This window comes from Notolabrus celidotus, chromosome 18, assembly GCF_009762535.1.
Source record: "Notolabrus celidotus isolate fNotCel1 chromosome 18, fNotCel1.pri, whole genome shotgun sequence".
Taxonomy (NCBI): domain Eukaryota; kingdom Metazoa; phylum Chordata; class Actinopteri; order Labriformes; family Labridae; genus Notolabrus; species Notolabrus celidotus.
In genome coordinates this window covers 1,351,860-1,423,948 of record NC_048289.1, presented here as the reverse complement: position 1 = coordinate 1,423,948, position 72,089 = coordinate 1,351,860, and the positions used below count along the sequence as shown (strand labels likewise).

Here is a 72,089-nt window from a genome sequence, read left to right as displayed (position 1 = left end):
ATTGATAGGACACTGAGGTGAGAAAAAGTCAGCCCTTGATCACTATGACCTTTGGAGATGCTCCTGAGGAGCTTGCTGAAAACTGAGCGATTTTTCATTTGAAAACACAACGATGTGCATTTTTAAAAGTCAAAAACTGGCACTTCCATTTTATTTTGTACTATGTGTGACTGATGGCTTACCAGAACTCAAAAATGCATCAAGGCTGGGTTCAGTGATCTTGACATACTTCTGTTCACTATTGATCTTTGTTTTAATCAACATGATGGCATCTGTAAAATAAAATATATATATATATTTATTATAATCAACAAAAAGGCACTTCAATCAATCAATCAATCAGTCAATCTTTATTTGTATAGCGCCAAATCACAACAAACGTTATCTCAAGACGCTTTTACAAACATAGGAGGTCTAGACCACACTATGTCAAATTATGAACAGAGACCCAACACCAAGACAGGGTAAGACTCAGTCTGACCCCACCTTAATCCACCATGAGCATTGCACCTCACAGAATTTAGCTAGTTACAGTGGTGAGGAAAAACTTCCTTTTAACAGGCAGAAACCTCGAGCAGAACCAGACTCATGTTAGACAGCCATCATGCCTCGACCGAGTTGGGTCTGAAAAGACAGATAGAGGGGAGTAAGAGAGAGAGAAGTGATAGTGATGAGACGAGTCGTAGAAGCTGTTGCCGCTGGAGTCCAGCACGTCCGTATCAGCTGGAGTCTGGAACGTCCACAGCAGGAGGACGTCTCCGGCAGCTCAGAGGAACCTACGAGACAAGGGAGCTCAGGGACTCCAGAAAGGTCTATGGTTAGTAACTTTAATGGGACAGGCAGAGTTAAAGTAAGTGATGAAGGGGTTGGGGGGAAGAAGGTGAGCTAGGATCCCAGTGTGTCAGTGTGCCAGTTCCCCCGGCAGTCTAGGCCTATAGCAGCATGACAAAAGCTGGTCCAAGCCTGATCCAGCTTAACTATAAGCTTTATCAAAAAGGAAAGTTTTAAGTCTACTCTTAAAAGTGGAGAGGGTGTCTGCCTCCCGGACCCTGACTGGTAGATGATTCCAAAGGCAGTTGCATCAGCTCCTGTTTGCATACTCAGGTAGATAGTATTGCTCGTTTGGGATTTAAAATCCCTAACAAAATTTGTCTAATTTAAAATGAAGATCTCAGGACTATTTTAAGTCTTTGAGGTGTGCATGCACAAACTATTTTAACATGTAGGTAAACAAAGACTAATGCTAAAATCAACTTATATCTAATGTTACTTACCATCACCAGATCATAACATGGAATGGACAAATCTGTAAAAAAACAAAAAATATAAAAAAATTAAAAGGAATAAAGGGGAAAAGTAATTTTGTGCCCATTCATTTCTGACTACAAACTACAGCTGTGATAGACATGATAGCAGGGTTTCCTCACATGGAAGATCTTTTGATGCTCAGTAAAAACAAATCAAGGGAGAAAATTCAAATATTGAGAAACCGTCTGTATCTCTAAATAAGATCACAAAATGCTATAACAGTAATTTTACACTCCAGTACATAAACCAATATTTGATAATATTTCAATCATTGCTTGGTTTATGATAAAGCCAATAAATCCTCAAATTGTGTGCATGTACATCATGAACCAGACAGTTATTCAGGTCAGACCCCCACATCAACTGAAAATCAGTCCATTATTTTTGTGGAAATGTCAATGAAAATATGCTGTTATGTTAAATGATTAATACTTATCAGCATTAACACAGGACACACATTCTGCTCACTGTCAGAGGGGTTGTTTGCCTCACAAGCAAGACAGCTTTAAAAGTTGTGCGCTGTTAATTTGTCTGTGATACCCACTGAGGTAAGAGTAAAGCATATAGTGCATTTAAAATCAACCTGACAGCAATTCATGGTGTCTTCTTGTCACTGAACAAAAAATTCTCCTTAAAGGTGACATATCATGCAAAATTGACTTTTTAATGGTTCTCTACCTGAAATATGTGTCCCTGGCATGTCTACAAACCCCCCGAGAATGAAAAAAATCCATTCTGCCCCTGTTCTGATTTCTCCACCTTTCTGTAAATGTGTGTGAAACCAGCCGTTTCAGACTTCAGTGTTTTTGTTACGTAACAACAATATCCGGTCTGTCACGGAGTCAGAGCTCGGAGCTTGTTCAGCCCATAGACTGTATAAAATAATACTGAATCCCCTCCTCCGTTTTTCATTACCTGCACACATGTGTGCTAACAAGGAGCTTAGGAGGGAGGCATGCTAGTTGTAGGCTGTCTTAATAAACACAAAGGTCGGTTTTACTCCCCACGTCTGCAGATTTGAAGATCTAGTGGATGATTTTTATTTATCATGGATAAGTGCTAGCGCTAGTTAGCATAGCTACATGTCGTAGCTGTAGCTGTAGCTGTAGCTGTAGCTGTAGCTGTAGCTGTAGCTGTAGCTGTAGCTGTAGCTGTAGCTGTAGCTGTAGCTGTAGCTGTAGCTGTAGCTGTGTACCAAGACACACGTCGACATACTGACAAATGAAACAACAAGAAACACTAAATCTGTGACCAATCCTTCAGAAAAGGTCCCGCTGCCTTTCTGGCAGAGGTCGGTTTTACTCCCCACGTCTGCAGATTTGAAGATCTAGTGGATCATTTTTATTTATCATGGGTAAGTGTTAGCGCTAGTTAGCATAGCCACATAGCTACATGTTCGTAGCTGTGTATCAAGACACACGTCTACATACTGATAAATAAAACAACAAGAAACACTAAATCTGTGACCAATCCTTCAGAAAGGTCCTGCTGCAGGCGCCTCTCCATCAGGATCAGATTCTGGATCAGATTCAGAGGGTTGAAGTAACGCGGGTCTGTGAGCAGCCGTGTATATTCAGCCAACATGTAAACATTAGATCAACGTGCTGGAGAGCCGAGGGCACATCCACTTCCTGAGGGGGCGTGGTCAGAGAGAAAACAGACTGTTCTGAGGAGGACTGATGAAGAGGGATTTTCAGGCAGACCAAAATCTGATTTCAAAGTGTTTTTTTGAGCATAAACTTTAAAGACATGTTTTGGGGACCTTTTAGACCAGGGGTGTCCAAAGTACGGCCCGGGGGCCAATTGCAGCCCCAGGTCCATTTTTTTATGGCCCCAAGCTTCCATCTTAAATTGTGTTATTTATAGCAAAGAAATTAATCACAGTTTCTTTCTACAAACAAAACTAAAGTCAATCCAGAAATGTCTCAAAAAGCTTCATATGGACTACCTGTCTAAAGCCAAAGCTCTGGGAATTCTGCAAGACGGCAATAAAGAAGAAACATAAGAACTCTTAAAGTTGACAAGTTTTCAAATTAATGTTTTTATCATGATGTGAAAATGTTCTTGATGAACACTAAAACTCCAGAAGACACAAAAGAGGACACAAGACAAGATCAAATTATGAAATTGTGCAGAAAAGGCTAAATTTGGTGCATCAAAAATGTTCAGAACTCAGGAAAATAACTATTTTATTCTTAAAATGTTGTCTACTGGTCAGAAAGGTCTTAAAAACCACATAAAAAAGAAGTGTGATGGAATCTAGATCATGATCCTGCCATAGGAAAATAATGATACAATATTTTTCCCACATTGCCAGACCCTAATGAGAAACATTTTCCTCCAGAAGAAGATAACATTTGCTCATGTGTACATGGCTTGTAGAGAACTGAGGACTTCCTAGTTGCTGATTTATTGAGACAACATTTAAAATGATTGTTATTAAATGAATATTTCATATATAACTTTTGGGATTCCTAAGTCTCAGTAGGAGCCACGGGCCCTGAGGTATTCTGACAACATCATATGTGGCCCTCTTTGAAAAAAGTTTGGACACCCCTGTCTTAGACCAATATATATTGATGAAAAAAGCGTGATATGTCACCTTTAAAAGATATTTGCTTTTTTTATGCCTGCTGAATAGGTTTGATTATAAGTTTGATAAAGTATTGACTTCTTACTTGAAGAGAGAGAGATGTTTTTTATCGCACATTAACGAGCGTAGCTGTCACAAAGTACAGTTAACTCCAAGTTTAACTCTCTCCACCCTCCAGCCTCTCTCAGTGCTGTCTGTGCTAGGCGTGTGTGAGAGGAGCTGGGGAGCGCGCAGCCGCAGTAAGAAAAAAAAAATGAAACGAAACCTTAAAAGAACCGATGAACGAACAGCCCACAAACACCACAGTCATATATAATTAAACTGCAGATTTGACTCCCAGTTTCTAATTTGAGATATTGATAACTTGTGGTTATTGATAACTTTAACTTTATGATACTGAAACATCACAGTGAAGTAACATGCGAGTGTTAACCTAACTTCAAGAGGTGGATTTGAATGGGCTGTGAAAGCAGAAGCCAACATAAACTAATAAAAGACGGTAACGATTCAAACAAATGTCCTAGAACCCGTTAATAAAAGATAGTTTTCACCTTGGACTGCCGCGCACCATAGACTGTGCCGCGCACGCTACCCCACATGACTGCTCCAAATATTAGCTAATTAAGCTAAGTCCCCACACCTGCAGTCTCAAACACTTCACTAGATTCTGTGAACGTAAAAAAGAATGAAACACAACCATCCCCCCACATTAACAACATTAAAGGTGACATATCACGCTTTATTCATCAATATATATTGGTCTAAGAGGTCCCCAAAACATGTCTTTAAAGTTTATGCTCAAAAAAACACTTTGAAATCAGATTTTGGTCTGCCTGAAAAACCCTCTTCTTCAGTCCTCCTCAGAACACTCTGTTTTCTCTCTGACCACGCCCCCTCAGGAAGTGGATGTGGCCTCGGCTCTCCAGCACGTTGATCTAATGTTTACATGTTGGCTGAATATACACGGCTGCTCAGAGATCGCGTTACTTCAACCCTCTGAATCTGATCCAGAATCTGATCCTGACGGAGAGGCGCCTGTAGCAGGACCTTTCTGAACGATTGGTCACAGATTTAGTGTTTCTTGTTGTTTTATTTATCAGTATGTCGACGTGTGTCTTGGTACACAGCTACAGCTACAGCTATGAACATGTAGCTATGTGGCTATGCTAATTAGCGCTAGCACTTATCCATGACAAATAAAAATCATCCACTAGATCTTCAAATCTGCAGACGTGGGGAGTAAAACCGACCTTTGTGTTTATTAAGACAGACTACAACTAGCATGCCTCCCTCCTAAGCTCCTTGTTAGCACACATTAGTGCAGGTAATGAAAAACAGAGGAGGGGTTCAGTATTATTTTATACAGTCTATGGGCTGAACAAGCTCCGAGCTCTGACTTCCTGTTACAGACCGGATATTGTTGTTACGTAACAAAAACACTGAAGTCTGAAACGGCTGGTTTCACACACATTTACAGAAAGGTGGAGAAATCAGAACAGGGGCAGAATGGATTCTTTTCATTCTCAAGGGGTTTGTAGACATGCCAGGGAAACATATTTCAGGTAGAGAACCATTAAAAAGTCCTTTTTGCATGATATGTCACCTTTAATGTTACCGCCGACACTTTTTACTTAAGCATTGACTATTTAGTGCACATTAGCTTACTCACACTTAAGCTAGCCATCGTCACTGCAGCCCTTTGAAACTCGGTAAACTGACACACAAACCTGTGCGGAGTGTATACTGAAAAAAAGTAGTGAAATGATCTGCAAAGCTGTGCTGAAATCTAACAATAGTTGGTGAAAAATGTAATTAGAAGAGACTTACTGCGGTCTTCCGATGAGACAAGTTGGCGATGTGAAACTCCTAGTGGGTTTGAGACGGTGGTTTGAACTGAGCCTGAGGGGGGCGGGGCTTTCCAGAGTACTTCACGTCTTCCCCAAGCGGCAACCTCCGGTCTAAAAATATGAGTCAATGCGGAAGTGTTAAAAGCTGCAGTTCATCGAGGATCCGCTTGAGGCTGGCTCAGGAAGTACCAGAAGTCACATACACATGAATGGGGAAAAGCCGATCTTTGCAGCATTAATAAACATGTTTACAGCCTGGTACAAAAGATGAGTGTAGTCTGAATAGCTCATTTCTCGATGTCCTCTCACTGTGAGGGGGGTGAATTTTTTTCTAATTCGGCAATTTGGAAGATATTGAGATTACCAGTCTTCCAATGAGAGGAACAGCTGCCTGCGGGAACACTGTAGCTGTTAGCTAGGAGGCTCAAAGCCCGCCTCTTTACGTCACACTGGCTCGACAGAAGCAATATGGCTGCCGCAGCCGATTGGTCTCAGAAACAGCTCTTCAGAAACAGATGGGTGACGTCACGGATACTACGTCCATATTTTTTACAGTCTATGGTCTTCCCAGAGTACTTTTAACACTAGGCCATTTAACTCTGAAATTTTTGACCAACACTAGGGTGCATGTTACTCAAGCTGTTGTTAAAATAACTCAGAGAGAGTATCTGAACTTTATCACTGCATTTTTAACACTGCTGAATTTACTGTGTAGGACTCACTCTGGTTTCCAATAAAACTTCATGTTACAAGTGTAGGTGCGTAGGTAACTGACAGAGTCGGGCTGTGTCTCATAGCAAGCTTTATTTACCGGCTGCGCACATAACAGGACTGAGGTAAGTTACACAAAGCAAGTGCAAGAAACATCCGTGCCCCCAGGGGGAGCTGTTGGCTGCATAACATTACTCTACAACACAGTCTCCAACTCACCATTTTGCAGAATACACCTAAATTCAATATTGGCATCTGGTATATTCTCATCTGGGAATGCCTGAATCCTGTCAGAAACACAATGCACTCCTTGAATAGTAACTGTCTGCTTTTCGAGCTGGATGCTGAGGAGTGGTTCGAACCTGTTTCCTGATTTATAATTTCAAGTACTACTGACTCACTCTCAAGATAAGCATCAGATTCACTGTTTGTGGGGAAAGAGTTGTGACTTGTCTCTTCAGGATTCTCCATTCCTGTGGCTTTGAAAACATCCAGTATTTCCTGCTGCTTGGAACCAGCAGGCAGACATATCAGCCTGTCACAGAGAGGATCAAAATAAATGTTCCCGTCATCATCATCATCATCATCATCATCAAGGGACTGATTGAATATCTGAGCCACAGATGGTTTAGATGTCAGCTACTGTCTAATCTCTTTCTGTCAACAATGAAGCCCGACCACATGAAGGGCATCAAAGCAGGAAATAACACTAAACTTATTGTACCACTCAGAGACTTGTGTTTGTAGCCGCAGCTGCAACACTTAAACGTAGGTCTCCTCCTGCTACAATACATCTACATTTTCTTAGGACTTAGTAAATGTCATTAATTCTTTTGTTTGTCAGAGCCCCCGTGGTGAAAGCTTTTTAGACTCTGATCCGGACTACAGTCCTGAGCAAAGCACCTCATCGGGTCAGAGGGGACAGGCCTGAGGTCGAGCGAGAGGGGCAGTAAATAGAGTCAGGGGAAGCAGAGGCAGGAGACGGGGACGAGTGGCTTCATTTAAACCAAGGTATTCATTCTCACTCAGCCAGGTTTCAGTGAGTGAGAATATATCAAAGAGATTATCTGATATAATCTCGTTTATTAAAACAGCTTTAGCAGACAGTGATCTAACATTCAATAAACCACATTTAATTTAAGAAAGCACCAAAACATTCTCATAGTGAAAGTTAAAAACACAAACAAACATGGCTGCAGTTAGTACTCACAACTGTCATGTTAGCATTATCCAGTCATACCAGTGACACAAGGTCAGGAGAAAAGATACAATACATATAATATGTATACATTTCTGTAGGACTTACTAAATGTCATTAATTCTTTTGCTTGTCAGAGTTATTTTGCTTGCCCGCGTGGTGAGAGCTTTTTAGACTCTGATCCGGACTACAGTCCTGAGCAAAGCACCTCATCGGGTCAAAGGGGACAGGCCCGAGGTCCAGCGAGAGGGGCAGTAAATAGAGTCAGGGGAAGCAGAGGCAGGAGACGGGGACGAGGAGTACACGCCAGGGAAATGTACGCTCTGCAGGAGGCGGGCAGAACGGCAGGACGGGATTTGATTGGTTTCATCATTTGGCTCCTGATGGCAGGGATTGGTTGGTGTTTTCCCAGGTTTACTCCGGCTGTAGATAGCAGCTTTTTTCCCCTCTTTTTTAAGAACACATTATGTATTGATGCCATCAGGACATAAAGATCATTTTAACCAGTATAACAAAAATGTATTTAAATTTGACTACCAACCCCAGCTTTGAACAAACCATAATCTCTTATTTCAATATTACAGTAGAACATAGATAATAGTCATTAGGGGTGAGCCCGACTAAGGATTTGCTTAGTCTGATTCATCAGATTTTGCCCATAGTGGACGAATAGTGGAATGTTTGTTGTTTTTCCTTATTGACCCAAAGTCTGCATGATGGTGACCACATGACAATATTACACATAACCCTTTACAATGAAGAGACTCATAGCTTAAAGTAAAAGGGACAACAGAATCTTATAAGTATAAAACTTAGATTTTTTAAATCTATATTGCAAAAACAACGAGGTGATGAAGGAGAGAAAACTCAAATAAGACCACCATCAGTTAAACATGGAACAACGCTCCACTATAGAATAAGGAATCAGGAGATATTTAAACAGTGTTCACACAGAGGAGAGCAGCACTGTGGAGGGTAGTCTGTCCAACTTAAGGCTAAACATTTGTATAATGTTCAAAATCAAACCTGAACCAGCTAAAGGGTTTTTAAATCTCTTAACAGAACCTTTTAAAACAGTCTTTCATCTCGTCTTTGTCAGCGTGAGTCTTTTCAAATTGTACGTGAGGAAAACCATCATGTGTACGGGCAGAAGTGCGCTCCTGTCTTTGTTGACTGTAAATCCTGTCTTTGAGAATATCCTCTCTGATGGTGTGGAGGTGGATGGGATGCTGTGGATTGTTTTTGAGGCTTCAGACAGCTTTGGGTATCCCTCCTGGTTCTTTTGGCCCCGTACAGTTTTTGTGTGGTCCGGTAATCCTTGATCTCACAGCCCTCTTCATGAAGCTGCTCCTCATCTTCATCACTAGTTTTTAGGATCAACTGAAGTTTTATTTCCTGACATTTTGAGCTACCATGAACGTAGAAAGATTTAAAGACCAGCTGAGGTACGTCTGCTCCACAGGTCCCGCTAAATGGGAGAGTCCACCTTTAATTACCAGGGGAGATTTAATTACCACTTTAAGGAGATTTAACACTTCAAGAGCTGTTCTCAGAATTACATTAAATAAGTCTATATTTATATCAATATAGGATAAATGAGACACTATTTTTACAGGAAACAGGAAAATAATGTAAAATTAGACATTGAGCACCCCCATGGTTTGAATGGAATGATCCACGTTTCATATGCAAATATTCAACTATGAGATTGGCAGTCGACTAAGACTCGTTAGAACCAATCGTCGAATATTCAACTATTTGGGGTCACCCCTAATAGACATGACATATCTCCCAAAAAATGTTAATAACAGCTTTAATAATAGTTAATTAAACTAATACAATAAAATGAATTTAAATAAATACAACAAATGAAGAAGGTGACAAAAAAACGGACAGACAGACAGACATGGGGGGTGGGGGGTCGTTAATCAGGGGGCAAAAACTTCAGAGTTTTGAAGAAGGATAAAAAGGATTGCCACCTCTCATAACTTTGCAGAGTTGCCTCTTAGTGAGTATCTAATCTTCTGAAGTTTTAGAAAAGACATGACATCTTTGAGCCACTGAGTGCTAGAAGGAGCTTTGGTGGACGTCCAGAGAAAAAGAAGACAGCGTCTCGCCAATAAAGAAGTGAATGCTGTAACATCTAACTACTTCAAGGTGTGTCAATGGTAGTCTTCAGGACATCCAAATATGGCAACATGGGGGGAAACATTTATATTTACTGAGAGTATTTTGGACATAGTGGTAAAGTAGCTCGGCCAAAAGCTTGATAATAATGAGCAAAAGTTAAATAATAAGCTAGGTTACATGAAGAAACGTGACAGTAATTGAAGGATACATTTGTGACAAAGGGGCTTTGGAGAAATGAATCCTAAACAATACCTTGAATTGTATGAAAGTGAGCTGAGCACAGGTTGAGTCTGTGTTGGAAGAGAGAGGGGAAAAGCTGGACACATGGACTTCACACAGTGTCTAATCTGAAAGTATTAAAAGAGATGAGGGGGTGGGAGTTGAAATTGGCTTGATCGATCAGCAAAGTTACAAAAAACACCACAGCTTGTTTGCATATGACGTCATTTCCGTTGAGTTGCAGTGGTGTGAAATGCAGATGGGGGTCAGGATGTGATTTGCAGCAGTCGGTGCAGAGACATACACACAAGAAAAAGCCTGAGGTTTGTGTTTATTACGGTTTCCCTGACCGATCAAACAGAGAGAAGACGACAAGTTTTATCGTGTCCAAAAAGCAGTGGTTCACAAGGGGGAAAAAAACTCTCCCAAAAAGTGGATAGCAAACCTTTGTTTACGGCCGGGAGGAGCAGAGTCAGATTATGCCTGTGTGTGTGTGGTGACCACTTTGTCCTGGGTAAGTTAAAGTAATGTATGTATGCTGTATATCCAGTGGATATCAAAAGTCTACACACCCCTGTTAAAATGCCTGGTGTTGTGATGTAACAAATTGAGACCAAGATAAATCATGTCAGAACTTTTTCCACCTTTAATGTGACCTATAACATGAACAATTCAACTGAAAAAAAATATATATATTTTAGGGGGAAGAATGAAAAATAAAATAATGGGGTTGCATAAGTGTACACACCCTCTTATAACTGGGGATGTGGCTGTGTTCAGAATTAACCAATCACATTCAAACTCATGTTAAGTAGTAGTCAGTTTACACCTGTCATCATTTAAAGTGACTTTGATTAATCCCAATAAAGATCAGCTGTTCTAGGAGGATTTTCATGACATGTCCTCAGTTCATCTTACAGCAAAAGTCATGGTCCACAGAGAGCTTCCAAAGCAGCAGAGGGATCTCATTGTTGAAAGGTATCAGTCAGGAGAAGGGTACAAACATGTTCCAAGGCATTAGATATACCATGGACCACAGTGAAGACCGTCATCATCACGTGGAGAAAATATGGAACAACAGTGACATTACAAAGAACTGGACATCCCTCCAAAACTGATGAAAAGACCAGAAGAAAACTGTTCAGGGAGGCTTCCAAGAGGTCTACAGCAACATTAAAGGAGCTGCAGGGATTTCTGACTAGTACTGTCTGTGTACTACATGTGACAACATCTCTCCTCTTCTTCATATGTTTACTACATGTGACAACATCTCTCCTATTCTTCATATGTTTATTACATGTGACAACATCTCTCCTATTCTTCATGTGTTTACTACATGTGACAACATCTCTCCTATTCTTCATATGTTTACTACATGTGACAACATCTCTCCTATTCTTCATATGTTTATTACATGTGACAACATCTCTCCTATTCTTCATATGTGTACTACATGTGACAACATCTCTCCTATTCTTCATATGTTTATTACATGTGACAACATCTCTCCTATTCTTCATATGTTTACTACATGTGACAACATCTCTCCTATTCTTCATATGTTTACTACATGTGACAACATCTCTCCTATTCTTCATATGTTTATTACATGTGACAACATCTCTCCTATTCTTCATATGTTTACTACATGTGACAACATCTCTCCTATTCTTCATATGTTTATTACATGTGACAACATCTTCCTAATCTTCATATGTTTATTACATGTGACAACATCTCTCCTATTCTTCATATGTTTACTACATGTGACAACATCTCTCCTATTCTTCATATGTTTATTACATGTGACAACATCTCTCCTATTCTTCATATGTTTACTACATGTGACAACATCTCTCCTGTTCTTCATATGTTTATTACATGTGACAACATCTCTCCTATTCTTCATATGTTTCTGCTATGGGTAGGGTGGCAAGATGGAAGACTTTTCTTATGAAGAAAAACATCCAAGCCCGGCAACATGTTTCAAAAACATACATGAAGTCTCCCAAAAGCATCAAATGTTTTATGATCTGATCAAACCAAGGTTGAACTTTTTGACCATAATTCCAAAAGGTGTGTTTGTCATAAAAACAACACTGCACATCACATAAAGAACAACAGACCCACAGAGAAGTATGGTGGGGGCAGCATCATGCTTTGGGGCTGTTTTTCTTCAGCTGGAACCAGGGCCTTAGTCAAGGTGGAGGGAAGTATGAACAGTTACAAACACCAGTCAGTTTAACACAAAACCTCCAGACCTCCGTTAGAAAGATGAAGATGAAGAGGAATTTCACCTTTCAATACAACAACAAACCAAAGCATACATCCAAATCAACAACAGCATGGCTTCATCAGAAGAAGATTCAAGTTTTGGAATGGCCCAGCCAGAGTCTAGACCTGAGTCCAGACCTGAATCCAGTTGAATATCTGTGAGGTGGTCTGAAGAGGGCTGTGCACAGGAGATGTCCTCACTATCTGATGGATTTGGCACTTTTTGTAAAGAAGAATGGGCAAATATCACCACGTCAAGATGTGCCATGCTTAGATATACTTTATTTGTTTTTCTCACATTCTTATTCACATATACTCAATTGAATGATCATGGAATAATTGCCCCCCCTCCCCCTCCCCCTCCCTAGTCTCTCCCCCCCCCCCCCATCAGGATGTAAAGTCAGGGTTCAAAATATATCACTGAAATCAAAAACAACAGTACCAACCTATCACAACCATTGAAAAGAAAAAAGAAAAGACTGCCTAGCTGACCAAAACCTCATCTAGAGGCAGGTACCCCCTTATCCGTATCAACATATATCTGCCTGCACAGACATGCACAAGCACAGGCACGTCCACACAAGTGCACACATATACAGGCCCGCAGAAACACACAAGAATACATACATATACATCTACACGGGCGCACACATTGACCCACATGTCAAAATACACACCAACAATACAAAATTGACCAAACACAATTGGAGAGGAGGCCGCTATACACAAACTTCTGTCGAGTCAACACCATGTCATGAAAAGGTGAGCAAAATGTTACAGCACGCAGTCTCTTACTGTTACTGATGCAATACACAGCTACATAAGTACAAAAATAGCCACACCCCTTATGGTAGCACTAAGCTTTGGACATGTGAAAGAAATAGTGACCAAGTTTTGTTGTATTTCTCAACTGACCCTCGTAGGGAGTGCCTCATTTTTTCTAACTTTAGGAACATAATCAGGTCATGAATCCACCGAGATAAGGCCGGGGGGGTCTTACTCTTCCAATTGAGCAGAATGAGACGGCGGGCTATCAGAGATGCAAAAGCAATTGCATCTCTGTAAGGCTGAAAGACCTTTATACCTCCTTCCACCACACCAAAAATCGCAGTTAGAAAGTTGGGGTGAATAGCTTCTCCACCAATTGCTGAGAGTGAACTGAAGACTGAAGTCCAAAAATTGGCCAATGATGGACATGACCAAAACATGTGGCCCAGGGTGACTGGAGAGAATTGACATCTGGGACACACTGGGTCCACGTTTGTATAAAACTTTGCAAGTTTATCATTTGAGTAGTGAAGCCGGTGCACTACTTTGAACTGTATTACTCCATGCCGGATACAGAAAGATGAGGTATGTATACGTGAAATTATGTCTCCCCAAGTTTTGTCCGAAATTAGATGTGCCATGCTAACAGACTCCTACAAAAAAAACAGAGTGCTGAAATAAAAACAAAAGGTGATTCAAACAGTTATTAGTTAAAGGGCTAAACACGTTATTCTAACAAACTTTTTAAATATTATAAATCACTTAGAAAGTAGAATTATGAACTTCACTTTAACCATCTGTATATAAATGTAAATATTTCTAAATGAGTTCACTCTGTAAATTCTTATTTCACACATAAACTTTAATTCTTACAGCATCATGAATTGGATTTGGGCTTTTAGAGGAGTTATCTATTTCAGACTGTCATCTCGGGTTCTATGGTAGTTATCTATTTCAGATAAAACAAAAGTGTATTTGTCAATTCATATGCACATATGTTAAACTTAGGTTGATCAAATACACAGAGTATACTGTGTACTCCAAAAAGAGAAACCTCCTTCAATCAATGTTTGGTTTCCAGTGAAGGCCAAACCACAAAGCAAACTAATGGTGGCAAGTTTTAAAACACTGAAAAGAACACTTCCATGCTTCGCTGACAGATTCAGCTAAGCATATGCTGTATGTACATAGTAGATCGTATATTTCAACACAGTTTGCAAACATTCAGAATTAAATGTAGTCTTTTGTTTTAGGATTATTGCAGTCGGCCACACAGTGTACATTCCTGTGGGTGTGTGCCTGGATGCCCCACTGTGTCCTGACATCAACAAGACACATGGCTAATTTGAATACTGCACAATTTTTAATCAATGACATTTTAGGTATTTATCTGATGCAGCCTTGACTGCCATAGCTGCTAACTCTATCAGCCAATGTCATCTAAGCCAGGGGTTCCTAAACATTTCAGCCCGCGACCCCCCAAAAATAGGTGCCAAAGTCTTGTGACCCCCCCTGTGCCTCAAAGTGATTCAATGTGGCTTCATTTAGCTGGTCTGTAGAAAATGACCCTACCTATATGAGCATGTGTCTGTGTTTCTACTGATACAGATGCTTTTGTTTATTAACTGTTCACTAACCCTAAACTTAAGAGTCATCTGGCAAAAAGAGAGGCTGACAACTCATTACATTTTATATTTTCAAGGTTTTATTTCAAGTTCAGCTACTATTTTTGTCTATATTTTTTACTATAATTGGTAAAATGTACTATTTCTTTTTTTTTTTTTTTTCCTTTTTTTCTCCTTTTTTTCCCCTCTTGTCTGCATATATATTTCTGGTTTGTGTCATGTTTGTCACAAACTGTCAAATATTAATGCAATTTATTCTTGCAGCAAAAGAAAACCTTTTTCTTCTGTGCTTGTGACTGTGTGCATGCAACCATCACCAACCCTCTTAGAGTTCTGGCCTATCTTTTATTGACAGCTAATATCATGTTCTGTAAAAGAGGGCGTGCACACCTAGGTGGGCCAAAAAATTAATAATTTTAAAAATTTAAAAAAAGAATACACAAAGATATACAAAGGGACAGAGAAAGAGAAGGAGAGAGAGAACTAAGACACTTAGATGGAGAAGGACCATCTCACTATGACGCCAAAAACTCCGTGGGGTGATACTAATGATTAAGCAACCCTTAGTGTCCACAATCATTACTGAAGCTTGGGTCACAGAGGGTTGCCGCCGTGCTGTGTTCTATTTGTGTAACAAGACCACCACTGGTGCATATGAAACCACTTGGGTCAGATCAGCCGAGCGGTACGGCCCGGCACCCGGGCTGCAAGAGCAGTCAGGCCGAAGGACCAGCCAAGGACCCAGACCGGAAGCAAACAGGTACCGCCAGGGCACCCAGGGCGACCCCCAGGTCACCCGGTGGGAGGAAAGGGGGGCGAGGGTGGAGAGATCCCACAGCCCCCTCAAGGAACACCCCCACAACACTGCCCCCACAGCCCCCCAAGACACAGCCAAAGGAGCCACCAGGGCCGAGGGGGCCCAGCACCAGGAGCAGACAGCCAGGCAGCCGGGCAGGACCCGGCCCACAGCCCGCCAACCGGAACGCCGGAGTGGGGGGGAGGGAGGAGGGGGCAGGGCCAATCCTCCCCGCCCCCCCCCAGCCGGTCCAACTACTCCCCAAGCCACGCCCCCCACCCGCCCCCCAGTCCGCAGGGGCATGGAGGGACACCCCAATGGCTGCCGTAGTAACACCCCCGCAGCTGCGCGCCACCCCAACCCCCAAAGAGGACCGCAAGGGAACCATTGGGAAATCCGGCCCTGAGGGCAGCCGCAGACCAGGCCCCAGCAGCAGAGGGGACAGCAGAGGGACGGAGGGTGACGGGGACACCAGCAACCCACCCAGTCCCGATGGACCCCCAATGAGTAGGGCCGAGCCACACACTCAGGCCCCGCCACACCTAATCTGTGTTTGTGTCATATCATTTGTGGCAATTTTTTATTATTATTTTTTTTTGTATTTGTTTGCTAGTGAGGTGGATTTAAATAGGGGGGCAGGAAGGGAGGCGGGAGAGAGAAATGTACTATTTCTAGATAATAAAAAAAAAAAAAACATTCTGGAAGACATTTTGCGACCCCCCAAGGGGTCCCGACCCACACGTTGGGAACCCCTGATCTAAGTTACAGATGCCAGACAGACATTTTGGGAGGTCCTGTTCCATTGTCCACATGTACAGCAAAAATGTTTAGCTAATAATTATGACACTGATCATTATTAGCATAAAAGCAGAGCTGATTAGCAGCGCTAGGCAGCTCTGGGGTTTTCGTTATAGCACAAGCTAAGCTCTGATCATACATTCACTCATGTTTTATTTAACTACCTTGATCTTCTGTCTGGCTATCCCCAGCAGCTATCCTTAGTATTCCTCCCTGGACTTTCTCTGCCTCATCTATTGTGGAACGCCTGTTAAATTAGTCGCCTATAATTTATTTATTGTTGCTGCAACTCTTACACATTAGCACAGCATCCATATTTAATAATCTTACTTACCTAGGGTTAGCTAGTCAGTCAGAGAAGGACCGCAGAAAAATGAAATGATCTGTTATTTGCTGAAGAAGTTTGACTTTTACTGCATTGGCTGAATTTAAAATTCCATCCATCCTTCCATTTTCTTCCGCTTATCCTGGGTCGGGTCGCAGAGGTATCAGTCCAAGCAGATCGACTCAGAAATCCCTCTCCCCAGCTCCTCCTGGGGAATCCTGAGGCGATCCCAAACCAGGTGGGAGATCAATCTCCAATCAATCAATCAATCTTTATTTGTATAGCGCCAAATCACAACAAATGTTATCTCAAGACGCTTTTACAAACAGAGGAGGTCTAGACCACTCTATGTCAAATTATGAACAGAGACCCAACACCAAGACAGGGTAAGACTCAGTCTGACCCCACCTTAATCCACCATGAGCATTGCACCTCACAGTATTTAGCTAGTTACAGTGGTGAGGAAAAACTTCCTTTAACAGGCAGAAACCTCGAGCAGAACCAGACTCATGTTAGACAGCCATCATGCCTCGACCGAGTTGGGTCTGGAAAGACGGATAGAGGGGAGTAAGAGAGAGAAGTGATAGTGATGAGACGAGTCGTAGAAGCTGTTGCCGCCGTATCAGCTGGAGTCCAGATCGTCCGTATCAGAGATATAATCCCTTCACTGAGTTCTGGGCCTTACCGGGGCCTTCTCCCAGTTGGACGTGCCCAGAACACCTCTAAAGGGAGGCGTCCAGGAGGCATCCTTATCAGATGCCCGAACTACCTCAGCTGACTCCTTTCGACACGAAGGAGCAGCGTCTCTACTCCGAGCTCCCTCCGGATGTCCGAGCTCCTGACCCTCTCTCTAAGGCTGAGCCCAGACACCCTTCAGAGGAGACTCATTTCAGCCGCTTGTATCTAAGATCTTATCCTTTCGGTCATGACCCACAGCTCATGACCATAGGTGAGGGTTGGAACGTAGACCGACTGGTAAGTTGAAAGCTTTGCCTTCCGGCTCAGCTCCCTCTTCACCACGATGGTCCGGTACAACGCCCGCACCACTGCCGACACTGCACCAATCCACCTGTCAATCTCACACTTCATTTTACCCCCACTTGCAAACAAGACCCTGAGATACTTAAACTCCCCCACTTGGAGCAAAGTCTCACTTTCACTTTAAAATTCATATGTACTTTTTTTATGTATTTGGCTGATGTATGCTGACCCAAACATGTTGCTCTACAAAATTGGAGGGAATTCCTCCACAAGATCACATTTTTAATACAGTCAAAAATATATGTATGTATGTATGTATGTATGTATGTATGTATGTATGTATGTATGTATGTATGTATGTATGTATGTATGTATGTATGTATGTATGTATGAATCAATGAATCAATAGGCTACATTTGTGTGGGTGTGTTCTTCTAAAAAGTTGCCCTTAATTTTGCCACATAAACTGTACAAAAACATATACACCAGATGTGGCTCAGAAGTCAATGCTGTTATCTGGGCCATGTTCTTCAGCTACTAAAGTGTCCCAGAGGAGAATTCACTCCAATTTCACTGTGGGTAAGATCTGGCCCTCATACGACTTACTGTGCCACATCTCAGCCATAGGTACCATAGGTTAGAAAATAAAAAAATAAACAATTAAGATACATTTATTATTTCCTAGTTGAATCATCCATTTGGTTCCAGCAATCAACCAACTACAATACTAGCTTGAATTAACAAAGCATCAGCACAGCAGTGATTGAGCCATAGACTATAACGACAGCATAACTCTATAGCTTGAGTGTAACATTATTGTTAAACCATAGCTCTACCATATGCTACCGTACCGTAGCATAAAAACCCAACAAATAAATAACTCACCAAACCCTCATGTAGCTCACTGCTAAAGTGTTGCGACTTCCTTGGGTAGGTCCAGTCCTCAGGTAGGTCCAGTCCTCAGGTGGGTCCAGTCTTCAGGTGGGTCCAGTCCTCAGGTAGGTCCAGTCCTCAGGTGGGTCCAGACCTCAGCGTCACAGGTTCTTGTGTGGGTTTGAAGCAGACACTCACAGTTATGGTGCGTTCAATGACTCTTGTGTTAGTGTTTGTTATGTGTTCTCTCACCGTTCCTCCTCTGCTCTGATAATCCGGAGCACACAGTGCTGCAGGAGCCTCATTGGTCCACACAGCTGTCAATCATGATGTCACAGCCCTTTTTATTTACCTTTTCTCACCTCTCCCAATGCAATACTTGGATTCTTCTGCATTTTGTCATCCAACACTTTGTCTACCAGTATGATTTACATAGCCTATAAAAATGGTGACAGTTATTGGTGTGCTTTCTTTATGCCAAACTAAACAAGTTAGTCAGGTGAAGTTGGTGTGTTGCCTATTCATAGTTTTCACGTGACATCACACACTGATGGACACGCCCAGGGAGAAGTAACCAGAGTTTACTGCCAATTGCGTCTTAAAAAACCTCTTTAAAAGAAAATGAAAGATGCCATCCAGTTGTTGTCAGTGTTGCCAACTTAGCGGCTCTCTCTCTATATTTAGCAAGTTTTCAGACCCCTCTAGCGACTCTTTTTCAAAAAAGCCACTAGCGACAAATCTAGCGACTTTCTCTGGTGTTATTGAAGACTTTTGGAGACTCTGATATGAAAGCATATCGTTCTAAATGAGCAGCAGGTGCTGTAGTGGCCCCCTCCCCCGTCCCAAAGCACTCACAGACGGCTCAGTCCTAGGGTGCATCTCAAAGCTCTAAACTGCGGTCACCTCACTCCTCGCTTCTCAGTTGAAAGTAGTTACTGACGCGTCATTTTAACTTGTGTCCTAAAGCTCTGAACTCTGCTGGAGGAGAGGGGAGCGAGGAGAGAGGAGAGAAGAGAGGAGGAGGGATAATCGAGGAAACACAAGAGCAGACTTCAGGCAGTCTTTTCTCTGACAGACACGCCCAATTATCGAATATCACTCACTGATTGGACGCTGCAGAGGCTCGGACTTAACCAAAACTTAACATCAGCTGAGTTTAATAACAGAAAAAAGACGGACCTTAAAACAGTCACTAAGGGTGCCCTGAAACAGACCTTAAAACAGTCACTAAGGGTGCTCTGAAACAGACCTTAAAACAGTCACTAAGGGTGCCCTGAAACAGACCTTAAAACAGTCACTAAGGGTGCTCTGAAACAGACCTTAAAACAGTCACTAAGGGTGCCCTGAAACAGACCTTAAAACAGTCACTAAGGGTGCTCTGAAACAGACCTTAAAACAGTCACTAAGGGTGCCCTGAAACAGACCTTAAAACAGTCACTAAGGGTGCCCTGAAACAGACCTTAAAACAGTCACTAAGGGTGCTCTGAAACAGACCTTAAAACAGTCACTAAGGGTGCCCTGAAACAGACCTTAAAACAGTCACTAAGGGTGCTCTGAAACAGACCTTAAAACAGTCACTAAGGGTGCTCTGAAACAGACCTTAAAACAGTCACTAAGGTTGCCCTGAAACAGACCTTAAAACAGTCACTAAGGGTGCTCTGAAACAGACCTTAAAACAGTCACTAAGGGGGCCCTGAAACAGACCTTAAAACAGTCACTAAGGGTGCCCTGAAACAAACCTTAAAACAGTCACTAAGGGTACCCCGAAACAGACCTTAAAAAAGTCACTAAGGGTGCCCTGAAACAGACCTTAAAACAGTCAGTAAGGGTGCCCTGAAACAGACCTTAAAACAGTCAGTAAGGGTACCCTGAAACAGACCTTAAAACAGTCACTAAGGGTGCTCTGAAACAGACCTTAAAACAGTCACTAAGGGTGCCCTGAAACAGACCTTAAAACAGTCACTAAGGGTGCCCTGAAACAGACCTTAAAACAGTCACTAAGGGTGCCCTGAAACAGACCTTAAAACAGTCACTAAGGGTGCCCTGAAACAAACCTTAAAACAGTCACTAAGGGTACCCCGAAACAGACCTTAAAACAGTCACTAAGGGTGCCCTGAAACAGACCTTAAAACAGTCACTAAGGGTACCCTGAAACAGACCTTAAAACAGTCACTAAGGGTGCCCTGAAACAGACCTTAAAACAGTCAGTAAGGGTGCCCTGAAACAGACCTTAAAACAGTCACTAAGGGTGCCCTGAGACAGACCTTAAAACAGTCACTAAGGGTGCCCTGAAACAGACCTTAAAACAGTCACTAAGGGTGCCCTGAAACAGACCTTAAAACAGTCACTAAGGGTGCTCTGAAACAGACCTTAAAACAGTCACTAAGGGTGCCCTGAAACAGACCTTAAAACAGTCACTAAGGGTGCTCTGAAACAGACCTTAAAACAGTCACTAAGGGTGCCCTGAAACAGACCTTAAAACAGTCACTAAGGGTGCCCTGAAACAGACCTTAAAACAGTCACTAAGGGTGCTCTGAAACAGACCTTAAAACAGTCACTAAGGGTGCCCTGAGACAGACCTTAAAACAGTCACTAAGGGTGCCCTGAAACAGACCTTAAAACAGTCACTAAGGGTGCCCTGAAACAGACCTTAAAACAGTCACTAAGGGTGCTCTGAAACAGACCTTAAAACAGTCACTAAGGGTGCCCTGAAACATACCTTAAAACAGTCACTAAGGGTGCTCTGAAACAGACCTTAAAACAGTCACTAAGGGTGCCCTGAAACAGGATTTAAAACAGTCACTATGGGTGCCCTGAAACAGACCTTAAAACAGTCACTAAGGGTGCCCTGAAACAGACCTTAAAACAGTCACTAAGGGTGCCCTGAAACAGACCTTAGAACAGTCACTAAGGGTGCCCTGAAACAGACCTTAAAACAGTCATTAAGGGTGCCCTGAAACAGACCTTAAAACAGTCACTAAGGTTGCCCTGAAACAGACCTTAAAACAGTCACTAAGGGTGCCTGAGACAGACCTTAAAACAGTCACTAAGGGTGCCCTGAGACAGACCTTAAAACAGTCACTAAGGGTGCCCTGAAACAGACCTTAAAACAGTCACTAAGGGTGCCCTGAAACAGACCTTAAAACAGTCACTAAGGGTGCCCTGAAACAGACCTTAAAACAGTCACTAAGGGTGCTCTGAAACAGACCTTAAAACAGTCACTAAGGGTGCTCTGAAACAGACCTTAAAACAGTCACTAAGGGTGCCCTGAAACAGACCTTAAAACAGTCACTAAGGGTGCCCTGATACAGACCTTAAAACAGTCACTAAGGGTGCCCTGAAACAGACCTTAAAACAGTCACTAAGGGTGCCCTGAAACAGGATTTAAAACAGTCACTAAGGGTGCCCTGAAACAGACTTTAAAACAGTCACTAAGGGTGCCCTGAAACAGACCTTAAAACAGTCACTAAGGGTGCCCTGAAACAGACCTTAAAACAGTCACTAAGGGTGCCCTGAAACAGACCTTAGAACAGTCACTAAGGGTGCCCTGAAACAGACCTTAAAACAGTCATTAAGGGTGCCCTGAAACAGACCTTAAAACAGTCACTAAGGTTGCCCTGAAACAGACCTTAAAACAGTCACTAAGGGTGCCCTGAAACAGACCTTAAAACAGTCACTAAGGGTGCCCTGAGACAGACCTTAAAACAGTCACTAAGGGTGCCCTGAAACAGACCTTAAAACAGTCACTAAGGGTGCCCTGAAATAGACCTTAAAACAGTCACTAAGGGTGCCCTGAAACAGACCTTAAAACAGTCACTAAGGGTGCCCTGAAACAGACCTTAAAACAGTCACTAAGGGTGCCCTGAGACAGACCTTAAAACAGTCACTAAGGGTGTCCTGAAATAGACCTTAAAACAGTCACTAAGGGTGCCCTGAAACAGACCTTAAAACAGTCACTAAGGGTGCCCTGAAACAGACCTTAAAACAGTCACTAAGGGTGCCCTGAAACAGACCTTAAGACAGTCAATAAGGGTGCCCTGAAACAGACCTTAAAACAGTCACTAAGGGTGCTCTGATACAGACCTTAAAACAGTCACTAAGGGTGCCTGAGACAGACCTTAAAACAGTCACTAAGGGTGCCCTGAAACAGACCTTAAAACAGTCACTAAGGGTGCCCTGAAACAGACCTTAAAACAGTCACAAAGGGTGCCCTGAAACAGACCTTAAAACAGTCACTAAGGGTGCCCTGAAACAGACCTTAAAACAGTCACTAAGGGTGCCCTGATACAGACCTTAAAACAGTCACTAAGGGTGCCCTGAAACAGACCTTAAAACAGTCACTAAGGGTGCCCTGAAACAGGATTTAAAACAGTCACTAAGGGTGCCCTGAAACAGACTTTAAAACAGTCACTAAGGGTGCCCTGAAACAGACCTTAAAACAGTCACTAAGGGTGCCCTGAAACAGACCTTAAAACAGTCACTAAGGGTGCCCTGAAACAGACCTTAGAACAGTCACTAAGGGTGCCCTGAAACAGACCTTAAAACAGTCATTAAGGGTGCCCTGAAACAGACCTTAAAACAGTCACTAAGGTTGCCCTGAAACAGACCTTAAAACAGTCACTAAGGGTGCCCTGAAACAGACCTTAAAACAGTCACTAAGGGTGCCCTGAGACAGACCTTAAAACAGTCACTAAGGGTGCCCTGAAACAGACCTTAAAACAGTCACTAAGGGTGCCCTGAAATAGACCTTAAAACAGTCACTAAGGGTGCCCTGAAACAGACCTTAAAACAGTCACTAAGGGTGCCCTGAAACAGACCTTAAAACAGTCACTAAGGGTGCCCTGAGACAGACCTTAAAACAGTCACTAAGGGTGTCCTGAAATAGACCTTAAAACAGTCACTAAGGGTGCCCTGAAACAGACCTTAAAACAGTCACTAAGGGTGCCCTGAAACAGACCTTAAAACAGTCACTAAGGGTGCCCTGAAACAGACCTTAAGACAGTCAATAAGGGTGCCCTGAAACAGACCTTAAAACAGTCACTAAGGGTGCTCTGATACAGACCTTAAAACAGTCACTAAGGGTGCCTGAGACAGACCTTAAAACAGTCACTAAGGGTGCCCTGAAACAGACCTTAAAACAGTCACTAAGGGTGCCCTGAAACAGACCTTAAAACAGTCACTAAGGGTGCCCTGAAACAGACCTTAAAACAGTCACTAAGGGTGCTCTGAAACAGACCTTAAAACAGTCACTAAGGATGCCCTGAAACAGACCTTAAAACAGTCAATAAGGGTACCCTGAAACAGACCTTAAAACAGTAACTAAGGGTGCCCTGAAACAGACCTTAAAACAGTCAGTAAGGGTGCCCTGAAACAGACCCTAAAACAGTCACTAAGGGTGCCCTGAAACAGACCTTAAAACAGTCACTAAGGGTGCCCTGAAACAGACCTTAAAACAGTCACTAAGGGTGCCCTGAAACAGACCTTAAAACAGTCACTAAGGGTGCCCTGAAACAGACCTTAAAACAGTCACTAAGGGTGCCCTGAAACAGACCTTAAAACAGTCACTAAGGGTGCTCTGAAACAGACCTTAAAACAGTCACTAAGGGTGCCCTGAAACAGACCTTAAAACAGTCACTAAGGGTGCCCTGAAACAGACCTTAAAACAGTCACTAAGGGTGCTCTGAAACAGACCTTAAAACAGTCACTAAGGGTGCCCTGAAACAGACCTTAAAACAGTCACTAAGGGTGCTCTGAAACAGACCTTAAAACAGTCACTAAGAGTGCCCTGAAACAGACCTTAAAACAGTCACTAAGGGTGCCCTGAAAAAGACCTTGAAACAGTCACTAAGGGTGCCCTGAAACAGACCTTAAAACAGTCACTAAGGGTGCCCTGAAACAGACCTTAAAACAGTCACTAAGGGTGCCCTGAAACAGACCTTAAAACAGTCACTAAGGGTGCCCTGAAACAGACCTTAAAACAGTCACTAAGGGTGCCCTGAAACAGACCTTAAAACAGTCAGTAAGGGTTCCCTGAAACAGATCATAAACATAAGTCAGTTTCTAAACAGTCTGTATTTGATGAGCTGAGATTGAAAAGTGTTTGATGTGAGTTTTAAACACAACATACTGAACATAAAATCATAAATTCAATATAACAGAGGATGGATTATGTTAAATCTGATTGTTTTTGTCAGATTCACTGTCTAATGAAATAGAGTAATAGAGTCTAATATCAGAGATAGAATATATATTAATGATCAGTTATTTCTCCTGTTAATGTTCCTGTTTGTTCTGGTTTTCTTCATGAAGAGAAGTCTGACAGTAAAGTTTGTCTGTTAGTAAAAACACTTGTTATATTTCCTGTCAGGTTAATAAAGTTTCATATGAGGCTGATCATTAATGAGCACAGGGTTTGAAAAGAGTTGCATGGTTTCTATTTTCCCTTAAAGTAATAAATCATTTAATAATGAGGCATTTTACTGATGAATGGATCCGTGATGCTTCAGGACAGAATAAACAGAGAGCTGATTCTCTTCATGTGCAGGTGTTTGTTAAACAGGTGTGTGTTAAACAGGTGTGTGTTAAACAGGTGTGTGTTAACCAGGTAAACAGACACAGAGTTCTGTTACTGTTTATATTGATCAGAGTTATTACAGTCAACATGTGTGTTAAACAGGTGTGTGTTAAACAGGCAAACACAGAGACAGAGATCTGTTACTGTTTATATTGATCAGTTATTACAGTGAACGTGTGCAGACACAAACAGCTGTTAATCACAAACCGACGTTACTTCACGTGACGCTCCAGAGGAGAGGACGTCTCATTTCTCTAAATACAAATCTCCTCTCTCCTCTCTCCTCTGGTTTCATTTCTGCATCTCTGGTGGGTGAGACTATGATCTATCTGATGATCTACCCCAGTTTCCACATTTAAATCAGAAGACAGTGGTACACAAGTTGAGATTTAATTCAACATTAACAATGACTCAGACTATTGAAGCCTGCTTACAATTTCCTACCTTACTTAACTGCTTAAGTTAGGAGTATATGTATATATATATAAAATTTGGGAAGTATCCAAAATTATTGCAATGATGCTAAATTTCAAGTGTCTTATTTTGAAATGACACATCAGATCGAGAGTGATTGACTGGATTAAACCATGAGGTTTTCTACTATCCGTCTGAACTGAAAATAGTTAGTGGAAACTGGGATTTTTAAAATAATCTCACTTTGAAAATATCTAAAATCATCATTTATTCAGAAAAGGTAAAATCTATGTTTTACAGTAATTCCTGTTCTAAACACGCACAACAGAATACAGTGGAGGCTGGCTTGACCACAGTCTGATTTGGCACCTTTTTCTAGCGCTCCCTCGCCACCAGCCTCCTCCTCTCTCTCCTCATTTTGTGTTTTAAAATAATCAACTATAGACTGCTTCATTTGTGGAATTAGTGAAACGCTTGTTGTGAAGCTCTGTCTGTCTTTGGTGTGTGATATGTGTGCGCTGCGCGTGAACACGTTATGGCTCTCTCTTCAGAACAGGAGAGAGTGCAGGTGGAGGAGACTGACTAAGCCAGTCCACAACCACAATGTCTAATACAGTGCCTGTGTTAAAGAGAGCATTACAACATAGCACTTGCATGAACGCGACCAGATGAAATTCTTTCTCGCACACGCAGATAAAAAGGTCCCAGTCTCGAGCCCAGGCCTCCCCTGAAGATTTGTGTTCAGCGTGTTTAGGTTCGCTGTCATGTCTACCATAAAGTGCAGCTTTTCCAGCCACTCTGGCTGTTCTAGCTCAAAAAAGATGAGCCCTCTGCTGTTCAGGAAAGTTTGCACCTGTTCCAGACATGAGGCAAAGCGTTTCAGCACCTCCCCTCTGGACAGCTACTGGACTCTCCACTTCGTCCAGTAACAAACGGAACTGACGGTGATTTAAACTTTTTGCCATTATTTGATTGACAATCTGAGTGACAATATCAATTACCTATGTGCATTACAATAAAAAAACCCTACTTAAATTGACCAGCCTACTCATTATTTATTGTCCAAAGCCACAGGGAGCCACAGCACAAAGATGAAAGAGGCGCATGCGGCTCCAGAGCCGCAGATTGCCGACTTGCGCATTTTTTTGAGAAGACATATACATTAGGTAGCTTGTTTAAGCTATGTTAATGTTAGTGTGACGTGAGGCACCTGGCTTGTATGTGAATCGGCAATGCCACCCCTGGGAAATATATGAAGTTAAGGTGTTAACTTAGATTTGGGAGCAGGACCACGCCTGGACCACACCTAAACCACACCCTCAATCACCTGACAAGTCTTCTTAAACGTAGCCAGCCTACTCCAACTGCTTGTCCGTGATTCTTCAAAGATGGACAGACCGTGCTTCAGGCATCACCGCTCAGATTTCGGGGCAAAGGAAAAAGCAACAAACTCACCATGGAGCTTCATCTGCATGGCTCCGGCGTTGATCTTTACGGTTAACCTTCCTTACAGAGTATCCCTCTCTCGGAGACAGGCAGTCACACCGCAGCCGGTAGTCGCCGCGGAGCCGCCTGCGCTCCGGTTCAGCATGCCGCGGCCGCGCCGTACCCATTCATGCTTCCCGAACAAGGTGTCGCCTTCTCCAAGAGGTGCACAGGCTTCATCCTCATCGCCAGGGAGAGCCGCGGACTGGAAGCGCCCCAGGCTCCGCCGAAGCAGACCGTACCTGTCCTCTCCACGTCATTCCCACTGCTCCGTCACCAGTAATCCATCACGGGGCGATGCGCCCCCTTCCTCGCGGCCGGCTCCACGTTCGCCACAGGAGTCCGACCGCAGGAACTGGACCGTCGCTTGCTTGCTTGCGACGCTTCCTCAACCTCGAAAGGCGTTCTCTTCCACGGCAATGACAACATGGTTGGATCGTTCCATTTGTACTCTTCATTCATTAACGCCACAGCGTCAAAAACCGAACTTCCCGCGCTTCCTGCTTCCTCACCTGGGCCTACTACTGCCAGCGACGTCAGGCGTGACGTCATCAGGCCTCAGCTGCTCCCACAGCCTCTACCGGCATCATCGGCTCCCCCTGGTGGGGATCAGGTTGTATCTCCCCCTGTGCCTGCTCCCTCTGTGTCTGACTTCACATCACAGCCTTCTTTACATCCCGTGTCCGCAGGCTTCACAAACTCCCCTTGCACATGCATCCTTTCATCCCATCATCCCTTCCTCTACCCTTCCTTCAGCCGCTCACAGCAATACGGCTTCTGTTCCCCCTCTTCCCACCATAGCCAGCTCCTCAGCTCCATCAGGAGCCCCTTCACAGTTAAAGGGAACTGGCTATCCTCGACCCCCTCTTTTCCTACTGACCTCTCCTTTCACCCCTCCCTCCCCATCCCCACCCCCTCCCTTCCCCAATACCCAAAAGTTTTCTTACACTCTGTCAACGCCTTCGCTCTCGCCACAGCGGCACTACCCATCCGGCCAGCTTCTGCTGTTACCTGCATCTCACCTGTCTCACCTACATTACGCCATCTAGAGTGAGATCGGGTTGTGTCGCCCCTGTGCCTGCTCCCTCTGTGTCTGACTTTTCTTGGACTATCACTGCTTCTCTATATCCCTGTGTCCGCAGGCTGCACACAATCTCCTTGCACATACGTCCCCTCATCCCCTCATCCCCTCCTCCCTTCATCCCCTCATCCCTTCATCCCCTCATCCCCTCACCCTTTCATGCCCTCATCCCTCCATCCCCTCACCCCTTCATCCCTTCATCCCATCATCCCTTCCTCTACCCTTACTTCGGCCACTCCCAGCAATACGGCTTCTGTTCCCCCTCTTCCCACCATAGCCAGCTCCTTTACAGTTAAATCAGACTGGCTATCCTCGACCCCCTCTTTTCCTACTGACCTCTCCTTTCAACCCACCCACCCCCACAGCTCTTCATCCCCTACTCCCCTCATCTTATTATACTTTATTATAATATATATAGTATATTATATTATACTTATTTTCCACCATCATTTACAAATAAATTCTTTAAAAATCCTACAATGTGATTTCCTGGATTTTTTTTCTCATTTTGTCTCTCATAGTTGAAGTGTACCTCTGATGAAAATTACAGACCTCTCTCATCTTTCTAAGTGGGAGAACTTGCAAAATCAGTGGCTGACTAAATACTTTCTTGCCCCACTGTACATATAAGATAATGTCAGAACAGTGTGTTGTATACAAGATATGAGGGCACAGGTGGTTTTATGTCAGATTTTTTTTTCTTTATTTAACAGGAAGGTGTGGAAATTAAAAGTCAGGTGCAGAGAGATCAAGAAACATATAGACTACAATCAAAATGTTGACATAGCCCTTGCCACCACTCCATCTACCTCCTCCATCCACTCCACTCATCGACTGTCTGCCAGCAGCCACCAGCTACTTCACTTTCTTCCCCCTTTCTAAAACCCCTTAAACAGACAACAGCAGCTGCTGCTGGGTTAGGAAAGACCTGCCGTATTTATTGTATATTCAGTGCGTTCTTCGAGCCAAACACAGGGCTACAGTTTTGCTTTCATTTGTTACAGAGCTTTATGCACATAGACAAAACACAAACTATTCCTGCACTCGCCTTGAATGTACAATCTTGAATCCCTTTATACCATGCTTCAATGGGGATGACCATAAGTTAAGTGCCTTGCCAAACATGCTTAAATGGTCTGTTACAGTGAAAGCCCTTCCTTTCCCTTCTACTGCAAAAAGTGGTCTCTGGTTCCTCTGGTTAATACCACAAAAAAATAGACTGGATTTATATAGCCTACTGCTGGAAAAAAAATTCTACAATTGCGACATGTAGGCCTTATCATTCTTGTCCTCCTTTGAACACTACAAAAGACTATACTTAACAGTTTTAAAAAAAATTGTAACCCACCATGACCGCATGTAAAGCCTTTTTGAAGACTGCATCACAAGAAAAACATCCGGGGCCCTAACATGTTGGTAGAGACCGGCAGCTGCTGCTGGTTTAGGACTTACATGTTAATAGAGACCATCAGCTGCTGCTGGCTTAGGACTAACATGTTGGTAGAGACCATCAGCTGCTGCTGGCTTAGGACTAACATGTTGGTAGAGACCATCAGCTGCTGCTGGTTTAGGACTAACATGTTGGTAGAGAGCTCAGCTGCTGCTGGCTTAGGACTAACATGTTGGTAGAGAGCTCAGCTGCTGCTGGCTTAGGACTAACATGTTGGTAGAGAGCTCAGCTGCTGCTGGCTTAGGACTAACATGTTGGTAGAGAGCTCAGCTGCTGCTGGCTTAGGACTAACATGTTGGTAGAGACCATCAGCTGCTGCTGGCTTAGGACTACCATGTTGGTAGAGACCTCAGCCGCTGCTGGCTTAGGACTAACCTGTTGGTAGAGACAATCAGCTGCTGCTGGTTTAGGACTAACCTGTTGGTAGAGACAATCAGCTGCTGCTGGCTTAGGACTAACCTGTTGGTAGAGACCATCAGCTGCTGCTGGCTTAGGACTAACCTGTTGGTAGAGACCATCAGCTGCTGCTGGTTTAGGACTAACCTGTTGGTAGAGACAATCAGCTGCTGCAGGCTTAGGACTAACCTGTTGGTAGAGACCATCAGCTGCTGCTGGCTTAGGACTAACATGTTGGTAGAGACCATCAGCTGCTGCTGGCTTAGGACTAACATGTTGGTAGAGGCCGGTAGCTGCTGCTGGCTTAGGACTAACATGTTGGTAGAGACCATCAGCTGCTGCTGGTTTAGGACTAACATGTTGGTAGAGACCATCAGCTGCTGCTGGCTTAGGACTAACCTGTTGGTAGAGACCATCAGCTGCTGCTGGCTTAGGACTAACCTGTTGGTAGAGACCATCAGCTGCTGCTGGCTTAGGACTAACATGTTGGTAGAGACCATCAGCTGCTGCTGGCTTAGGACTACCATGTTGGTATAGACCATTGGCAGCTGCTGGCTTAGGACTAACATGTTAATAGAGACCATCAGCTGCTGCTGGCTTTGGACTAACATGTTGGTAGAGACCGGCAGCTGCTGCTGGTTTAGGACTTACATGTTGGTAGAGACCTCAGCTGCTGCTGGCTTAGGACTAACATGTTGGTAGAGACCATCAGCTGCTGCTGGCTTAGGACTAACATGTTGGTAGAGACCATCAGCTGCTGCTGGCTTAGGACTACCATGTTGGTAGAGACCATCAGCTGCTGCTGGCTTAGGACTAACATGTTGGTAGAGACCTCAGCTGCTGCTGGCTTAAGACTAACATGTTGGTAGAGACCTCAGCTGCTGCTGGCTTAGGACTAACATGTTGGTATAGACCTCAGTTGCTGCTGGCTTAAGACTAACATGTTGGTAGAGACCTCAGCTGCTGCTGCCTTAGGACTAACATGTTGGTAGAGACCATCAGCTGCTGCTGGCTTAGGACTAACATGTTGGTAGAGACCATCAGCTGCTGCTGGCTTAGGACTAACATGTTGGTAGAGACCTCAGCTGCTGCTGGTTTAAGACTAACATGTTGGTAGAGACCATCAGCTGCTGCTAGCTTAGGGCTAACATGTTGGTAGAGACCATCAGCTGCTGCTGGCTTAAGACTAACATGTTGGTAGAGACCATCAGCTTCTGCTGGCTTAGGACTAACATGTTGGTAGAGACCATCAGCTGCTGCTGGCTTAGGACTAACATGTTGGTAGAGACCTCAGCTGCTGCTGGCTTAGGACGAACCTGTTGGTAGAGACCTCAGTTGCTGCTGGCTTAGGACTAACATGTTGGTATAGACCTCAGTTGCTGCTGGCTTAGGACTAACATGTTGGTATAGACCTCAGTTGCTGCTGGCTTAGGACTAACATGTTGGTAGAGACCTCAGTTGCTGCTGGCTTAGGACGAACCTGTTGGTAGAGGCCGGTAGCTGCTGCTGGCTTAGGACTAACATGTTGGTAGAGACCATAAGCTGCTGCTGGCTTAGGACTAACATGTTGGTAGAGACCTCAGCTGCTGCTAGCTTAGGACTAACATGTTGGTAGAGACCATCAGCTGCTGCTGGCTTAGGACTAACATGTTGGTAGAGACCTCAGCTGCTGCTGGCTTAGGACTAACATGTTGGTAGAGACCATCAGCTGCTGCTGGCTTAGGACTAACATGTTGGTATAGACCTCAGTTGCTGCTGGCTTAGGACTAACATGTTGGTATAGACCTCAGTTGCTGCTGGCTTAGGACGAACCTGTTGGTAGAGACCTCAGTTGCTGCTGGCTTAGGACTAACCTGTTGGTAGAGGCCGGTAGCTGCTGCTGGCTTAGGACTAACATGTTGGTAGAGACCTCAGCAGCTGCTGTTTTGGGACTGATGTGTCGGTATAGAGAGGGTCAGCTACTGCTGGTAATAAACAGGGAATAAACAATGGTGGACGGAGGTGGAGTTTGAGGGCTGAACAAGCTTTGAGCTCGGAGCGTCACAGACCTGGAGGCAGAGCTTAGCCCCGTCATGCGGGGATGAAACTCAGAACAGCTTGTTTCAGCACCCATTTACTGAAAGGTGGAGGAGGTAAAACAGGGGCAGAATGGATGTAAATGTTGCACTGCCATCCTAAATATTTAGCTAATATGCAAATTCATACTGTCGCCTAGCGGAAACACCAAAATAAAAGCTTTATTATACAGACAGACAAACTGCAGTTTGAACGTGTTTAATTTTTGCACATACACTGTAGTGAGAATACATGAACAGATCATGTGTACAGCCTCTGATACGTTTTAGCCTCATTATAATAAAAAGCATGTAAACCCTGCTTCACAAAGAGCCTCATTCACATTCAGACAACAAATACACTGTATTTATATTCACATGTAATACACATGTTGAGTCATGTGGATGATTATCACTGACACAGTAACACATTATTTTACACGGTTAATTAAAGTGGAAAATACTCAACACTGAGGTGTCAGTACACAGAGTGAACACTATGCTGTATTAAAGTTATTGTATGTCTATACTGTAAGTGTGGAGGGCCTGTGTCCACTAACAGCATTTTATTTGCACTGGCAACTTTTTTTCTCTACAAAACCAATGAGCCCTGAATGCAACAACGCCCTCAAGGTCAGCTGTTTCTGTCTATATGCTCTTGGTTAGCTCTTGATAGTTTGATGTAACGCCAAGCCTCAACCTCCAATCTCAAAATATGAAGCTCACGTAGAATTGTTATAAGCTGCAGTTCCCCGAGTGTCCACATGAGGCTGGCTGCAGAAACACCAGAAACCACATACACACCCATTCAAAGAAGACGATCACTACAGCAGAAATAAACGTTGCAGCCTGGTTCAAAAAACGGCTTGGGCCTAGGTAGCTCATTTCTCTTTCCGCACACACTGTACAGGGGGTGAATTTTTCTCTAACGCGACGGTTCAGAAGATATTAAGATTTTGAGTTTATGTCCAAATTAGGACATGACTGACTTGTTTGACAGGTGGGAACACTGTAGCTGTTGGCTAGGAGGCTCAAACCCTGTCTCTTTACCTCACACTAAGTTTGGTTGAATTCAGCATTTCCAATATGGCTCCCGCCGACGATTGGCTTCAAGGAACAGATGGGTGACGTCACAGATATTATGTCCATTATTTATACAGTCTATGTGTAACACGCTGTCCTCAATAATGTCACTTTTCCTCACCAAATAAGTAAAAACCAAAAAGGGGCGGGGCTTCTGCTGTTGACTTTTTCATCAACAATGAATAGTAGAGAGGAAACTAAACTGAAGTTTTTTTCAAGGATACAATTTCAAGGTGTGAGCTGCTGCTAATGCTACGACTGAGTTCCTTTCAACTATTTTAATGAAAATATTGCACATATTGTATATATGTTAATATATGTACTCAGTTTCATCTAGTATGTATGAGTTAAAAATGTAAAAAATGTAACTAACACATGGGGGAACTTGAAAATTAAAGGTGACATATCATGCAAAATTGACTTTTTAATGGTTCTCTACCTGAAATATGTTCCCCTGGCATGTCTACAAACCCCCCGAGAATGAAAAAAATCCATTCTGCCCCTGTTCTGATTTCTCCACCTTTCTGTAAATGTGTGTGAAACCAGCCGTTTCAGACTTCAGTGTTTTTGTTACGTAACAACAATATCCGGTCTGTCATGGAGTCAGAGCTCGGAGCTTGTTCAGCCCATAGACTGTATAAAATAATACTGAATCCCTCCTCCGTTTTTCATTACCTGCACAAATGTGTGCTAACAAGGAGCTTAGGAGGGAGGCATGCTAGTTGTAGGCTGTCTTAATAAACACAAAGGTCGGTTTTACTCCCCACGTCTGCAGATTTGAAGATCTAGTGGATGATTTTTATTTATCATGGATAAGTGCTAGCGCTAGTTATCATAGCTACATAGCTACATGTCGTAGCTGTAGCTGTAGCTGTGTACCAAGACACACGTCGACATACTGACAAATAAAACAACAAGAAAAACAGAATCTGTGACCAATCCTTCAGAAAAGGTCCCGCTGCCTTTCTGGCAGAGGTCGGTTTTACTCCCCACGTCTGCAGATTTGAAGATCTAGTGGATGATTTTTATTTGTCATGGATAAGTGCTAGCGCTAGTTAGCATAGCCACATAGCTACATGTTCGTAGCTGTGTACCAAGACACACGTCTACATACTGATAAATAAAACAACAAGAAACACTAAATCTGTGACCAATCCTTCAGAAAGGTCCTGCTGCAGGCGCCTCTCCGTCAGGATCAGATTCTGGATCAGATTCAGAGGGTTGAAGTAACGTGATCTCTGAGCAGCCGTGTATATTCAGTCAACATGTAAACATTAGATCAACGTGCTGGAGAGCCGAGGCCACATCCACTTCCTGAGGGGGCGTGGTCAGAGAGAAAACAGAGTGTTCTGAGGAGGACTGAAGAAGAGGGTTTTTCAGGCAGACCAAAATCTGATTTCAAAGTGTTTTTTTGAGCATAAACTTTAAAGACATGTTTTGGGGACCTCTTAGACCAATATATATTGATGAAAAAAGCGTGATATGTCCCCTTTAAAGGAAAGAAAGAAAAAAATTGAGTAAACTGAAATCGTAGTTTATAATTTTAGTTATACTCAAAAATTGTATTTCTGCTTCTTAAAAACTCTTATGTAATCAGTTACCACAAACATTTTGAGTCATTTCAACTTGTTCGGGTTTACAGTGAAAGAGCAGCTGACTGATGTCACAGCGTAAAGAACAATGGTGAATTAAGTTTAGTTTTTTGTTCAGCATTCATCTAAATATAAGAGAGCTGTTCAATCAATGTCAACATGTGTTATCATACAGGGCTCCTTTTAAAATTGTCTTATATGAAAGCAAACATGAAGCATATAGAGAAAAAGCACAACGTACTTAACGGTCACATTAATGAGCAGAAGTGACGCTGCCTCTCTTTCATGAACATGCAACAGGGAGTGCTGGTGAGGAGTACTTTGAGTTTGAGGTCATGGATGCTGCCAGTGCAACCAAAACGCTGTAAGTGGACACAGGCCCCAAAGTGTTGACTCTGTCATTTTCCATTTTCAAACACCTTTTCTTACAGGTCACTTTTTTATTCATCACATCTTCTTCACAGACAGTCTGCTTTGTGTTACAGCTGATTAAATACAGTTTATATTTACACAATATTTAAAACACATTCTGGTGGTTCAACTTAAAGGCCCTGTGAGGAGTTTTTAACTGGCTGAGAAACAGACTGAAACTGATACTGATGCCTCTTTATGACCCTCAAATGCAAACAAGACCATCTGCAACAACATTGGTACCTTCTCTGTTGTCATTCTTAATGCCTGAAACTGCTCTTAGGGGGTAGGTGTCAGAACAGATGATTGACATCTCGCTTTAGTAGCACCCTTTTTTGGCTGTTTTCATTGCAAATAATCACATTGTGCAATAAATCTAAACCTTAAAAGACAACAGGATGAGGTTATTGTCTGATGAAACTTATTTTGCATGTACAGGACAAGAGATAAGAGGTATCACTTTGTCCACAAGGGGGCGCCAGAATCGATACAAGCTAAAAGTTCCTCACAGCAGCTTTAAAGTGATTTAAATAATTTCTTAAATAATTAAAGTTCCTACACGTTACCACCTTAGCGCATAGATTACATTATGATATGATGACTTCAAACATACTGTACCTTCCTGATGTGGAGTAAAGTACAGCTGGATTAACCTGCTGGGTTAACCTTTTGGATTAACTTGTCCCAGGGTAATACTTCGTTTTTGGCCCCCTGTTGACCCCCCTCCACACACTCAGGCCTCCCCACCCCACTCTGCAGAGTTTATCTACCACACAATACCTCTGAAAGATCCCAGACAGAGGAGTATGGAAGAGGAGTAGGGCCACTGAAAAAAATAAAATAAAAAGCCCAATTAATTAAATTTTTTTTATGAGAGAAAAGTCTGAATTCTGAGAAAAAAGTCAGAATTCTGAGATTAAAGTCAGAATTATTAGAAAAATCAGAATTCTGAGATTAAGGTTAGAATTATAAGAAAAATCAGAATTCTGAGATTAAAGTCAGAATAATAATAAAAAATATATATTGGACCTTTTTTTTTTGTGGCCCTCATTCTCTTCCATAGGAGGGGTTCCAAACCTCTTGGAAATATGTTACACCCTGCAATAACATGGTTTACCCCATGTTGCAAGCAGTACTTGAAGTCATCAAACATGTTGTACACACACCTTGCTCCTGTCCTTTATGATTTCACGCCCTCTTCTTCATGACTCATAGATAACAACAAAGACACAATGCACAGGATCAGTTCCTCACCACCATGAAGTGAAGATATATAACCTCATAGAACTTTTATGTACAGCTCACACTTTGGCCAACCAGTTCACATAGAGACCTGGTTACTCCAACATTTTACACAAAGACACTTTAACACAGTTTTTCAATGCCACAGTTTATGGTACAGGACAGTCTTGTCTTATAGGAAATCTATGTCTCTGGGAATGATTACAAAGTACTCAGATAGCGATGAACGACTCCAGCCCAGACTCCCATTTCCATTTTATGCGTTTTTTACAGTCTAATTAAGTGAAGAGAAATCCATCCCCTCCAGATATGTCTGCAAAACAAACTCTGCTCATTCATCTGTTTGTGCTGAGTCTCAGTTTCACAGTTAACAGTGCGTTCCACAGAGGCTTCCCTCTGGCTTCCTTCAGTGGTATGAACCTGAAACAGAAACTGATGTTCTTGTGATGTTCTTGTAATTAAGTGGTCTTAACTTTGCTGAAATAACAACATCATGAGGCAGATTAGTCAAAAGTCCAAAGTCAAGCTTTGTCAGGTCTGTCCTCAAGAGAAGAAAACTATGTCTACAATGTTTGTTTGTTGAATGGAGGTGGGATCCATCATTTCTGATGCTGCGTTCAGGGAAGTCAGGAAATCTAAACGCTGATTGTCTTCAGTGACACAGCATCAAGCAGATTTGTGTCTCAGTGTAAATGTTTGTTAGCTGCTCTTCATGCAGATATCTGTTTATAGAGAGAAAGAAATCCTCCTCACATTAACAACCATGGGAGCCGGGATGTGTTCCTCCTGCTGTTACTCTCCTTACAGGCTGTTCTTACTGCAGACACTTAAGCCTGCGGACACCTGATTGGTCAATACTACTCAGGCTATAAACAGAGACCAGAACACGTCTCATACCAGACTACATCTATATGTGCTGTCTGTGAGTGACAGGCAAAACTTTGAGCCACAGTAAAGCAGACAACATGGCCGACAACGAGCAGCAGATTCAGAGCAGAGAGACATCATCTTCACTCCGTTGTTCTTGATTTGAAGTTTGATTGTGTACAAGTCTCCAAATATGAGCTTAGCTTAAGTTAGTTTAGCACACAAACAGCTGATCCAGATGTCCTCCAGAGGGACCCTATTCTCTCAGATCCTGGAAACAAACTTCTACTCCACAAGTTTCTGTGCTCCTGCTGGAGTAGGAATGTCTCCTTTCCCAGTCAGAAACTCAGCTTGATGGAATCCAAGAGCAGAAACTGATCCATCCTCCAGGTCTATGTCAGTACTCACCTGTCCATGTGAGGTGATAAAAGCTCCTCCACGCTGCAGAGGATCAGAACTGACTCTCCTCCAGTATCTCCTCCACGGTCTCTCCGAGCGTCATCTCTCCGTCACTGCTCGACAGACTCTTCCTGGTGAGGAAGTCCAGTCCTGCTGTGTCACAGCCCTTCAGCCCCTGACCTTTGACCTCCCCCGGTCCCTGCCCCGCTCCTCCTCCTCTGTGCACGGCCACCTGAAGCAGGTGAGGGTGTGTGGCGGAGGTGCCGCCCTCGTCGTAGGAGCAGTGTGGGCGGCGCGTTCGGGTGCATTTCCACAGCTGTTTGAGGGGAACGCTGTGAAAGCAGCTCCGGACCTGGAAGTGATTAGTGAAGAGGAAGAGCTGCCAGCGCTTCTTCAGCTCAGCCTGGACCTGAAAACAGGAAGAAGATCAGCTTCATCAGTTTACTCCTCATGTTTCAGTGTATACTGTGTGAATGCTTGAATCTCAGGGAGGGTTTCATCTTGGCCATGAGGTGGTTTGATGCTTTTCTCACAGGTCACGTACCTCTCCATTAGCAAAGCAGTAGAGCACGGCAACAAGAAAGCCCTGAAACAGAAGAACAGTGACACTATGATGAATGTGGCTGCAGCTCGAGTACCGTCTAGAACCAGGAAGAGAGAGCACATCTCTCCAGTGTTAGCTTCTCTACACTGACTCCCCATAAAATCTAGACTACAATTTAAAATCCTTCTTCTGACCTACAAAGCTCTTAATGATCAGACACCTTCATATCTTAAAGAGCTCATAGTGTCCTATTACCCATCTAGAACACTACGCTCCCAACATGCAGGCCTGCTGGTCATACCTAGAGTCTCTAAAATTAGTATGGGAGGTAGAACCTTCAGTTATCAGGCCCCTCTCCTTTGAAATCATCTACCAGTCAGAGGCAGACACCCTCTCTACTTTTAAGAGTAGGCTTCAAACTTTCCAGTTTGATTAAGCTTATAGTTAGAGCTGGATCAGGCTTGGTCCAGCTCTTATTTATGCTGCTATAGGCTTAGACTGCCGGGGGAACTGGCACACTGACACACTGGGATCCTATCTCACCCCTTCCCCCCAACCCCCTCATCACTTACTTTAACTCTCCCTGTCCCATAAAAGTTACTAACCATAGACCTTTCTGGAGTCCCTGAGCTCCCTTGTCTCGTAGGTTCCTCTGAGCTGCCGTAGACGTCCTCCTGCTGTGGACGTTCCACACTCCATACGGACGTGCTGGACTCCAGTGGCAACAGCTACTACTACTCGTCTCATCACTATCACCGCTCCTCTCTCTCTTATTCTCCTCTATCCCTCTTTCCAGACCCAACTCGGTCGAGGCAGATGGATGTCTAACATGAGTCTGGTTCTGCTCGAGGTTTCTGCCTGTTAAAGGAAGTTTGTCCTCTCTGCTTCAACTAGCTAAATACTGTGAGGTGCAATGCTCATGGTGGATTAAGAGGATTTGCTATACAAATAAAGATTGATTGATTTATTATTTGATTGATTGATTGATTGATTGATTGATTGATTGATTGCTTGATTGATTGATTGATTGATTGATTGATTGATTGATTGATTGATTGATTGATTGATTGATTGATTGATTGATTGAGCTCACTCTCAGGTGTTTATTATTAACTTTTCAGGTGTTACCTGAAAAGAGCTCAGGGTGAGGTTGATGAAGTTCCGGGCGTAGCGGCTGCTGCCCTCCACACATTCATCGATCAGTACGGTGAAGACGACCTCGTGGATCCCCAACAGAGGAATCAGGACCAGAGTGGCTCGGGCCAGACTGAGAGACAGAAGCACATTTAGAGATCATGGATTGTGAAGAGTCTATACAGGACAAGTGACATTTCTGCTGCAGTAAAGAGACTCAGCTGACATTTGAGATTGAGCTCATTAACATTTCATCGTTCAGCCAAGTGGCGGAGGGTGTCCGGTTGGGTGGCCTTGGGATTCCATCTCTGCTCTTTGCAGATGATGTGGTCCTATTGGCTTCATCAAGCAGTGACTTCCAGCTCACACTGGGACAGTTTGCAGCTGAGTGTGAAGCAGCGGGGATGGGGATCAGTACCTCCAAGTCTGAGGCCATGGTGCTCAGTCAGAAAAGGGTGGCTTGCCCTCTCCGGGTCGGGGGGGAGTCTTTGCCCCAGGCGGAGGAGTTTAAGTATCTCAGGATCTTGTTCACTAGTGAGGGGAAGAGGAAGCGCGAGATTGACAGACGGATCAGGACGGCGTCTGCAGTGATGCGGACGCTGTACCGGTCTGTTGTGGTGAAGAGAGAGCTGAGCCAGAAGACAAAGCTCTCAATTTACCGGTCAATCTACGTTCCGACCCTCACCTATAGTCACGAGCTGTGGGTAGTGACTGAAAGAACAAGATTGCCAATACAAGCGGCCGAAATGAGCTTTCTCCGCAGGGTGTCTGGGCTCAGCCTTAGAGAGAGGGTCAGGAGCTCAGACATCCGGGAGAGGCTCAAAGTAGAGCCGCTGTTCCTTCGGATCAAGAGGAGCCAGATGAGGTGGTTCGGGCATCTGGTCAGGATGCCTCCCGGGCGTCTCCCTGGGGAGGTTTTTCGGGCGTGTCCTTCTTGGAGGAGGCCACGGGGAAGGCCCAGGACCATAGACTGTATAAAATATGGACGTAGTATCCGTGACGTCATCCACCTGTTCCTGAGAGCTGTTTTGAAGCCAATCGACGGCGGCAGCCATATTGGAAATGCGGAACAACTAGGCAGAGTGTGACGTAGTGTGAGCCTCTTAGCCAATGGCTGTGTGTTCCCGACCAGGAGTCACATCAGTCATGTCCTTATTTGGGCAAAACTCATAATCTTAATATCTTCTTAACTGTCACGTTAGAAATAAATTCACCCCCCGTACAGTGTGTGCCATTAGAGGGATTAGCTTTGTAGGGCCAAGCCGTTTTTGAACCAGGCTGTAAACATGTTTATTAATGCTGCAAAGATCGTCTTTTTCCCATTCATATCTATGTGGTTTCCAGTGTTTCTGCAGCCAGCCTCAAGAGGATTTTCGATGTATTGCAGTTTATAACACTTCTGCATTGGCTTCATCATTTGAGACCGGAGTTTGCCGCTTGCCCAGGACACACTGGAGAGATTATATCTCTCAGCTGGCCTGGGAACGCCTCGGTATCCTCCCAGAAGAGCTGGTGGAAGTGGCCGGGGAGAGGAGTGTCTGGGCTTCCCTGCTGAGGCTGCTGCCCCCACGACCCAGACCCAGACCCGGATAAGCGGAAGAAGATGGATGGATGAATGGATGGATGGATGGAACATTTCATGGTCTCTGTTTAAAGACACTGGATTAGGAGACGTACCTGTATCTGTAGTCGGTGAATTTGACCTGGTCTGCTTTCAGCTTGGACAGCAGCAGCATCAGAATCTTAATGAATATGAAGAAGATAACCTGCAACACACATTCAAGGTTTACTTAGGGAAATTAATCTGGAAGAATCTGAAATGACAAAGTGGGTTTAGAAAATGTGCATCTGAACCATTAGCTCTCAAATCAGCAGAATGAAGAGCTGCCTGCCAACAAGTAAAACCTCTCAGTATCAAAGAACCAGCTGACATGTTTAAAATGTGACGGGACGGGAATATGACTTTTTATGTAAAATAAGTCCTCCTGAGAAAATGTACCATGTACCAGGAATGAGCTCAGCTGCTTAAAGAAAGAACTTCATCTCAGGAGCACCGTGCTGTTAATGGACAGGGCCCTTTAAAGGGGACATATCACGCTTTTTTCATCAATATATATTGGTCTAAGAGGTCCCCAAAACATGTCTTTAAAGTTTATGCTCAAAAAAACACTTTGAAATCAGATTTTGGTCTGCCTGAAAAGTCCTCTTCTTCATTCCTCATCAGAACACTCTGTTTTCTCTCTGACCACGCCCCCTCAGGAAGTGGATGTGCCTCGGCTCTCCAGCACGTTGATCTAATGTTTACATGTTGGCTGAATATACACGGCTGCTCAGAGATCACGTTACTTCAACCCTCTGAATCTGATCCTGACGGAGAGGCGCCTGTAGCAGGACCTTTCTGAACGATTGGTCACAGATTTAGTGTTTCTTGTTGTTTTATTTATCAGTATGTAGACGTGTGTCTTGGTACACAGCTACGGACATGTAGCTATGTGGCTATGCTAACTAGCGCTAGCACTTATCCATGATAAATAAAAATCATCCACTAGATCTTCAAATCTGCAGACGTGTGGAGTAAAACCGACCTCTGCCAGAAAGGCAGCGGGACCTTTTATGAAGGATTGGTCACAGATTTAGTGTTTCTTGTTGTTTTATTTGTCAGTATGTAGACGTGTGTCTTGGTACACAGCTACAGCTAGGATATGTAGCTATGCTAACTAGCGCTAGCACTTTTCCATGATAAATAAATAGGAGTAAAACCGACCTTTGTGTTTATTAAGACAGCCTACAACTAGCATGCCTCCCTCCTAAGCTCCTTGTTAGCACACATGTGTGCAGGTAATGAAAAAAGGAGGAGGGATTCAGTATTATTTTATACAGTCTATGGGCTGAACAAGCTCCGAGCTCTGACTCAGTTACAGACCGGATATTGTTGTTACGTAACAAAAACACTGAAGTCTGAAACGGCTCGTTTCACACACATTTACAGAAAGGTGGAGAAATCAGAACAGGGGCAGAATGGATTTTTTTCATTCTCGGGGGGTTTGTAGACATGCCAGGGACACATATTTCAGGTAGAGAACCATTAAAAAGTCCATTTTGCATGATATGTCACCTTTAATGACTCATTTGTTGGCCATAGACACCAAACTGGCTACGTTTGCAGTGGTGTTCTTACTATATTTGTTCCTGTGTTTGTCCGGAGATCCTGTGTGTATCCATGGTTGCATTGTTTACATACAAGATCAGCTGTTAGCAGCCCGATGCTAGGCCCGATGCTAGGCCCGATGTTCCCTGCAAGCTGAGGAGAAGGAGGCAAGGATGACGTGCTGGTACTGAGGTGCAAGCTAAAAAATTACAACATCAACCTGTCGAAGGTGGACGAGCTAACCCAGCACCAGAGAGAATACTGGCAGAGTAGCATCATGCTAACAGAGCTAACACCGGACACGAACGCCACATTGGAAGGTTTTCACCTGCTGTGGGTGGACAGGATACAGGAGAGCAAGACTGAACTAACTGGTGAAGAAGGCCAGCTCAGTCCTGGACCCTGTGGAGGTGGTGGCTGACAGGAGGATTATGACCAAGCTGTCGTCTTTGATGAACATTTCTTTTCTATATATATTCTTGTTGAAATTCTTGTACTGTACACCTACACTGTAAACCCTAACAGTACATCTTACTAAATGAATTAAGTAAACATAACTTAAATCCTCCAAATCGTTGGTGTTACTCATTCACCTTAATTAACTGAACTTAAAAATGTATCATTGATGGAATAACTCTTTTGTTTTGAGTACTGCTCAAATATGGAACATTTTAAGTACAACTTATTTATTCCAGTGTGTTTCATTGACTTATGTATCTTAAGTGTATCTATATCATTTTTATTAGACAATTAATGACACTTTCTGCAATTATTTTTAATGGCTATTTTTATTAATTTAATTATTTCTGTTGATTATGCAATTCCCAATTCAAACAAATAATTACTGTGACGTAATTTGAGTGATCGCAATGTAAAGATTTAAAGTAAATCACAGAAAATTTGCACATAAAGCAATATAAGTTTATGAAACATATTTTCGCTTAACTTAGCCTATTTATTCATGTAGCCTATTTTTTTGTCTCAAACAAAATAGTAGCATTTCAAAGGCTATGCTCTCGTTCATATTTTGGAAACCCCGTTTGCCAAAATGATGTCAGTGACCCTGCCAGTTCACGTTGTGGTCTTTATGCACATGGCACTCACACATTAGAAACAGAGGAGATGACACGTTTGGGCTGATCTTTGTGGTTGTGGTTGTACTAGCCCTCCGTTTTTATTTGAAACCCTGTTTTCGTATTTTTTAATGTGAGCAGTGAACGTCCCTTTCAACCCTACAGTCTATGATTTCAACTCGTGGCCAGGTCTTCACTCTTCACACGCACAGCAGCGACGACGACAAAGAGAGGAGACGGAGCGGAATATTTTTGGACATCTTTTAATGGTTAGCATCAACTCCAGGACAGTATACCCTTGTTTTTTCGCCGAAATTGGCTAACTTTCGACACGTTACCCAGCCGGGGAGCCGTTTTATCGTCTACTTGAGGTAACTTTGCTCTCTTCTATTTTGTTTTGCTTTGTATTGCATTATGTAGTTTGGCTGAAATGTTAGCAAGTGACATAGGTTGCAAGCTCGACAAAAGCTTTAGTGAGTAAATCACTTTTGTAATAACTGCATGCCTTTTAAATTATCTGAGGGTGAGTTGATTCATGCTTTTCTGCTTTCCTATGCTACAGTTACTGCTGGTAAGCTAGCAAAATGTTCGCGCTTTTTTCACGTTTAAACTCGGCGTTGTTTTGGCAGTTTCGTCGAAGTTGGTATGAATTGGCAAGAAAACCAAGTGCATTTCTTTGAAATTGATCACATTTGTGGCGGTTTTACGCTTTAGCAGTTGATTTGTCAGTATGTGGAAATGTAAATTGTGCGTTTTTTCTAGTAACTTAAAAATTCAGTTACTGAGACACTACAGACTCTACCATGGTCAGTATTCAACAGTTTCCCCTTTACCATGCCTCTACAACAGCTGCATGTGTACATTTAGTACTTTTAATTCACTAAAGGTACACTTGTCAAGAATACATGCAGGGAAAAGCAAGGTAGATGGGGACACGACTGATTCGACTATAAACAGGACATTTCATTGCCCTGTTTGCGATTTTAAACAGCCGTTTGCTGAGAGGGAAATGTTCATACATCTTCGGGGGCATTTAAGGAAAAAAGAAACCGTTCCTTGTCCATTCAGGGCCTGCACGTTTAAAACAAATGTGTACTCCACATTCAATGCACACAGATGCAGAGAACATCGAAATACCTGTGACTATGATGACATTATGGTGCAAAATGAAGTAAATGTCTCCCAGGATAGTGACATTGAACAGGATCCAGTTGAACTGTCGGATGAAAGTGAAACTACCTCTGTAGCAGGAGGTAGCAATGAGAGATTAGCAGAGCAGTTACAATTCAATCTGGCTGCTTTTTTCTTAAAAATGCAAACTGTTCTCCATGTGTCACAGAGGGCAACACAGGAAATCATTGAACATATTGATCAGTTATTTTTGCTGTCAGAGCCTCTTGTCAGGGAATCTGTTATCAAAATAATGGAAAAAAGTAATTGCCCCTTTACTGACACACTTGTGAGTGAGATAGTCCGTGCAGTATCGGAGAGTAATGTTTTGCATACGTCAGTTACAGCTGAAGGACCCCTGTCAACCGCCAAAAGGAGGAAAACATTTTATGAAGAAAATTTTCCACTTATTAGGCCTGTTGAATACCTGATTGAGTCGTCAAAGCATACCTTTATGTATGTACCTATTCTCAGTACTTTGCAACAGTTGTTAAAAAAAACAGATGTACTTGAGAAAGTCCAAGAAACCACTTCTAAGTTGCCTGGACAGTATTTGTCGCACTGCGATGGCTCCTACTACCAGGAAAATAAGCTTCTCTCAGAAGAGGGTCAGAAGTTATCAATAATTCTGTATGTTGATGATTTTGAAATCGCAAACCCTCTGGGAACATCAAGAAAAATACACAAAGTATGCGCAGTTTATTGGACATTAGGTAACCTGCCAGCAAAGTACCGTTCAGCTCTCCATTCAACTCAACTTGCTCTTTTGTGTAATTCTAATGATGTTCGGGAATTTGGATTTTCAAAGGTCTTTGCACCCCTCTTAAAGGACCTAAAAACTCTTGAAGAGGTGGGTGTCTATATTGAGGCTTTTGGTGACTGTGTCAAAGGTACAGTCTTCTCTGTTGCAGCTGATAACCTTGCTGCCCATGCGCTAGCTGGCTTCAATGAGAGCTTCAGGTCTACATATTTCTGCAGATTTTGTCTTACCACCCAGACTGAAATGCAAGCATCAGATGCAGTCACTGGTGTTAACCTGAGAACCAAAGATCTGCATGACAGCCTTGTTCAAGACATTCAGAAAGGTGACACTGAACAGAGTTATGGTGTTAAACGCAGTTGTGTTCTCTCTGACCATCTCAAATATTTTCATCCTCTCACAGGATTTCCACCTGATGTCCTGCATGACCTGTTTGAAGGTGTGATTCCTGTTGAGTTGGCGCATTGTCTCAAAGGTATGATTGCAAAAAAATATTTCACTTTGGAGGAGCTGAATCGAGCAATACTGTTTTTTCCCTATCAACATTCTGACAAGGTTGATCGTCCTCACCCAATTCCTCAAACTTTTGTCACTCGAGGAACAATTGGTGGGAATGGACACGAGAACCATACTCTGCTGAGGCTGCTTCCTCTTCTCATTGGCTCCAGAGTTCCAGAAGGAGACAAATTCTGGGAGGTGCTAATGGATTTAAAAGATATTGTAGAACTGGCTGTGTCTCATAGCTTTACTGATGAAACCATTCAGTACATGGCTTGCAAGATTTTAGATCACAGGCATTTGCTACAAGAAGTCTTGCCCAGTTTAAGATTAAGACCAAAGCACCATTTTATTGAGCACTATCCGCATCTCATAAAATGTTTTGGTCCACTAGTGCATCTCTGGACAATGAGATTTGAGGGGAAGCACAAAATTTTCAAGAAAATAGTTCATGACACTCATAACTACAAAAATGTGTTAAAAACTTTGGCAGAGAGACACCAGAGCATGATGGCTTTTTATTTGTCTTCACCACGTTTTTTTAAGCCTTCAGTACAGACTTCAAAAGTGGAGTCAGTCTATGTTGACTCATTGCCTGTTGATACTCATGGGTTAATATCCAGCATGACAGGCAGCAGCAGTGTTTATCGCACAAAACAGGTAACCATTGAGGGCACAACCTTTGTGACTGGCATGTTTGTTTGCACCGGGACACATGCTGCCTTGCCTGAGTTTAAAGAGATCAGGAACATATTCCTAATCCGAAATGACATCATCTTTTTACTGAAAGACTATGACACCGAATATACTGAACATCTGCACTCGTATCATCTAAACGATCATACAAACAAGGGTCATACAGTGAAACCTGTGTTGCAGTTGACTGACCAAATGCCACTGTGTGCCTACAAAGTCTCTGGCAAGCTCATTTTAACAACAAAACATTTTCTTACAGTCACATAGTGATAGCCGCATCACACCAGAGGACATCCTCCTCTTCCCCCTGGGACCTAAGGGAGGAAGATCTCAGACCCGTTCCATCATTTTTCCAGTAGAGATCACCCTGACACCCAGGACAACATACTGTAAGGTAATGTCTTTATCCCACGTGGTTAGTCGTCTTTGAGTAAGTTTACATTTTAACTTATCTCACACACCATGATCTGTTCATGATATGTAAACCTGTTCTTACTTTGAAATACAGAGTTTGCCATTATGTGAAAACATATTCTTATCAGTCTCTTGTCTTTAAATTGAGCTAAAAACTTCAGTTTGTTTTAAGCTTTGCCCAGGACTATAAAATGCTACCCTGGCTCAGTCTACAAGTGACAAAACGTTATGTGTTGTCCATGTAGGTAGCTTTTAAAAACAAAGAGACAGGAAATACAGTTGTTTTTTGTGTTTTATGTTACAGGTTCCTCTAACACAGTGAAAATGGAAGAATCTGACGTCCTCAAACTTAGGGTCATCCTTGACGATGTCAATGCTGAGAGGCTAATTTTGCGCTCTCGTCCTGAGACTATAAATGCCCTCATATCTGAGGTGAAAAGTAAACTGAACCTGATGTATGAATTCCGGCTTCAGTTTCAAGATCCAGATTTTGACAATGCTTTATGCAATTTAGTGAACATAGAGGACCTGCCATCCAAGGCAACAGTTAAAGTAGTGAGGCTCATTGAGGCAGATCAGTCCTCTACGAGCACGGATGATACAGTGTTACTGTCTGACAATACTGAATCACCTGAGCGTCTTTGCCGGTGGCCAGAAGTCTTCATTGTTCCAACATTCTCATATGAGGTAGAGTACTCTCTGAGAGAAGGCAACTCTGTATTTGAGAGAGAAGGGAAATGTCTCCGATTGACCAGAGATCAAAAACACAACATACTTGATGTCATGGCAGCTGAAATATACAAGCACAAAGCTTATCCTAGTACCTCACAGATTGGCAAGGCTGCAGAGGCTTTAGTCAGGAAACACCCCTGTCTCAAAGAACAAGGTTCCAAAACTGGGTGTGAGGGTTGGAAGAACAGCCTTCGCTTTAAGATGGGCAACTACAGGACCAAACTTTGCAGGGCTGGTATAAAAGATGTGGCTGTAAATGCAGGCAAGCGTAGCAGGACAAACCCAGATGGCACACCTTCCAGGGCAAACATCAAAAGACCAAGAAGAGGAGAAGTGAACTTCCTTCCCAATTATCCCTCTGGTGAAACAAAGGACACACTGGAGATATTGAGGCTTAACATGGTGGAGGAGTTCAAGAAGACTTCTGCTGAAAGAGACATGCTTCTCATCAACCAACAAATGCAGCGTACCTTTTCACTAAGGCGGGAAGAAGTCATCAATTCTTCTCCTCCGATTGCTGAACTAAGGGACAGATGGCCTGCACTCTTTTGTGAAGCCCAGGTGAGTAGAAAACTCTCAACTTTAAAACATCACTTAAAAAGCTGACAAGACAATAAGATAAATCTGTCGAAAAAGTTAATGTTATATACAACAGTACCTGACCCAGTTTACAGTTTTGATTATTATCAAATCCAGGTCATTTTGGTAATTGGTTTGTTTGTTTCTCTATCTAGCTCTACTGCGAATTCCATCGGATTACCAATCAAAATCTGCAGTTTTCCTTTTATTCTGCGTTGGATAAATACACATCACAGCTGCTGAAATTGTACAAGAAGAAGACGACTGGGAGTTTTGGAGAGAAGCTGCAGGAGGTTGTGACAGCATATGAAGAACAGGTGAACACAATTTCATTACATTACATTGAAAATGTATGTGAACAGCTGACTTAAACATCAGCTAATGTATTCTGTGTCTTTGTTCAAAAGGACAAGAACAACATCACTGCAGCCAGAACAGCAGCCCTTGCCGGCCTAACACTGTACCTGAAAGAGGATTCGTCAGACATATTCAAGACTTGCACGGTAATTCTTTATCCTCTTACAATGTCCATACCTCAAAACTTCAAACTGAAACATCACTGAACATAGTTATTAGAAACTGCCATAAACGTTCCTTTTGAGCAGTTAACTGTTATCAGTTATCACTGTTTATGTCCTTTCACTCTTTAGGTCTGTGTTTTCATCAACCCTTTATGTTCCAGCTAAAGTAACTTGTACAGTTGCACCATATTAATTTGAAAAAATATTGTACAAAAACATACAATTCCTGTGTGAAGTTATCAGCTTTATTTTAGACAGTAGGAACGGTTTCATAGTAACTTACTAAAGAATCAGAATCAGATTTATTGGCCAGGTATGCTTACACACAAGGAATATAGCTTGGGTTAACTGTGCTCTCTTATGTACAGGTACAACATTAGATATTTACAATAAACATAATAAGAACATACTAAAATACTATAGTACCGCAATACCGTGGCCACCATCTGTGGCGCCATCTTGGCACATTTGCCTGTTTTATTTTTTTTTTATGTTGCTTCCACTTGCATATTAAAATCTGGTAGGGGTTACAAATCTATAAGTGTTGTTATTCTCAAATTCTTCCTCACAGATAGTAATTACATTCTTTTTCCCCAGGACGAGTTTGAGGTGTCCCAGGAGGAAGCTGTGGCTTTGGTGGCAGTGGTCGCTGAAGATGAGGGACTAACAGGAGTTCCTTTTGACACACAGCATGTGTCCGTCATCCTGGAAGGCCAGGTTGTGATGTCTACAAGAACATGGACTGACTCGCTTGTTGTTTTGTTTGGTTTGATGTATGCTCTACATTTGAGCTATCCTGAAAAGCTGAGTGGCTTCTTTGAGTTTATCCAAGTTGTCCTCCTTAATCTTGATGAAGGCCGAAAGCAGCTCAAACCAAAGTTGCAGGCATTGAGAAATGAGCTAGAGTAAATGATCAGCATCTTTGTTGTTTTTCATGTTCCTGATAATTAGTTCCTTGAAAAGTAAAAATCCTGTACACTACTCTGGCTAATTATCAACAATTTATTAGAAAAATCACAAAGGGTCAGTTGAGGTTCAGAGGGATAGAAGCCTCGTGATTTTTTTCTAATAAATTGGTCATACATAGCAAGAGTAGTGTGCAGGATTTTTACTTTTCAAGCTATTGTTTGTTGTCCTATTCACATCCCTCATGTGATAGTTGGATGTGTTAACACCTTAACTTGCTGGAGTTGTGTCTCTGGAGGAGAGCGGAGGCTTCAGTGTATCGGATGTGCCTCCAAACAGCTGTTTGATTCAGTAGATGTTGCTCTTGAGCACCAGCATTAAACTAAAACAAAGAGTCTCACCTTGTTCCTTTTAAAGGCTATGTGTTTAGTTGCTGTTGAAATTGATAGAGATATTGTGCCTGGTGTTTCTAGTGTTTTATATTACCATAAAGAAATGGCATGTTTAAAAAGAAAAACAGAAGTAAACCTGTGTAAATGACCACTTGAAATGAACATTGAAATGTTTTGTAGTTATTGATGTTCAGCATTCAGCTTAATAAACGATTTAAGTTGGATCAGACATTGGTCATTTATATTGAGTTTGTGCAACTTGATTAGTTCAAGGCAATCGGTTTCCTCAAATGAATTGAGTTGACAAATTTTAATTTTAAGTTATCACAACTAGAATGTAATAAGTTATTTCAGTTTGAAGACAAAGTTGATTAAACTTAAGTAAAACGATTTTGCAATACAAGATGCATTTAAGTTAGTATTACTTAATTCACATACATTTAATGAACACACGTTATATAAGTTATATGAATTGCTGCATTTAAGTTTAAAAAGCTAATTCTTTACATTTCATATCACTAAATGGAATAAGTACTACTAACTCATAATACAAATGTTACATTAACTTAAGATATACGAGTTATATTTACTTAAATAAAATATTTCTTTCACCTTAATTTATTTGAGTTAATAAACTTAAATGGTTCAAGGCAATCGGTTTCCTCAAACAGTTTAAGTTGAACTAACTTGCCAGGTTTTACAGTGTACAGTGTGATTCTGAGAGCTCTTCAGTCACTGTGAAATATCACGGGTCACGCTTGTGACTTCTCCACTCTGAAACATGTCACCATCACGTGTCCTCATGAGACAGAGAGCGTCAGACTCAGTGTGAAATCAGAGACAGACTCTGAGAGTCATGTGAGCGTCAGGTTGAGGAAGTGTTCTGTGCTCCTCATTAAGAAACTCACCAGCACTGACAGAGTGATGGGACCTCTGATGATCCACCAGAACCATCTGTTCACGATCGACCAGCATCTGAGGAGGAGGCAGAAGGTCATGAGGTCAAACTGTGGAGAGCATTTAATCTATTATCTTGAATCCAGTTCTTAAAGAAACACTCACTCTGTGTTCTCATATAAGATCTTGACCACGGTCCACGGGGTCACAAAGAGGACCGGAGTGCCTGCAGGGGGAGGGAACAAGGAATGAGATGCAAAATGTTTCCTTGTGAGGAATTCTGGAGGGTTAAGTTATTGATGTATATCACACAGACAGACCTTACATCTCTGACATCCTTTCTCTAAAAGTGAATGATTCTTTAAGCTGCTTCGTGGAAACCTTTTATTTACCGACTCTGAAAGAAGATCACTTCTTCAAAAACTGATGCTTCTACCTTTTCTGTCACGTCACCTGATCTCCCTGTTCATGTTGGAGAAGACATATTCACAGCTCAGTCAGACAACTCACGTTTACTTAAGATAAAGTTTAATGCAGCATACAGTATTGTGTTTGGTGTAAGGCCTCCGAACCTCATTACTCCTCATAGATTATTTAAATGCAGACACTTAGGAGTAAGGAGATAGGACTAACCCCCTCTCAGAGCCCACAGGTGGATGCTGGGGAGGAGGTGGGTACGAAGTTTGCACACAGCACTGAGCAGGACAGCAGGAGCATTTGCAATGCAGAGGCACAGACAGGGAGACTTGCAGCTTAAATAGACCGCCAAATGAGGAAGTTGAGATCAGCTGATAGAGAGGATGATGACGTGTCAGTATGAATGAGCGCAGCTCGAGTTGTCTGCCTGAACTAGCTTGCAGGCGGCGCTCCATGTCTGTGATACTTAAAGGTCCAGTGTGAACTTGTAAAAGTCATTTTTTTTACCACATTCAGAGGAATATTTAAATACTATATTTTTGGGGGCTTTTTGCCTTTATTTTATAGGACAGCTGAAGAGAGGCAGGAAGTGTGGGGAGTAGAGAGCGGTGGAGGACATGCAGGAAATGGTTGACCGGCCGGGAATTGAACCGGCAACCCCTGCGACGAGGACTGTAGCCTCTGTATGTGGGGCGCTTAGACCGCGAGGCCACCAGCGCCCCATTCAGAGGAATATTTGCAATCTTTTTCACAAGATATTTAAGCTACAATCACTGTTAAATACAAGTGCTAAATCTAAATGTTAAATATTAATAATAAATATAAATGTTACATATAAATCTAGATGTTAAAGGTGACATATCATGCAAAATGGACTTTTTAATGGCTCTCTACCTGAAATATGTTTCCCTGGCATGTCTACAAACCCCCCGAGAATGAAAAGAATCCATTCTGCCCCTGTTCTGATTTCTCCACCTTTCTGTAAATGTGTGTGAAACCAGCCGTTTCAGACTTCAGTGTTTTTGTTACGTAACAACTATATCCGGTCTGTCACGGAGTCAGAGCTCGGAGCTTGTTCAGCCCATAGACTGTATAAAATACAACTCAACCCCTCCTCTGTTTTTCATTACCTGCACACATGTGAGCTAACAAGGAGCTTAGGAGGGAGGCATGCTAGTTGTAGTCTGTCTTAATAAACACAAAGGTTGGTTTTACTCCCCACGTCTGCAGATTTGAAGATCTAGTGGATGATTTTTATTTATCATGGATAAGTGCTAGCGCTAGTTAGCATAGCCACATAGCTACATGTTCGTCGCTGTGTACCAAGACACACGTCTACATACTGATAAATAAAACAACAAGAAACACTAAATCTGTGACCAATGGTTCAGAAAGGTCCTGCTGCAGGCGCCTCTCCGTCAGGATCAGATTCTGGATCAGATTCAGAGGGTTGAAGAAACGCGGGTCTGTGAGCAGCCGTGTATATTCAGCCAACATGTAAACATTAGATCAACTTGCGGGACAGCCGAGGACACATCCACTTCCTGAGGGGGCGTGGTCAGAGAGAAAACAGAGTGTTCTGAGGAGGACTGAAGAAGAGGGTTTTTCAGGCAGACCAAAATCTGATTTCAAAGTGTTTTTTTGAGCATAAACTTTAAAGACATGTTTTTGGGACCTCTTAGACCAATATATATTGATGAAAAAGAGCAGCATATGTCACCTTTAAATCTAAATTTTAAATCTAAATGTTAAATGTTAATAATAAATATAAATGTCACATATAAATCTAAATGTTAAATCTAAATATTAAATCTAAATTTTAAATCTTAAATCTAAATGTTAAATCTAAATGTTAAATCTAAATGTTAAATGTTAACTCTAAATGTTCAATCTAAATGTTGAATCTAAATTTAAATCTTAATGTTAAATCTAAATATTAAATCTAAATTTTAAATCTAAATGTTAAATCTAAATGTTAAATGTTAACTCTAAATGTTAAATCTAAATATTGAATCTAAATTTTAACTCTAAATGTTAAATCTAAATGTTAAATCTAAATTTTAAATCTAAATGTTGAATCTAATTGTTAAATCTAAATTTTAACTCTAAATGTTAAATCTAAATGTTAAATCTAAATTTTAAATCTAAATGTTAAATCTAATTGTTAAATCTAAATGTTAAATCTAAATGTTAAATCTAAATTTTGAATTTAAATTTTAAATCTAAATGTTAAATTTGAATGTTAAATCTAAATTAAAATCTTAATGTTAAATCTAAATGTTAAAAGTTGCTCTACGATCCTGCATATTTACCTAATATCCAAATTCAAACTGCCGTCTCGTGGACGTGCCACAATACAAGCTTCAGAAAGTGATACAGATAGCCTGACCAAGCTTTAATTTGGTACGTCTAATGGGTGACAGTGGATCAGCTAAATATTAAAGATCATAGAGCTACATTTAACATCTATATTTAACACTTAAATTTAAAAAATTTAAATTTCACATTTCACATTTTCATATTAAGATTTAAAAATCAGCTTTAAGATTTAATATTTATATTTAGTATTTGGAATTGGTTGGTTTAGCAACTTTTCCTTTGCTTGTTTAACTATTTCAAACTGTTTGTGAAGCGCTTTGTAAACCCGTCAAAAAGTGATTTATAAGTGAATGTCAGAATTATGTTTCTGATACTCACAAAGTGCAGCACTATGAACCTGTGGTGGTCCCAAAAGTTGCAGCTAGAAAACACAACAGTCCGCTCTGCTGTGTCATTTGACCCTTTTCCACTCTGCAGCGTACTGTGTGCTTTTAGCACCTGTTGTAACAATAACTTCTCTATGCATAAGTAAGAAGTATAGTGTATATATTTCCATATTTTATATTTCCCTTTTTGTAAGCTGGATCAGATCAAATAAAAAATATTATTGCTATTATTATGAACCCAAAATGAAAAGATGTTATAGCGATTTAATGACAGTAAACTAGTTAATAAGATGCTGAAACAAAACCGTCATGATGTTGTTTTTTTAAAGTCTCAATTCACATTTTACAATCAAGCGCCTCTTCAGATGTCTGATTGTTGAACAGAGTTTGGTGTGATTGTTTCTGATGCTGTCAGGTAATCAGAGTGTCTAATGTTAAGAGATGTTTAGGACTACACAGAGTCCAGTGATGTTACTCAGCAGGATTAGTAACAATGCTGAGAGGCTCTTGTCAGTTTCTGGTTTCTTTGAGTTCAGTTTCTCTCACGCTGAGAGGATGTGTCCTCCATCCATCCATCCATTATCTTGACCGCTTATCCCGTTAGGAGTCACGGGGGGCTGGAGCCTATTCCAGCTGACTTCGGGCGTAAGGCAGGGTTCACCCTGGACAGGTCGCCAACCTATCACAGGGCTAACACAGAGAGACAGACAACCATTCACACACACACTCACACCTACAGGCAATTTAGAGTGATCAATTAACCTGGTGAGCATGTGTTTGGACTGTGGGAGGAAGCCGGAGTACCCGGAGAGAACCCACGCATGCATGGGGGGAACATGCAAACTCCACACAGAAAGGCACCCACCCAACCGGGGACTCGAACCAGGAACCTTCTAGCTGTGAGGCAACAGTGCTACCCACTGCACCACCGTGCAGAATGTGTCCTATTTATGTGTTTATGTTTTTAAACTCCAACCCTTAAATGTAAACTGCACCATGAAAAAGGTCTTGTATGCCTTGTGAAAGCCAAGTCTTATAAAAGCTGCAGCTGATCAAACTCAAACACAACACCTCGTCCTCATATCTCAAATCATATCTGGCTGACAGGAGTATAAGTGTAAGCCTTGGAAATTCAGAGTCCAGCTCTGCCCCCCTGCTGTATGGGGTTCCACAGGGGTCGATTTTAGGCCCCCTGCTTTTCTCATTGTATTTATTGCCCCAGGGCTCCATCCTTAGAAAGCATGGCATCTCCTTTCATTGTTATGCTGACGACAGTCAAATATATGTGCCGTTAAAAAAGAGTAATGCTTCCTCCCTCGCACCACTTCTGGCATGTCTTGAGGACATCAAAGCCTGGATGGCTTTAGACTTTTTAAATTTCAATGAAAAGAAAACAGAAGTGATGGTGTTTGGTCCCAGTGGCCCATGTGAACCTCCTGTTGACTTGGGCCCTTTGGCAGATTATTTGAGGCCAACAGTCTCAAACCTGGGTTTTAAGATGGACAGTGATTTTAAATTGGATTGTTAAATTAGCTCTGTAGTGAAGTCCAGCTTTTTTCAGCTTAGGCAGCTGGCAAAGGTGAAGCCTTTTCTGCACAGCAGCACTTTAAAACAGTAATCCATGCCTTTATTACTTCTCGGCTGGATTACTGTAATTCACTGTATATTGGAGTTAGTCAGTCCTCCCTCGCACGTCTCCAGTTGGTGCAAAATGCAGCTGCTCGCCTCTTAACTGGAGTACGTAAGAGGGAGCACATTACTCCAATCCTGGCCTCCCTCCACTGGCTCCCTGTGCACTTCAGAGTCCATTTTAAGATTCTGTTATTTGTTTTTAAATCTTTAAATGGTCCCCGCCTTACCTCTCTGAGCTCCTTCACCCCTACGCTCCTGCTCGGTGCCTCAGGTCAGCTGGTCTGCTGCTCCTGGAGGTACCGAGGGCAAAACAGAAGCTCAGAGGGGACAGAGCTTTTTCTGTTGCTGCTCCAAAATGATGGAATGAGCTTCCCCTCCACATTAGACAAGCCTCCTCACTGTCCATTTTTAAAACTCATCTTAAAACCCATTTTTATTCCTTGGCTTTCAACCCTGCATGAGACTCTGCTCCTGTTTTAGTGTTTTATGTGATGTTTTTATTTATTGTTTTATTGTTTTAATTGTTTTATTATCCTGTGTTTTAATTGTTTTTTTGCCTGCGTTGTTTGTCTATTTATGTACAGCACTTTGTTCCGGCTGTGGTCGTTTTAAAGTGCTTTATAAATAAAGTTGAGTTGAGTTGAGTCCTCAGCTTACCCCATCCCAGCAGCATGTACTTCTTCAGCAGACGCCTCTTCGTCAGCACGGCGGTGAAGAGCAGCGTGTGCAGGAAGACGGCCTCCACCAGGAGCCAGAAGTAGTTACAGGCCACAAAGTACTCCATGCACACCTTGGAGAACTTACACATCAGCGATATCTGCGGGATAAATGTCAGATTAGGGTCACAGGAAGTGTCTGTGCATTCAGCGGTGCTGTGCTGTAAACTGGGACGTACTGCAGAGGTGGAGTAGGAGTTCCAGCCCGGGTCGTCTCGGGGCAGGTTGGAGTACATGATGTATAAGATGATTTCTTTGGAGATGACAGCTGCAGCTCTCAGGATGAACGACATGAACAGATTCATGTGGATGTAGTTCCTGGTGCAGTGCAGCTTCCTGGTAAACAGATACAGGATCAGTTAGAGGTATTGATCCGTGCGTCACCTCAGAGGAGTCAATGAAGAATGATCATTGTTAGAGCATCTTCATGAATATGTTCCCGGCTCTTATAATGTCATTTGCAGTGACCGATCTTCCTCTCAGTCTGTAAACATCTCTTTCATCTTCCTCATCTTCACTCTGACATACCATGATCATCATCAGTGTAGGTGAAGCCAATAAATCAGTCCCTCATTGAGCCTTTACCAGGATGACTCATGGAGGCCTCAACATGAGGAGTGCCCTCATGTTTCACCCTCAGTTTATCGAATGGTTTCTAAAACATCAGCTCAGTCTTCATCTGAGCATCAACCTCTAAACATCCTTCAAACACTGCTCGTGCACACTGTGTGTTTTTGTGTATTTTAGAATCTGCACATGCTTGGTAAAGAGGATATAATACTAAAAATTATAATACCTTTATTTCTATAGCACTTTTCAATACAAGTAACAAAGTGCTTTAGAAAAATAATAAAAGCAGAGAAGAAATAAAAGCAAACTGACAGTAAAAGCAGAGAGATAAAACATTAAAGGTGACATATCACGCTTTTTTCATCAACATATATTGGTCTAAGAGGTCCCCAAAACATGTCCTTAAAGTTTATGCTCAAAAAAACACTTTGAAATCAGATTTTGGTCTGCCTGAAAAGCCCTCTTCTTCAGTCCTCCTCAGAACACTCTGTTTTCCCTCTGACCACGCCCCCTCAGGAAGTGGATGTGGCCTCAACTCTCTGGCATGTTGATCTAATGTTTACATGTTGGCTTAATATACACGGCTGCTCAGAGATCACGTTACTTCAACCCTCTGAATCTGATCCAGAATCTGATCCTGATGGAGAGGCGCCTGTAGCAGGACCTTTCTGAACCATTGGTCACAGATTTAGTGTTTCTTGTTGTTTCATTTATCAGTATGTAGACGTGTGTCTTGGTACACAACTACGAACATGTAGCTATGTGGCTATGCTAACTAGTGCTAGCACTTATCCATGATAAATAAAAATCATCCACTAGATCAGTGGTGTCCAAACTTTTTTCAAAGAGGGCCTATTTTGATGTTGTCAGAATGCCTCAGGGCCAGCGGCTCCTACTGAGACGTAGGAATCATAAAAGTTATATATGAAATCTCCATTTGATAACAATTAATTTGATTTTTTTCTCAATAAATCAGTAACTAGGAAGTCCTCAATTCTCCACAAGCCATGTATACATTAGCAAACTTTGTCTTCTGGAGGAAAATGGTCGGGCAGTGTGAGAAAAATATTGTATCATTATTTTCCTATGGCAGGATCACGATCTGGATTTCATCACACTTCTTTATCATGTTGTTTTTAAGACTTTTCTGAACAGCCGACAACATATTAAGAACAAAATAATTATTTTCCTGAGTTCTGTTTTAAGTTTAGTTTTATGCACCAAATTTTGCCTTTTCTGCACAATTTCATAATTTTGATCTTGTCTTGTGTCCTCTTTTGTGTCTTCTGAACTTTTAGTGTTCATCAAGAACATTTTCACATCATGATAAAAAATTAATTTGAAAACCTGTCAGCTTTAAGAGTTCTTGTGTTTCTTCTTTATTGCCGTCTTGCAGAATTCCCAGAGCTTTGGCTTTTAGACAGTTAGTCCATATGAAGCTTTTTGAGACATTTCTGGATTGACTTTAGTTTTGTTTGTGCGCTTGAAAGAAACTGCAAATGTACAGATGATTTAGAATGTGATTAATTTATGTGCTATAAATAACACATTTTAAGATGGAAGCTTGGGGCCATAAATAAATGGACCTTGGGCCGCAATTGGCCCCCGGGCCATACTTTGGACACCCCTGCACTAGATCTTCAAATCTGCAGACGTGGGGAGTAAAACCGACCTTTGTGTTTATTAAGACAGCCTACAACTAGCATGCCTCCCTCCTAAGCTCCTTGTTAGCACACATTTGTGCAGGGAATGAAAAACAGAGGAGGGGTTGAGTTGTATTTTATACAGTCTATGGACTGAACAAGCTCCGAGCTCTGACTCCGTGACAGACCGGATATTGTTGTTACGTCACAAAAACACTGAAAACTGAAACGGCTGGTTTCACACACATTTACAGAAAGGTGGAGAAATCAGAACAGGGGCAGAATGGATTTTTTTTCATTTTCGGGGAGTTTGTAGACATGCCAGGGAAACATATTTCAGGTAGAGAACCATTAAAAAGTCCATTTTGCATGATATGTCACCTTTAAAGATTAAAATAAATTCACAAAATAAAGCTTTATGATAAAAGTGTGTCTTGAGTAGTGAAATAAAATGAGGGACTGACTCTGCAAATCTGATTTCCTCTGGCAGGCTGTTCCACAGTTGGGGGGCTCTGACAGCAAAGGCCCTGTCCCCTTTAGTTTTTAGTCTAGACCATGGAACAGCAAGCAGAGCACTGCCAGAGGATCTTAAAAACAACAGGGAGCCAGTGTAAGGATGCTGAAATTGGGGAGATGTGGGAACATGCTTTAGTTCCAGTTAAAAGCCGAGCTGCTGTGTTTTGCACTGTCTGAAGCCGGTTAATTGATTTTTGGTTGAGACAGGAGTATAGTGAGTTGCAGTCGTCAAGGCGGGTGGAAATAAAAGCGTGAATGAGTTTTTCTAAGTTGTTGGGTGAAATAAAGGACTTTACCTTTGAAATTTTTCTGAGCTGATAAAAACAGGACTGGACAACTTTCTTGATCTGTGGCTCAAAACATAAGTCCTGGTCAAAAATGACTCCAAGGTTCCTTGCTGATATTTTGATGGGGATAGCTCAATTATCTAGGCTGGGCATGATGAGGGTTCGTTTTGCTGCTGGGCCAATTAGAATGATTTCTGATTTATTGTTATTGAGTAGAAGGAAGTTGTCTGCCATCCATGATTTGATTTCTTCAAGATACATGTGAAGGATTTCCATATTTGACCGGTCACCCGCTCTGATGGGGAGGTAAAGTTGCGTGTCGTCAGCATAAAAGTGGAAATTTACATTATATTTTCGCATTATATTTCCAAGGGGGAGCATGTAAACAGAAAAAAGAGTTGGGCCCAGAACTGCACCCTGGGGGACCCCATGGAGCAAATTTGCCATTGAAGACACGCAGTTCGCTGTTGACAAGGCAGAACATTGGTTGTGCAAACAGGACTTGAACCAATTTAAGGCGATATCTGAAATACCAGCCCACTTTTCCAGTCTGTCAATGAGCAGTTTGTGATCAAGCGTATCGAACGCAGCACTGAGGTCCAGGAGAACTAAAATGGAGCAGCACCCAGCATCTTCGGCCAATAGCAGATGATTACAGACTTTTAGAAGAGCTGTCTCAGTGCTGTGGAGGGAGCGAAAGACGGATTGGAAGGTAAATACGCCACAATAAGGTATGAAGGTAAATACCCCACAATAACTGAAGAAGGTATTCTATTGTTCATTTGCTTTTTATTGGTTTCCGTCTGCTTTCCGTCAAATATTAATGCAATTTATTCTTGCAGCAAAAGAAAAGAAGGAAAACCTTTTTCTTCTGTGCTTGTGACTGTGTGCATGAGACCATCACCATCCCTCTTAGAACTCTGGCCTATCTTTTATTGGCAGCTAATATCATGTTCTGTAAAAGAGGGCGTGCACACCTAGGTGGACCAAAAAATAAAAAAAATAAGAGAAAGTGAAAGAAAGATTACATAAGGATATACAAAGGGACAGGGAGAGAGAAGGAGAGAGAGACCTAACACTTAGATGGAGAGGGACCATCTCACCATGATGCCAAAAAAAAAATCCGTGCGGTGATACTAATGATTAAGCAACCCTTAGTGTCCACAATCATTACTGAAGCTTGGGTCGCAGAGGGTTGCCGCCGTGCTGTGTTCTATTTGTGTAACAAGACCACCACTGGTGCAGATGAAACCACTTGGGTCAGATCAGCCGAGCGGTACGGCCCGGCACCCGGGCCGCGAGAGCAGTCAGACCGAAGGACCCAACCCGCCGCAGGAGACCCAGGCCAGGGGACAAGCCAAGGACCCAGACCGGAAGCAAACAGGTACCGCCGGAGCACCCAGGGCGACCCCCAGGTCACCCAGTAGGAGGAAAGGGGGGCGAGGGGGGAGAGATCCCGCAGCCCCCCCAAGGGACACCCCTACAACACCGCCCCCACAGCCCCCCAAGACGGAGCCAAAGGAGCCACCAGGGCCGAGGGGGCCCAGCACCAGGAGCAGACAGCCAGGCAGATAGGCAGAACCAGGACCAGAGCCCACCAACCGGCGCGCCGGAGCGGGGGGAGGGCGCACAGAGCACAGAGACTTCAGAGCACTCATAAGATCAACCCCGGTCTCATTTGTTGGCTACTGGATTTTTTAACTGCTAGACCACAACGGGTCAGGGTCAATGGAGTTTTATCACGTTCTTTTATCATCCACCGGTTCACCTCAGGGTTGTGTTATATCCCCACTTTTATTCGTTTTATATACAAAAAACTGTCAGAACAAACATGCAGGACACCACATCGTCCAGTTAGCTGATGAGTCTGTGATTGTCTCCCTGCTCGACAGTAACAGCCCAGACCATGTCCCTGTGGTGGCAGAACTTCTACAGTGGTGTAAAAACTCTTTACTGAGGATCAACTCCAGAAACACAAAAGAGCTGGTCATGGATTTCAAGAAGACCCCCACTGCCTTCCCCCCTGTTTTTATTGATGATTAAGTAGTGGAGATTGTGAACTGGCACAAATATCTCAGCACTGTTATCAATGATAAACTTACATTTGAGCATCAGGTTGACGCTGTTTGCAAAAAGGCTCATCACAGAATGTGTTTTTATCGTTAGCTCAGGGGTTTTAATGTCAACAAGACTTTTATGAAGATGTTTTATTGAATCTCTTTTAACTTTCTCAATGGTGTCCTGGTACGGGTCGACCAGTTTGAAACATAAAAAGAGACTTCAGGCTGTTGGTAACATTGTTTACATACAAGATCAGCTGTTAGCTGCCTGTAGCATGTTGATGCTAAACGATGCTAGGCCCGATGTTCCCTGCGAGCTGAGGAGAAGGAGGCAAGGACGATGTGCTGGTACTGAGGTGCAAGCTAAGAAAAGACGACATCGACCTGTCCTTCCACCCACCGTTATGGGGAATGTAAGATCTATCTACGATAAGGTGGACGAGCTAACCCAGCACCAGAGGGAATACTGGCAGAGTAGCCTCATGCTAACAGAGCTAACACCAGACACGAACGCCACATTGGAAGGATTTCACCTGCTGTGGGTGGACAGGATACAGGAGAGCAAGACTGAACACACTGGTGAAGAAGGCCAGCTCAGTCCTGGACCCTGTGGAGGTGGTGGCTGACAGGAGGATTATGGCCAAGCTGTCGTCTCTGATGGACATTTATTTTTTAGATATATATTCTGATAGATTAGATATATATTGACATAGAGTGTTCTAGACTCCTATGTTTGTAAAAGCATCTTGAGATAACGTTTGTTGTGATTTGGGGCTATACAAATAAAGATTGATTGATTGATTGATTGATTGATTGATATTGTAAAAATATGCAGCAGGGTTGCGGGCACATCCCTGCCTGACATGTCGAGCCTTTATTGAGCCAGGACCCTCAGCAAAGCCTGGTCCATCGTAGCTGACCCGTGCCATCCTCTCTTTAGTGAGTTTCACCTCATAAGCTGTATAAATAACGGACGTGTCCCTAACGTCACCCATCTGTTTCTGAGGCGCTGTTTTGAGGCCAATCGTCATCGGCAGCCATAATGTAGCTCTAGTGTAAGTTCAGACAGGAAGACTATAAAGCAATCACAGCAGTTGTTTAACTTTCCTCTCCCTCGTTCAATAGCTCACCTGCTTCCAGCTGCACGCTCCGGAGCTGTCATTGGTTAATCAGCGGCGGCTGTCATCCAATAGCTCAGTAGCACACCCTTATCATCAGCCTATCAACTCTCTGCTGTCTTTTTAAATGTGTCTCTCTCTCCTGCTAGTTCCTTCTTGCATTGATGGTGCTCACCCCTCCACCTCCTCATCTCCACCTGGTGTCTGCAAGTCTTCAATTCCTTGGATTCATCAACTACCACCACCAGAGTCTGGAGTTTCTTCTGCTGCCAAATTCACACATCCTATGCTCACAAAATGATCCCCATAGAGTCCTTACACCAAAGATTTCTGTCAAGTTTCATTATTCATGAAGCTGTAATAAATAACATTTCATCTTCAAACTGTGTCTCTCCTGATTGAATTGCTGCTGTCTAGTGATTGTGAGGTAAAGAGGCGGGCTTTGAGCCTCCTAGCCAACCGCTACAGTGTTCCCGCCTGTCAATCAAGTAAGCTGTGCCTTTCATTGGAAGACTCGTAATCTCAATATCTTCGAAATTGCCGCGTTAGAAATGAATTCACAGTGTGTGCCGATCAAGAAATGAGCTATCCAGACTACACTCATCTTTTGAACCAGGCTGTAAACATGTTTATTTCTGCTGTAAACATCAGCTTCTTTGAAGCGGATCCTCCATGAACTGCAGTTTTAAGCACTTCCGGATTGGACTCATATTTTTAGACCACAGGTTGCTGCTTGGTTTCACAGGCTTCCCTCAGTCCGCAGATACGCACTGCCAAAAAGCAGGACTAACAGGAAGAGAAACTATTTTACAATGTTACAATGTTACAATGTCATTTAGCAGACGCTTTTATCCAAAGCGACGTACATACGAGAACAAGATCAACACAAGCAAAGATCTAGACAAGAGGAAACAAGATCAGTAAGAGTAACAAAGTGCTTCAAGTCCATTTGGGTGCAGGTACTGTCAAGCAGTGTAAAGGCAATGCACAAAAATAAATAAGGAATTAATTTTTTTTGTAAAATAAGGAACATCTACAATGAAGCAACCAAACAATTTAAGACCTTCCATTATCATCATCAACAATTAACATCACCACAATAATGACCAAAGCACAAAGTGCTGGGTCACTCCAGACCTGAACACAGATTCCCAGAGTAGAGCAGGACAGTGTGAGTCAACTGTAGCTGGAAGACATGGTCTGCCACTGGGGACAACAGTGGAGAACAGTCTAGCTAAGTGCATAGTGCTTCTTAAAGAGCTGGGTCTTTAGCTGTCTTTTGAAAGTAGAGAGGGACTCTGCAGATCGAATGGAGTTGGCCAATTCATTCCACCATTTAGGGGCAACAGAAGAGAAGAGTCCAGCTAGTGATTTTGATTTTGAGGCCTTGTGTGCTGGAAGCACTAGGCGCTTTTCAGAGGCTGAGCGTAGCGGGCGAGAAGGGCAGTAGACCTGGATGAGGGGTTCCAGGTAAACTGGAGCGGTTTTGGTGACTGCTTTGTAAGTCATGATTAGAGTTTTGTATCTGATGCGAGCTGCAACTGGAAGCCAGTGTAGCGAAATGAGCAGGGGAGTGACATGAGCTGTCTTAGGCTGGTTGAAGACCAGACGTGCTGCTGCGTTCTGGATCATTTGCAGAGGTTTAACTGTGCATGCAGGGAGGCCTGCCAGTAGAGAGTTGCAGTAGTCAATGCGTGACATTACAAGAGCCAGAACCAGGGGCTTTTGTCCCAGTAGCAACTGGCCTGCTTAATGATGCCACATAACACTATTGTTGTTATGTTGTTACTGTTTTAAATGCTTTAATGTTGTGATATCATTTGATGTACTGTTTTGTATCTGTCACCGCTGACTGAAAAACAAATTGTCCACTGGAATAATAAAGAAACCTTGAACCTTGAAGGTAGAGAAAATGTGTCATTAATCAAAACCATCTTGAACCCTTTCACTGACCTCAGCACGCCCATCAGGAGGACAGCCAGAGTGAGGGAGGACAGAGACAGAGAGTAACCAATGATAGAGATGAGTCTGAGGGCCGTCTGTCGATGCATCTCATCCTCCTGTAAACACACACAGGACATATAAAACATACAATAAGGGGAGGATCTGAAGTATGAGCTAATAAGGGCAGAAGTGTTTGACTGTGTCCTCCTCACCTTGTCTTTAAAGTAACGCTCCCCTTGACACTCCTCGTCGTCCCTCCAGGCCTCAGAGGAGTTCTCCTTCTGTCTCCACCTCCCGTTCTCCAAACACTCTCTGTGTGCTCTCCTCGAGACGTCTGCAGGTTAATCAAAGGAACGTTATGTCAGTCTCTCTTTCTGCTTTCTTTCAAAAGTACAGAGGAGAGGCTGACTGACGGAGCACTTCATCATGAACTCTGTTACAGGACGCTGGATTACTCCTCATGCTCCTTCAGAGCGTGTAGGATAACATTGCTAGACAATCACAGACAGCAGATTACATGGACTCCTCATTACTTTATAATTTAATCTTAACTTGGCAGTCAAATGATCCTTGGATTGGCTTAAACAGCGGTCATGTGACTCAGGCAGTCACTGATTGAGCTGAAGTTAACAAACTGACCAAACAGGTCTCCATAACCGGAGGAACTTTACCCCGGAACTACGTGTGTTTCAAACGGTGGATAATGGGTCTAAATTTAGTTCAGGGGTAGATAATCTCCCACCTAAAAGGCCCCTGCTAGGGGGGTAGTACTTTTCAAAAAGCCCTGGGGCGGGGCCTGCAATGCTGAACGTGTCTGATTGGTAGATTATCCGCAGTGTTTTTATTCCTCCCTCCGTCCACAATAACATCACACACATCTGTGATTTCACTTGATTTCTCTTTCTTTCCTTAGTTTTTATTTGTTCTATCTTTTTTGTATGTGTGTGTACTTTTCAAAAGAAGAAGCTGTGATTCTCTTGATTTAGCAGCTTGTAACAGTAGTCTTCTCTCAGCCCACCGTGAATGCGTCTCTCCCGGTGTTCCGGTTTTAAAAGTGACCCTGTAAACTGGAGACCTTCAGCTGAACGTGTCAGGCTGAAAGTCTCCAGTTAACAGGGTCGCTGTTTAAACCAAAACACCGGCCGATCTCTGTCACGGCTTTTTGAGTTCAAAAGGATTTTAAAGGCGTGTTGAAACGTCTTTGCTACTCGCGCTTATCTCCTCTCACGTGTTGATTCAGTGAATCCATCTGTGATGAAATATAGCACCATCTAAAACAGCACCACCAGTCTCTTCATGCTAACAGGCTAACTGCTGTGTTGCTCATAATGATACCTGCCTGTCCGTCTGCTTCTATGGTGTCATCTGTGATGAATGGCATTCCTCTTTGTGTTACTGCCCTCTACTGGTCTTGTGCATTTACTTTTATTTCCTCCATACGTCACTGGCCTGATTTACACAATCTACCCGGGACTTCAGTCCGCGGTCGAAACGCAGACAACAATGGGGGCACAGGAACCTTTTAGTTCAGGGGAAGGTAGTTGTTGGGGCTAAAAGACCCCAGAACTCTTGGACCAAATGCACCTATTTCAGCCAAGAGTTCCAGGGTCTTTTAGCCCCCAAAACAACTAAAAGGTTCCTGTGTCCCCATTGTTGTCTGCGTTTCGACCGCGGGCTGAAGTCCTGGGTAGATTGTGTAAATCAGGCCAGTGACGTATGGAGAAATAAAAAAGTAAATGCACTACACCACCAGACCAGTAGAGGGCAGTAAAACAAAGACGAATGCCATTCATCACAGATGACACCATAGAAGCAGGCGGACAGGCAGGTATCATTATGAGCAACACAACAGTTAGCCTGTTAGCATGAAGAGACTCAGCTGGTCTGTTTTAGATGGTGCTATATTTCATCACAGATGGATTCACTGAATCAACACGTGAGAGGAGATAAGCGCGAGTAGCAAAGACGTTTCAACACGCCTTTAAAATCCTTTTGAACGCAAAAAGCCGTGGCAGAGATCAGCCGGTGTTTTGGTTTAAACAGCGACCCTGTTAACTGGAGACTTTCAGCCGGATGCATCCCTCATAAACGTCTTTAGACCATCATTAAATATCTGATGAGGATATTTAGAAATCTTAATAAAAATTAAACTAGTTTGCATTCCCAGGAACTCCCTCTGTGTTTCAACAGCTGTGTAAACTCCACAAACACTGACACGTTCAGCTGAAGGTCTCCAGTTTACAGGGTCACTTTTAAAACCGTAACACCGGGAGAGACGCATTCATGGTGGGCTGAGAGAAGACTACTGTTACAAGCTGCTAAATCAAGAGAATCACAGCTTCTTCTTTTGAAAAGTACACACACATACAAAAAAGATAGAACAAATAAAAACTAATGAAAGAAAGAGAAATCAAGTGAATCACAGATGTGTGTGATGTTATTGTGGACGGAGGGAGGAATAAAAAACACTGTGGTTAATCTACCAATCAGACACGTTCAGCATTGCAGGCCCTGCCCCCCTAAAGTCCCGGGACCTTTGAAAAGTACTACCCTCCTAGCAGGGGCTTTTTAGGGAGGAGATTATCTACCCCTGAACTAAATTTAGTGTGTGTGTGTGTGTGCGTGTGTGCGTGCGTGCGTGCGTGCGTGCGTGCGTGCGTGCGTGCGTGCGTGCGTGCGTGTGTGCGTGTGTGTGTGTGTGTGTGTGTGGTATGAGGTTGTGTCGTTACCGTCGCTGATCCACGGGAGGTAAGAAGGACAGGGCACGGACACATTTCCAGGAGCAGAGTGAGGCCAACACACGAACATGTCAAATGTTCCTTTACAGAAGAGTCCTGAAAAACAACGATGGTAAGACTTTCACAGAAACCATCAGGATGTTTAAATATGAATGTTCAGGATCAGGAGGCTCACCGGTCTGTGACGGGGCGCTCGCTGTCAGAGAGCTGTTACACCTCTCTAAATATTCAGCCCGCTTAGCGATCAGACTCTCCAGCACGGAGCCGGCGGCCTGCAGAGAGTTCAAGAGAGAGAAACACAATTTAAAAGAGTTCTGGGTTCATCATTATGACTGTTTCCATCCCTCCATGTAACTCTGAGAATCAGACCCCTACATGAGGCTGCTTTAAAGCTGCAGTTATATGTTCCAGCCAATAGAGGGCAGTCTAACTCTCCAAAGTGGATGTTTGTATAATCCTTTGTGTATATAATCTTTGGTGTCATCATGTTGTAATGTTGCTGATGACGTCTGTATGGGACAAGCAGGTCTAGACCGTACTCTATGTTCTATTATTAACAAAGACCCAACATCAAGACAGGATCAGATCCAGTCCCATCTTCCAGACAGGACTCAGTCTGATCTCATCTTAATCCACCATGAGCAGAGCACTTTGCAGCATTTAGCAAGTTACAGTGGCAAGGACAAACTTCCTTTAACAGGCAGAAACCTCCAGCAGGACCAGACTCATGTTAGACACACATCTGCTGAGACCGTGTTGGAGAGAGGGATAGAGGGAGATGAAGAGAGAGAGAGATGATAGTGGGGAGACGGATAGTAGTAGTTGTAGCAGCTGGAGTCTGGCACGTTGGATCAAATGACCATGTGATCTCTGATTTAAACCTCTGTGTATTTCATGGGTTGTTTTATGTGATGTTTATGAAGTGTTCCCATTTTTGTTGTTTTTAATAATTGACATTTAAATATGTTTGGAGCTTTCTGCCTCAGAAACCTTAGATGTAAACTATCTTCATAAAGTGTAACAGCTGTGATTTCCTCTGTCAGATAAATGAAACCATCAAACATCTTTGCTCATAAGAAGGAGATAAGACGTTTCACAGATAAGATGTGTTCATCATGTTTCTACAGACTGAATTGTTCTGGATCTGTGTTTTTAGAAGAATTCGATTTTGATATTATTTTTGATTTATGGTGCAGTTTTATGACTTGGATCATTAAAGATGAACCTGAAGTTACACAGATGTTAGAGATATGATCTCAACATGCACTGAGAAGTGTTTCTGCTCCCTCCTTACATTCCTCCTGACCCTGCTTTATTCTGTGTTAGACAGAATCAAAGGAAGGATTTATATTTATATCTTTTCTCTTTTAATCTCTTATCTTTGGTTGTTTTGTTCTTCTGACTTTGTTCATTTTATTCTTATACTTTTACTTTTGTGGTCTATCTGTTTTACTTAATTCGCATTTTAACATAGAGTGGTCTAAACCTGCTCTGTTTTTAAAATGTTTTGAGGTAGTGTCTGCTGTGATTTGAAGCTATACAAATAAAAAAAATGGACTGATTGATTTTCTGTCTTTTTGCAGCTCTTATGTTGCTTAACGTCCTGCTGTTCTATTTTATTTTTGTATTTGTTTATTTACTCATTCTTTTATCTCAATCATTGCATTCCTCATTTTATTTTTTGTAAATTTTCTCTTCTATTTTCATTTGTAAAGCACTCTGTAATCCTGTTTTGAAAAGTGCTAAATGAATAAAGTTTTTTTTTTTTTTTTGTTATCAATACTCATGTAATAGTGAAAAATTTCAGGTTCAGGTTACTTTATTTGTACCCGTAGGTAAATTGTTTTGTAGCCAGTGAGATGTTAGATCATGACAGAGTCACAAGACAGATGCCAGACTGAACTAACTACTTCATTAAGGACAAATAAAGATCTATCTATCTATCTATCTATCTATCTATCTATCTATCTATCTATCTATCTATCTATCTATCTATCTATCTATCTATCTATCTATCTATCTATCTAATGTTCTAAACATACTAAAATATTCAAAAACTAATCTAACAATAAAAATGATAAAATCAATAGACATGATAAAATGGTAAAAATGCTAAAGGTTCCATTTAAAACGCATATCAGAAATCAATCAACCAATAAAAACTATAAAAATCTCATTATTATTATTATTACTATTATTATCACCATTTTTATTTGTTATAATTGTATTATTATTATTTTTATTATTATTATTATTATTATTATTATTATTAGGGCCCGAGCACCGCTGGTGGCGAAGGCCCTATTGTAATCCTAAGGATTGTTCTTTCTTCCGCCACTTAGAATGCATTTTTGGACCCCTGAACGTGAATGAAAGCGCAGATATTTTTGCACACTCATCAGGTCTGGTGAAAAATGTAAGTTATTATAGGTCTCGCAAAAAAAAATTCAGTAGCGCCCCCTAGAGGTAAAAATAACATGCTACGAATAGAGTTTTTTTGAGCTACATGCATGAAAAGTCCTGTACATATTCATGGCATCAGGACGCACAATAAAGCCTCTTGCACCCATATTTGAAACTCAACAGGAAGAGCGCCACCTAGCTTTGAACATGAAAATATTATTATTATTATTATTATTATTATTATTATTATTATTATTATTATTTTATTATTTTATTATTGTACATCTGCTTAGAAAAAATCAACATGAAGGAGAATATCTAGGGAGAAAGCTGGTCACATTGAGTTGTAGATTTTGGTAATGTGGGTAAAAGACATGACGAAGAGCTCAACATACATTCTGATTTATTTAAACTAACAGACAACGAGCCACACGTTAATGTGAACATGTTTCCTCATTGATTTAAAGATACTATCTTTAAATCGTTTTAGTGTGACTGCAGCCTCTTGGATGTGGTGAGACAGAAGTTGCAGTACTTGTGTTTTTCCTCTTGGTGGCAGCATTTAACAAGGACTACTATCACACACAGATATGATGTGTTCACTCGCTTCTGATCTACTGATGAAGAATTATAAATGTTTGGGCTGAACTCTGAAACCTGTGTGTGTGTGTATGTGTGTGTGTGTGTGTGTGTGTGTGTGTGTGTGTGTGTGTGTGTGTGTGCGTGTGTGTGTGTGTGTGTGTGTGCGTGCTTGCGTGCGTGTGTTCGGTCACCTCGACACACCTGAGAGACGACGGTGTCTCCTGTGAGCTAACTGATGGATGAAAACTTGAGTCTGCAAAGGTTTGTCCTGTCATGACCCGGTGCCAGAGCTGCAGATCTAAACTTGCTTCAGATTCAGATCCAGATCCAGACTCTGAACTTCCTCAGTGATTCCCCCGGGTCATCACGTCCTCTCTGCTGCACTTCATAAAGTTTATTTCTGGCCTTTTAAAGAGCACTTGTTTGTTCCCTGGCAGGATCAGGAGAAAGTCAGTCACGTCGTTTGGATGTTTTTGGTTGTCTGTTGTAATTTGACGAAACACTAAAACTTTTCATTTCATGTTGTCATAAATTAAATCAGTGATATCATGTTGCAGATTTTAAAACATTTGCACTGGGCTTTGAATTTCTCTGCATCTCTCCTCCCTCCTTTAGGATAAACATCCTCCTTTGATTTTTAAAATTCAGATGTGACTTGTTTCCTCGTGTTTGTCACTAAACTGCAGAATTTCAGGCCATGGTTTCAGATTTTGCAGAATGTGCATGATCCCTGAACTCCTAGCTACTTTAAAAAAGAATCTGATTCAAGCTGTATTTATTCCTCGACAGTGAGCAGTTTGTGCTGTGTCTGCTGCGCTCCGTCTCCTCACAGAGTCAGGGAGATGAAGGATTATTCAGTTTTGAAACCTGAAAAGAGCTGAATTGAATGACTTATTTAAGTCAGTATTAAACGCTAAGACAGAGTGAAGTGTGAGTGACCTCAGAGGCCGTGCTCCTGAGCGTGCATGCAGACATGAACATGAGCTTACCTGCTGGTTGTAGACGATAAAGCAGAGAAGGAGCATGAACAAGTGTCCAGCTTTAATCCAGAGTGTCTGGTGCCGGCTTGGAAGCAGGGTCGGCATCGTGCTGTCTTTACATTGAAAATCAGCTGGTTTCTGGTTCCTCAGCCCGTCTGCCGCCTCATACCTGAACCCCACACCTGCAAGGCCTCTCTAGTGTCCCGGTTTTACCTCTGTATGTCCTCTTAGCACGTCTGTCCTCGTTCGATGTGATGATCTCACATGTAGCTCCAGAGAAGCTGCTTCAGACTGTCCTTTGGATGAAACTGAAGACAGATTTTGAAAGCACAGAAAGTTTCCTTCTCTGGTTTGTGTCCAAAAGTTTCCAAACCTCCTCTCTCCGTGATGTTTTGTGATAAGTTCTGATCTTATTAAAGTTATATGTTGTGTTTTCTGGAGGGGTATCCTCTGTGAAGAAGTCCCGGTTCATGCAGACCTCTCGGCTGTGCAAGAGCTGGATCTGTGCGAGAGCACCCAGTGGATCCTCACCCACAGATACCTCCCCCACCCTGTCCTCCCCCGCTAACCAATCCAGATAAGACCCGGGGGGAGCGGCTGCATAACTGGACTAACTTTGTTGTCCAGGAGAAATGATCCCAGCAGAGAGAGTGAGCAAACTGGTCAGGTCTAATGTACCAACAGTCAATACACACACACTCTAACTAACACACACTCAGGAGATACCACCTGCACTGCAGGGTGAAGTCACTGACCCCCCCCCTCCATGTTTCTCTGAGCACCTCCAGGATCTCTGACACTAATGGAGATCTAATGTAAA

The 72,089-nt window shown here is 42.6% G+C and overlaps 2 protein-coding genes and 1 long non-coding RNA gene across 4 annotated transcripts; 1 reads left to right on the top strand and 2 right to left on the bottom strand.

The window, feature by feature from the left end:
* Positions 1 to 182: 182 nt before the first annotated feature.
* LOC117830527 lies at positions 183 to 5,843 on the bottom strand. The gene is made up of 3 exons (XR_004634794.1): positions 5,729 to 5,843; positions 1,275 to 1,306; positions 183 to 272 (listed from the first exon to the last, which is right to left on the bottom strand). It is a non-coding gene; the product is annotated as an uncharacterized LOC117830527 (long non-coding RNA).
* A 31,482-nt stretch (positions 5,844 to 37,325) lies between these two features.
* Positions 37,326 to 71,374, bottom strand: LOC117829622 (glucagon-like peptide 2 receptor). The gene is made up of 13 exons (XM_034707202.1): positions 71,279 to 71,374; positions 67,480 to 67,576; positions 67,296 to 67,400; positions 64,779 to 64,900; positions 64,576 to 64,682; positions 56,608 to 56,764; positions 56,370 to 56,529; positions 51,124 to 51,184; positions 50,970 to 51,036; positions 40,850 to 40,938; positions 39,167 to 39,305; positions 38,039 to 38,080; positions 37,326 to 37,903 (listed from the first exon to the last, which is right to left on the bottom strand). Exons 1-13 carry the CDS (start codon positions 71,372 to 71,374, stop codon positions 37,547 to 37,549), a joined length of 1,599 nt encoding a protein of 532 aa, XP_034563093.1. The 3' UTR covers positions 37,326 to 37,546.
* LOC117829623 (sterile alpha motif domain-containing protein 3-like) lies at positions 43,390 to 50,292 on the top strand. Of its 2 annotated transcripts, none has more exons than XM_034707203.1 (7): positions 43,390 to 43,764; positions 45,727 to 45,798; positions 46,777 to 46,911; positions 47,236 to 48,224; positions 48,398 to 48,559; positions 48,650 to 48,745; positions 49,361 to 50,292. In XM_034707203.1, exons 4-7 carry the CDS (start codon positions 47,256 to 47,258, stop codon positions 49,670 to 49,672), a joined length of 1,539 nt encoding a protein of 512 aa, XP_034563094.1. In that variant the 5' UTR covers positions 43,390 to 43,764; positions 45,727 to 45,798; positions 46,777 to 46,911; positions 47,236 to 47,255; the 3' UTR covers positions 49,673 to 50,292. The 2 variants fall into 2 exon arrangements, with proteins under 2 accessions (XP_034563094.1, XP_034563095.1); XM_034707204.1 differs by lacking the exon at positions 43,390 to 43,764 and adding an exon at positions 44,686 to 45,648.
* Positions 71,375 to 72,089: the final 715 nt, after the last annotated feature.

Excerpts from the sequence above, each read along its gene's own strand:
- LOC117829622 (XM_034707202.1), bottom strand. The coding sequence starts at position 71,374 with ATGCCGACCCTGCTTCCAAGCCGGCACCAGACACTCTGGATTAAAGCT. Across the intron at positions 40,939-50,969 it reads CCATCACTCTGTCAGTGCTG|GTTATCTTCTTCATATTCAT; the intron begins GTGAGTTTCTTA and ends TGTGTGTTGCAG. Across the intron at positions 39,306-40,849 it reads TTCACCGACTACAGATACAG|TCTGGCCCGAGCCACTCTGG; the intron begins GTACGTCTCCTA and ends TCTGTCTCTCAG.
- LOC117829623 (XM_034707203.1), top strand. The coding sequence starts at position 47,256 with ATGGAAGAATCTGACGTCCTCAAACTTAGGGTCATCCTTGACGATGTC. Across the intron at positions 48,225-48,397 it reads CACTCTTTTGTGAAGCCCAG|CTCTACTGCGAATTCCATCG; the intron begins GTGAGTAGAAAA and ends TTCTCTATCTAG. Across the intron at positions 48,560-48,649 it reads TGACAGCATATGAAGAACAG|GACAAGAACAACATCACTGC; the intron begins GTGAACACAATT and ends TTTGTTCAAAAG.